Source organism: Rhinolophus ferrumequinum, chromosome X (genome assembly GCF_004115265.2).
Source record: "Rhinolophus ferrumequinum isolate MPI-CBG mRhiFer1 chromosome X, mRhiFer1_v1.p, whole genome shotgun sequence".
NCBI lineage: Eukaryota > Metazoa > Chordata > Mammalia > Chiroptera > Rhinolophidae > Rhinolophus > Rhinolophus ferrumequinum.
Window position 1 is genome coordinate 37,596,648 of NC_046284.1, and position 60,948 is coordinate 37,657,595.

At 39.7% G+C, this 60,948-nt stretch overlaps 2 protein-coding genes and 1 pseudogene across 3 annotated transcripts; 1 reads left to right on the top strand and 2 right to left on the bottom strand.

Annotated features, from left to right (window-relative positions):
* Positions 1–5,349: 5,349 nt before the first annotated feature.
* On the bottom strand, positions 5,350–5,760 carry LOC117026913 (60S ribosomal protein L26-like 1; annotated as a pseudogene).
* Positions 5,761–18,908: 13,148 nt separating this feature from the next.
* Positions 18,909–48,135, top strand: LOC117014569 (A-kinase anchor protein 17B). Of its 2 annotated transcripts, none has more exons than XM_033093011.1 (5): positions 18,909–19,223; positions 39,100–39,868; positions 40,932–41,062; positions 42,669–42,897; positions 44,326–48,135. In XM_033093011.1, the coding sequence occupies exons 2-5, from the start codon at positions 39,116–39,118 to the stop codon at positions 45,952–45,954; spliced, it is 2,742 nt and encodes a 913-aa protein (XP_032948902.1). In that variant the 5' UTR covers positions 18,909–19,223; positions 39,100–39,115; the 3' UTR covers positions 45,955–48,135. The 2 variants fall into 2 exon arrangements, with proteins under 2 accessions (XP_032948902.1, XP_032949671.1); XM_033093780.1 differs by lacking the exon at positions 18,909–19,223 and adding an exon at positions 26,260–26,305.
* Positions 48,136–51,148: 3,013 nt separating this feature from the next.
* Positions 51,149–59,110, bottom strand: PGRMC1 (progesterone receptor membrane component 1). The gene is made up of 3 exons (XM_033114886.1): positions 58,686–59,110; positions 55,069–55,224; positions 51,149–52,450 (listed from the first exon to the last, which is right to left on the bottom strand). Exons 1-3 carry the CDS (start codon positions 59,008–59,010, stop codon positions 52,347–52,349), a joined length of 585 nt encoding a protein of 194 aa, XP_032970777.1. The 5' UTR covers positions 59,011–59,110; the 3' UTR covers positions 51,149–52,346.
* Positions 59,111–60,948: the final 1,838 nt, after the last annotated feature.

Consider the following 60,948-nt stretch of genomic DNA (forward strand, 5'->3'; position numbering starts at 1 on the left):
TTGCTTTATCCAGCAAGGCTATCATTTAAAGTTGATGGAGAGATAAAGAGCTTTCCAGAAAAAAGTAAGCTAAAGGAATTTATTACCACCAAGCCAGCATTGCAAGAAATACTAAAAGGACTTCTGTAAATAGAAGAAAGATCAAAACAACCTAACTACAAATTTAAAAATGGCAATAACTATGTACCTATCAATAATCACTTTAAATGTAAACGGATTAAATGCTCAAATCAAGAGACATAGGATGGCTGAGTGGATAAGAAAGCAAAACCCTTGTATATGCTGTATACAAGAGACTCACCTCAGCACAAAAGACACACACAGGCTGAAAGTGAAGGGTTGGAGTAAGATATTTCATGCAAAAGGAAATGAGAAAAAATCTGGAGTTGCAATACTTGTATCTTGCAAAATAGACTTTAAAATGAAGAACATATTAAAAGATAAAGATGGGCACTATATAATAATAAAGGGATCGATCCGACAAGAGGACATAACCCTAGTAAACATCTATGCACAAACATAGGAGCACCTAAATATATAAAAGAGGTACTGACTGACATAAAGACAGAGATCAACAGTAAAACTATCGTAGTAGGGGACTTCAACACACCTCTGACAACAAGGGACAGGTCTTCCAGGCAGAAAATCAATATGGAAACAACAGCTTTAAATGATACATTGGACCACTTGGATTTAATCGATATTTTCAGAACATTTCACCCCAATGCTGCAAAATACACCTTTTTCTCAAGCGCACATGGAACATTTTCCAAGATAGATCATATGTTAGGCCACAAAACAAGTCTTGATAAATTTAAGAAAATTGAAATCATACCAATTGTCTTCTCTGATCACAATGCTATGAAATTAGAAATGAACTACAGGAAAAAAACTGGAAGACACACCAATTCATGGAGGTTGAATAACTTATTACTAAATAATGAATGGGTCAAGCAGGAGATCAAGGAAGAAATCAAAAGATATCTCTAGACAAACGAAAATGAAAACACGACGACCCAAAATCTATGGGATGCCGCGAAAGCAGTCCTAAGAGGGAAATTCATAGCAATGCAGGCCTACCTAAAGAAACAAGAAACATCACTAATCAACAGTTTATCTTCACACTTAAGGGATCTGGAAAAAGAACAGCAAAATAAGTTCAAAGGGAGCACAAGGAAGGAGATAACAAAGATCAGAGCAGAAATAAATGAAATAGAAACCAGAACAACAATAGAAAAGATCAATGAATCCAAGAGTTGGTTCTTAGAGAAGATAAACAAAATCGAAAAACCTTTAGCCAGACTCATTAAAAAAAAGAGAGAGAGGACCCAAATTAATAAAATCAGAAATGAAAGAGGAGAAGTGACAACAGACACCGCAGAAATACAAAAAAATTTTAAGAAATTACTATGAGTAACTATATGCCATCAAATTTGACAATCTGGAAGAAATGGACAATTTTCTAGAGGCGTACAACCTTCCAAGGCTAACTCAAGAAGAAACAGAAAACCTGAATAGACTGATTACCACCAGGAAAATTGAATCAGTAATCAACAATCTCCCAACAAACAAAAGCCCTGGACCAGATGGCTTTACAGGTGAATTTTACAAAGCGTTCAAAAAAGAATTATCACCTATTCTCCTCAAGCTCTTCCAAAAATTCCAGAAGGAGGGAAAACTCCCAAACACTTTTTATGAAGCCACTATCACCCTGATCTTAAAATCAGACAAAGACACCACAAAAAAAGAAAACTATAGGCCGATATCTCTAATGAACATAGATGCAAAAATCCTCAACAAAATATTAGCGAACAGAATTCAGCAATACACTAAAAAGATCATACATCATGATCAAGTGGGATTCATCCCTGGTATGCAAGGGTGGTTCAACATCCGCAAATCAATTAATGTGATACACCACATTAACGAAATGAAAAATAAAAACCACATGATCATATCAATAGATGCAGAAAAAGCATTTGAGAAAATCCAGCAGCCATTTATGATAAAAACCCTTAAGAAAGTGGGAATACAGGGATCATATCTCAACATAATAAAGGCCATATATGACAAACCCACAGCTAACATCATACTCAATGGGGAACAGCTAAAACCATTCCCCCTAAGATCAGGAACAAGGCAAGTTTGCCCACTCTCTCCGCTTCTGTTCAACATAGTGCTGGAAGTTCTAGCCACAGCAATCAGACAAGAAAAAGAAATAAAAGGCATCCAAATTGGTAAGGAGGAAGTAAAATTATCATTATATGCAGATGATATGATACTATATATAGAGAACCCTAAAGACTCCACCAAGAAGGTATTTGAGCTGATAGATGAAGTTAGTAAAGTAGCAGGATACAAAATTAATATTCAGAAATCAGTTGCATTTGTATATACCAATAATAAAACATCAGAAGGAGAAATTAAAAAAAAATCCCATTTACAATTGCTCCAAAGACTATAAAATAGCTGGTAACACATTTAACCAAAGAAGTAAAAGATCTGTACTCAAAAAATTTAAGACACTGAAGAAAGAAATGAAAGAAGATATAAATAGATGGAAACATATATCATGTTCATGGATAGGAAGAATTAATATAGTTAAAATGTACATACTGCCTAAGGCAACAGATTCAATGCAATTCCTATCAAACTACCAACGATGTTTTTCACAGAAATAGAACATATAATCCTAAAATTTATATGGGACCATAAAAGACCCCGAATAGCCTCAGCAATCTTGAGAAATAAGAACGAAGTGGGAGGTATAGCAATTCCTGACATCAAATTATACTACAAGGCTACAGTAATCAAAACAGCATGATACTGGCATAAAAACAGACACACAGATCAGTGGAACAGAATAGACAGTCCAGAAATAAATCCATGCCTATATGGCCATTTAATCTACGACAATGGAAGCAAGAATGTACGATGGGGTAAAGACAGTCTATTCAATAAATGGTGCTGGGAAACCTGGACAGACACATGCTAAAAAATGAAGCTGGACCACCTCCTTACACCATATACAAAAATAAATTCAAAATGGCTTAAAGACTTAAATGTAAGATCTGATACCATAAAATACCTAGAAGAAAATATAGGAAGAAACTTCACAGACATTACTCGGACTAAGATTTTTACTGATATATCCCCTCGCACGAGGGAAGTAAGAGAACAAATAAACATGTGGGATTATATCAAACTGAACAGTTTTTTCACAGCAAAGGAAACCATCAATAAAACAAAAAGGGATCCTACTGAATGGGAAAAGATATTTGCCAATGATATATCTGATAAGGGATTAATGTCACAAATCTATGAAAAACTCACTCAACTCAACTCCAAAAAAAAAAAAAAAACGACCCAATTAAAAAATGGGCAGAGGACTTGAAGAGACATTTTTCTGAAAAGGACATACAGATGGCAAACAGACATATGAAGGAATGCTCAACCTCACTAACCATCAGAGAAATGCAAATAAAAACCACAATGAGATACCACCTCACCTCAGTCAAAATGGCTGTCATCAATAAATCAACAAACGACAAGTGCTGGCGTGGATGTGGAGAAAAGGGAATGGTTGTGCACTGTTGGTGGGATTGCAGATTGGTGCAGCCACTATGGAAAACAGTATGGAGGTATCTCAAAAATCTGAAAATGGAACTACCCTATGATCCAGTAATTCCACTCCTAGGTATCTATCCGGAGAAATCCAAAACTCCAATTCAAAAGTCTTTATGCACTCCTATGTTTATTGCAGCACTATACACAATAGCCAAGATATGGAAACACCCGAAATGCCCATCGGCAGATGACTGGATTAAGAAACTGTGGTACATTTATACAATGGAGTACTACGCAGCCATAAAGAAGAAAGAAATCTTACCATTTGCAACAACATGGATGGACCTAGAGAACATTATGTTAAGTGAAATAAGTCAGACAAAGTAATATAAGTACCATATGATCTCACTTATAGGCGGAATCTAAAGAAAAGAATAAGTGAATGAACTAATCAGAAACAGTTTTGGAGACAAAGAGGAAAAACTGAGGGTTGCTAGATGGGCGTGGGGGCTGGGGGTAAGGTGAGGGGATTAGAAAACAATCAGTAACCACAAGATGGCCACGGGGTTTTGAAAATTAATCTGGGGAACGTAATCAATAATGTTGGAAAGATTTTGTAGGGTATCTGATAGACACGTGTCCCATTTGGGAGACCATCTCAGGGAAGATGGAGATGCCTGATCACTGCACTGTACAGCTGAAGCTGAACAATAATGAATGCCAACTATAATATTATATATATATATATATATATATATATATATATATATATATATATATGTATGTATGTATATATAGGTATGAATACATTTAGAAGAGGCAGAGTACAGCATTGGGAATGGAGATAGTGGAAATGGGATGTCTCGGTGTGATGTCAGAGAGATAGTGGATGGGGGAGGGGAGTCCACAGTGTGAGGGATATAAATGATAAACGTCTAAGAAAAAAGAAAACCTCATAGACACAGACAATAGTTTAGTGGTTACCAGAGGGTAAGGGGGGTGGGGGGTAGAGATGAGGGTAAGGGGGATCAAATATATGGTGATGGAAGGAGAACTGACTCTGGGTGGTGAACACACAATGGGATTTATAGATGATGTGATACAGAATTGGACACCTGAAATCTATGTAATTTTATTAACAATTGTCACCCCAATAAATTTAAAAAATAAATGAAAAAAAAAATATCCACACTATCCAAAGTGATTTATAGGTTCAGTGCAATCCCTATCAAAATCCTAATGAATTTTTTTTTTACAGAAATAGAAAAAAACAATCCTAAAATTCATATGGAACCAAAAAAGATCCCGAATTGCCAAAGCAATTCTGAGAAAGAAGAAAAAAGCTGGAGGTATCGCACTTCCTGATTTTAAAATATTTTACAAAGTGACAATAATTACAAAAATATGATATTGACATAAAAACAGACATATAAACTAATGGAACAGACTAGAGAACCCAGAAACAACCACATGTACAGTCCACCAGGGTGCCAACAGTACACAATGAGGAAAGGATAGTCTTTCCAACTAATGGTGCTAGGAAATGTAGATATCCACATGGAAAAGAATGAAATCGGATTTTTTTTTTTTTGGAATTAGAAAACATATCCAATTTTTATTCATAAAATTAATCAAAACAGCAAAATTAGATTTACAGAGCTCTACATAAATAACAAAATAGGAAAGAAATGAAATATTCTAGAAATACCTTTGCAAGTTTCCAAAGAGTACACACCAGGCTCAAAACCTACAGTTAAACCATGGTTACACAACAGATTGTATTCATTCCTGAGTTTTCTCAATAAGTTTGTCCTTGTATCTGCTTTTCTCTTTTCCAACTTGTGGAGATTTGGCTTTGCATCCAATAGTTTTTTCCTAATCTTTGTCCAGTTTTAGCCTTGCTCGGGTACATGCCCATGTGGACAGTTGTGCTGTTAGTCTTCTCATGCTGCACACACTCGATATAAATGGCATACTCCTTTCTGTACACCTGGACTACCTTGCCGATTTGCTGACCTTTGTAGTGTCCTTGAACCACGTGGACTTCATTGTCCTTGCGGATGGGAATGGAGTGGACATTGTACTTCTGCCAGAGCTCCTTGGAGAGTGGGGACAACATGTGCAAGGGGGCATTGAAGTGGCATTTGAGGTTTTTGCTGCGGTCCAGGAGGTCACCAAAGGGTAGAGCTTCATGGTGACAGTGTGGCACTGGAAATCAAAATGGGACTCTAATCTTTGCAATACACAAAAATACACTCAAAATGGATTAAAGATTTCAACATAAGACCAGAAATTGTAGAGCTCCTAGAAGAAAACATAGGGGAAAGGCTTCATGACATTGGTCATGGCTATGACACCAAAAATACAGATAACAAAAGCAAAAATAGACATGTGAGATTATATCAAACTAAAAATCTTCTGCACAACAATGGATACAATTAACAGAGTGAAAAGGCAACCTACAGAAGGGGAGAAGTTTTTGCAAACCAAATATCTGATTAGGTGTTAATATTCAAAATATACAAGGAACTCCTACAACTCAATAGCAGAAAACCTACCTGATTTAAAAAACGAGCAAAGGACTTGAATTGACATTTCTTCAAAGAAGACATATAAATGGCCAATGGGCATATGAAAAAGTGTTCAACATCACTAATCATAAGGGAAATGCAAATCAAAATCACCTCACACCTGTTAGGATGGCTATCATCAAAAAAGACAACAGATAACAAGTGTTGGCAAAGATGTGGAGAAATTGGAACTCTTGTTCACTGTTGATGGAAATGTACAGTGGTGCAGTTGCTATGGAATACAGTATGCAGTTTACCCAAGAAATTAAAAATAGAACTACCTGATGATCCAGCAATTCCACTCCTGGGTATTTATCCAAATAAATCCAAAACACTAAGTTGAAAAGATATATGCACCCCTATGTTCATTGCAGCACTATTTACAGTAGCCAAGATATGGAAGTAACTTGTGTACACATCAATAGACATTTGGATAAAGAAGATGGGTACATATATACAATGGAATACTCAGCCATAAAAAAGAATGAAATCTTACCATTTTCAACAACATGGATGGACCTAGAGGGAATTATGCTAAGTGAAATAAGTCAGACTGAGAAAGACAAATACCATATTATGTTAGCTATATATGGAATCTAGAGAACAACAACAACAACAAAAACAGAAATGGATTCAGAGATACAGAGAACAAACTGATGGTTACCAAAGGGGAAGGGGTGTTGGAGGGCTGGGTTAAGAAGCAGAAGCGATTAGGAAGTACAAATTGGTAGTTACAAAATAGTCACAGGGATGTAAAGTACAGCATAGAGAATATAGCCAATAATGTTGCAACAACTATGTATAGTGCCAGGTGGGTACCAGACTAATGGGGGTGATCACTGCATAAATTATATAAATGTCAAACCACTATGCTGTACACTTGAAATTAATATAAAATAATATTGAATGTCAGTTATAACTGAAAAAAATAATTAAAAAAACAAAATGAATAGACATAGACAATAGTTTAGGGGTTCCCAGAGGGTAAGGGGGTGGGGTGCTCTCGAAGAGGGTAAACAGGGTCTAATATATGGTGATGGAAAGTGAACTGACTCTGGGTGGTGAACACACAATGTGAGATACAGATAATGTATTACAGAATTGTACACCTGAAATCTATGTAACTTGACTAACAATTGTTACCCCAATAAATTTTAATTTTAAGAAACAAAAAAACAACAACAAAAAAACCGAAATTGAAACAGGTGCAAAAAGGAAAGAGACATCCCAGCATAATTACATACAGGGGGATTAATAAAATGAGTAAATATATTAAGAATAATGGAAACTATAAAAGGTGAAGGGAAATAAGAGATTCAAAATTTCAGGTATAAAACAAATAAGTCATGGGGATGTAATGTACAGCATAGGGAATATAGTTAATAATATTGTGGTAGCATGGTATAGTGTCAGATGGTTGCTGGACTTGTCATAGTGATCACTTCTTTAGGTATATACATGTTGAATAACTATGATGTACACCTTAAACTAATATAGTATTGTATGTTAGCTATATTTTAATAAAAATATTTTAAAAAGAATAATGGAAACTAACTTTCTCATTGTCATAAATTGTTGCAAATACAAAAATAGGGAAAACGAAAATCAATCCTGTGGTGTTGGATGTGATATATCAGAATGAGTTCATGGTTTGATAGACAGATAGATGTTGATAGATAGGTCGATAGATAGATAGATAGATAGATAGATAGATAGATAGATAGATAGATAGATAGAATGTGACTGTGTGTGAGAGAGAGTGTGTGAGTGTGTGTGTAAGCACGTGAGTAAAATTGTATAAGTGAAGCCTCAGAGAGGGCCAGGGAGCAGCAACACACTAATAGTAATACCTACATTTAGTGCCCATATTTAGCTTCTAAGTACTATTCTCCACTAAAGAGAACCAGGGATCCTCATAAAAATGGCTCGTTTTAGGATTGGGTAAGTGAAAGTACAAGATGAGCCTAGAACATCTTGTTCCAGAAAGTATGGAAGTGCTCAAAGAATGATGAGGACTCATCAAAGGGATGCAGAAGCCGACCTGAAGGGGCCCCCAGTGGCCAAATCTAGGACAACTTGAACATCAAAGTAAACAATGATAGTGATGGATTGTAACCCATTGAATAAAATAGGAAACCATAAATCTACACCGTTGTAAATAAATAAATGAACAAATTGAAAGTTTGATGAGAAATATATTTACACAGTTTCAAAGCACTTACCCATAAAATATTGATTAGTTACAAAGAATAACTTCACAGTGGAGAGGCCTAGCACATACCACTTTCATCAAGTGATTAAAGTGAACATAATCAGTAACAGGACACACTGAAATTGTGCTACGCCTGACAGAATGCAGAGTGCAGTGTCACTTCTGTGATAGTGCCTCTGAAGATGTGTAACCTGAATCTAATCACGAGGAAATATCAGACAAACCCAAATCTAGGGACATTCTCCACAATAACTGGCCTGTAGTCTTCAAAAGCGCCAAGGTCTTGAAAGTCAATGAAAGACCAAGGAAATATTTCAGACTGAAGGAGACGAAAGAGATGTGAGACCTAAAAGCATCGTATGGTTCTGAACTGGATCCTTTTGCTATAATGAATCATTTGGGGACAATTGATGAAAGTTGAATGGGACCTGAGGATTAGAGGTTAGTAATCTGTTAATGTTAATTTTCTGATTTTGACGATTATACCATAGTTAGAAAAATATCCTTGTTGGCAAAAAAACAAAAACAAAAACAACCCAACACTAAATTATTCAGGGATAATGGGACATCAGGTTAGTAACTTACTCTCAAATGGTTCAGAAAGAAAAACCCAGGACATTCTGTATTGTACTTCCAGTTTTACTGTAAATTTATGATTGCTTCAACACAAGAATGATAATTAAAAAAATGAAAAGAATGTCATAGTCATGAAAGGTATATTGAAAGGAAATGATAAATCAAATTAACATTTGTGGAAAGTGTGTGAAATGATTACCCTTTGTCCTGGCAATTCCTCTGCTAAAAAGTACCCTGCATGTATTTAAAGATATTCAAACATGGATGTTAATTGCAACATTATTTGAAAGAGCTGAAGACCAAGCTCCAACAAACTGTCCATTGGTAGAGGTTTTTTCCCATACCATGAAACCCTAGGTAGCTGTTAAAAATGAGGAGTAAATCACCTCATATTCATTAGGGTGGCTACTATAAAACAACAACAGCAAAGTAACAAGTGTTGGCCAGCTTTTCCTTTCCAAAAAGCACCTCTAGTGCCAAAATTATTTCCTGCCACCATGAAAATGCCCAGGCCCCCAGTGCCCTGATCTCAGAAATTGGAGAAATTGGAACCCTTGTACGCTGCTGGTGGGAATGCAAAATGGTGCAGCTGTTGTGGAAAACAGTATAGAGGTTCCTTTAAAAAAATTAAAAATAGAACTACCATCTGATCTAGCAATCCCACTTCTGGGCACATATCCAAAAGAATTGAAAGCAGGATCTCAAAGAGATATTTGTACACCCATGTTCATTGCCGCACTATTCACGTAGCCAGAGGTGGGAAAAACCCAAATGTCCACTAATGGATGGAAGAATAAACAAAATGTGGTATATACATCTAATGAAATATTATTTATACCTAAAAAGGAAGGAAATCCTGTCACATGCTATAACATGGATGAAACTTGAGGACATATGCTAAGTGAAATAAGCCAGTCACAGAAAGACAAATACTGTATGATTCCACTTACATGAGATATCTAGACTAGTGAAAGTCACAGAAAGCATAATGTTGGTACCAGAGGTTGGGGGTAGAGGGAAAAAGGAAGTTGCTAAAGAGGTAGTATGGAGTTTCAAATTTGCAAGACAAAAAAGTTCTGGAGATCTATTTCCCAGTAATCTGAATATACTTAACACTATTGAACTGTACACTTAAAAAGAGCTAAAATGGTAAATTTTATGTCATGTTTTTACCACAGTAAAAAAAAAAAAAGAGTAAATCTGTATGTTCTGCTAGGGAAAGATTTTCAAGAGAGATCGTTGTGTGAAAAAATAAGGTGAAAAACTGTGTGTTTACTATGATTCTGTGTGTGAGTGCAGTGTGTATGTTTAAAAGATACATGTTTGCATTTGCCTATGAAATTCTGGAAGGATACATAAGAAGCTATTAACAGTGGTTACTTCTAGGAATCAGGCGGGGGTTAAAGAGGGGGGAAAACTACTTATTCTTTTTTATTTCAATTTTTATTTTAAAGTCTTCTGTACTTTTATTTGAAAAGCAAAGTGCATACATTATATTTACAATAAATGTTTAACATTTTAAATAATGGCTACTATTGAGTGCTTACCATGTGCCATACATTGTTTTAAGCACTTAAATGGAGTAGCTCATTTAATCTGGAAAATAACTCTGTGAATCGGTCCTTTATTAGCATTATTGCCATCTTACAGATGAGAAACTGAGTCTCAGAGGGGTTAAGCAACTTGACCAAGGTCACAAATGGTAAGTCCTCCTTGAGTCAAACTCAGGCAGTCTGACGCTAAATCCCACCATTTTAATCACTACTCTATGCTTTCTGTAAAAAGGAGTTACTCCTCTTCGTTTTGTTAAAGATAAACATGTATGTTCTTATTATAAACACAACATATGCTCATGAAATGTAAAAAAAAAAAAAAAAAAAAAAGCTAAAGTGAAGGGGAAAATCCTGCCAGCTAAAGAACAGCCTTTTAACCTTTTGGTAGGCCATCCAGTCTTTAGTATATACACTATTTTCTAGCCTAGTCAAGATTATATGGTACATACAGTTTTGTATTCTGTTTTTCTTCCTCTCAATATATTATCATTTTCCTTTTAAAACATCTCTTCTCAACACCTTTTGGAAATAAACCCAGATTCATTTTAGAGAAGATGCAGAGTAATAAAATCCTTGGAAAAGAAAAACATGTTAAAAAAGATGGGAAAAGGAAAGTATGGGTCTGCAATTACTAAGAAATGGCTTCCATTTACTTGTTCATGACTGTGAAAATCTAAATTGTATTTTTTCCTTCTTTCTGTACCTGTGTTATATTTTGCCCTATTCATATTTAGACAGTTTTGTTGGGGTCAGTATGTTTAAGTGTGTCTGGGGAACAGCAGGACATTTTGAAAAATTTTCCAGGAATCAAATTTTAGGAAAACCAAAAGTAAATTATTGCTGTTTTAAGCTACTAAAAAAACCCAAAAGATATAATAATGTTGAGCAGAGTATTAGAATGTTAAACCCAAAGTATAGAAATTATCTAGCCCAATTCCCCTTAATTTTATAGATGGAGAAACCGAGCCTGGAGAAGTAAAATAAATCACTATAGGCCATGCAGCTTCTGAAGACTGGGTCTGGACTAAATGTAGGTTTCCTGATTCTTAGGCCACTATTTTATAAAATTTCTGAAACCCTTTAAAATCAATTAATTAATCCTTGTAATAACTCAGTGAAGTAGGTCAGTGTTATTTATTCTGAATTTAAAGCCATTTACTGAAAAAAGTGATTAGATGTCTATAAGCCAAAATGTTCCTACTGCAATTAAACATGTTTTTAATCGCTCCAAAAAGAACAGATTAATAAATGGGCTTATCATTTTAGGAATTAGCTTTCAGTTTCTTGGCAACCAGTCTAAAGATCACCACTTCTCAACTGGCATCTTAAATTCCTTTTACATTAGGCATAAAGCCTGTATTTGTTTAGTAAAATTAAGCAAATACAGAGCCATTACATTAGCTGCCTCTCAGTGCTCCTCCAGCAAATGAATGAGTGGGAGTGGGGAGCGTGTCACCCCTGGACTTGCATAAAGTATTAGAATGCATCCATTTGCCTGTTGGCTTTCCTTCCAAATGACTTCCTCAGGCTGCAATTTCTTCCATTTTGCTATATGGAATAAGTGGGATGTAAAATAGATTTCTTTATGTAATTTACTATAGTAATTATTGTCTGAATATGATAAAATACTTTGCCAAAGTAGACTTTAATTAAGGTTTGCATAGAAGGTTCTTTAATCATTAAAGCAAACAGGTTGTAATTTTTAGTTCAAAATTTGAATTTAAGTGGTTGTATTATAGGGAAGTGGCAAGTTTCGAGTTCAGAACTTATTGTCTTTTCTTTTTTGGATTTTCTTCCTTCCACTATTCACTGCACTCATGGTGTCTGCTTTGGCATTCCACCAGAGCTTTTCCTTTCCAAAAAGCACCTCTAGTGCCAAAATTATTTCCTGCCACCATGAAAATACCCAGGCCCCCAGTGCCCTGATCTCAGACAGCAGGAGTGGAGACATTATAAACAGAGCTGAAAGGAACCTTGGAAAGCATCTCTTTTGATTTTATTGACGGTGAAACTGAGGCCTAGAGCAACATGGTCACTTGCCCAAGGTTAATGACAGAGCTGGAATTCAAATACCCTGAAGAATGATTTAACCTAAATGAGACTTAGCGTTCTCCCCTGGAAAACTCAAATCAAGATATGTACTCAGGTTACTATGAGGATTAAACATGACAAAATAAGTGAAAACACTTTGAAAACTGCAATCTGGTATGGGTACCTTAATTTTTTTTCTTATTAATCTATGCTGCTTTCATTATGTCAAGTGTTAATAATTAGTAAATGTTAGCATGTGGCTCTTCCCAGTGGGATTTGCATTTTTTATTTTACTTTTCAGTTACAGTTGACATACAAAATTATATTAGTTTCAGGTATACAACATAGTGATTAGACATTTATATAACTTACAAACTGATCACCCCTGTCAGTCTATTACCCTTCTGACACCATACATAGTCATTATGATATTATTACTTAAAAAAAATTTCTTTGAATTTTATTCGTTAACAGTGTTTTTTTTCCGGGACCCATCAGCTCCAAGTCAAGTCATTGTCCTTCAATCTAGTTGTGGAGGGCGCAGCCCAGCTCCAAGTCCATCGCCATTTTCTTTCTTTCTTTTTTCTTTTTTTTTTAATTTATTGTGGTGACAATTGTTAGTAAAATTACATAGATTTCAGGTGTACAATTCTGTATTACGTCATCTATAAATCCCATTGTGTGTTCACCACCCGGAGTCAGTTCTCCTTCCATCACAAATATATGGTGATGGAAGCCATTTTCAATCTAGTTGCAAGGGGCACAGCCTACCATCCCATGGGGGAATTGAACCAGTAACCTTGTTGTTAAGGGCACACGCTCTAACCAACTGAGCCACTGGAAGCTCAGCAGCAGCTTAGCTCGAGTTGTTGTCTTCAATATAGTTGTGGAGGGCGCAGCTCTCTGGCCCATGTGGGAATCGAACCGGCAACCTGTTGTTAAGAGCATGTGCTGTAACCAACTGAGCTAACCAGCCACCCCAACAATATTATTGACTATATTCCTTATGCTGTATTTTATATCCCCATGACTATTTTTAAGTGTTTTTTTTTTAATCTATTATATTTATTGGAGTGGCATTGGTTAGTAAAATTATATAGGGTTCAAGCATACATTTCTATAAAACATCATCTATATATTGCATTGTGTGTTCACCACCCAGAGTCAGTTCTTCTATCACCATATATTTGACCCCCTTTTCCCTCTTCTACCATCCTCCCTTCCCCTTTACCCTCTGGTAACCACTAAACTGTTGTCTGTGTCTATGATGTTTTGTTTCTTTGTTGGTCTTGTTTGTTTGTTTCCTTCAGGTTTATATCCCACCTAGGAGTGAAGTCATATAGTTCTCGACTTTTCCTGTCTGATTTATTTTGCTTAGCATGATAATCTCAAGATCCACCCATGTTGTCGCAAATGGCACTATTTCATCCTTTCTTATAGTTAATATTTCATTGTATATATGTACCACATCTTCTCCCATGACTATTTTTATAACTGGCAATTTGTATTTCTTAATCCCTTTCGCCTTTTCCACCCATTCCCCCATCCCCCTCCCATCTGGCGACCGTCAGTTTGTTTTCTGTATCTATGAGTTTGTTTCTGTTTTGCTTGCTTACTTGTTTTGTTTTTTAGATTCCACATACCGGTATAAGTGAAATCATATACTATTTGTCTTTCTCTTTCTGACTTATTTCACTTAGTATAATATCCTGTAGGTCCATCCATGTTGTCACAAATGGCAAGATTTCATTCTTTTTATGGCTGAGTAATATTCCATTGTACATATGTATCACATCTTCTTTATTCATCTGTCTGTCAATGGACACTTAGGTTGCTTCCGTATCTTTGCTATTGTAAATAGTGCTTCAGTGAACATAAGAGTGCATATATCTTTTCAAATTAGTGTTTTGTATTTCTTTGGATAAATACCCAGAAGTGAATTGCTGGCTTATATGGTAGTTCCTTTTATAAAATTTTTTGAGGAACTTCCATACTGTTGTCCATAGTGGCTGCGCCAATTTACAACCCCACCAACAGTACCTGAGGCTTGCTTTTATCCACATCCTCACCAATACTTGTTGTTTGTTGATTTATTGATGATGGCCGCTCTGACAGGTGTGAGGCAATATCTCACTGTGGTTTTAATTTGCATTTCCCTGATGATTAGGGATGTTGAGCATCTTTTTATGTGTCTGTTGGCCATCTGTATGTCCGCTTTGGAGAAATGTCTATTCAGGTCCTCTGCCAATTTTTTTTTTTTTTTAATTGGGGCAGGGGAACAGGACTTCACTGGGGAACAGTGTGTACTTCTGGGACTTTTCCCAACTCAAGTTGTTGTCCTTTCAATTCCAGCCATGGAGGGTGCAGCCCAGCTCCAGGTCCAGTCGCCAATGCCAGTTACAGGGGGGCACAGCCCACCATTCCCTGCGGGAGTCGAACCGGCAACCTTGTGGTTGAGACCCCATGCCCCAACCAATTGAGCCATCCGGCCACCTGGGAGCTGAGCAGCACCTTATTGACTTCATTCTACTTGCGGAGGGCTCAGCCTGCCGTCTCATGTGGAAATCGAACCGGCAGACCCACCGCTCAGAGCTCGCGCTCTAATCAACTGAGCCACTGAGCCACCTGTCTGCCCCTGATTGTGTTTTTTTTTTATGTTAAGTTGTATAAGTTCCTTATATAGTTTGGATATTAGCCCCTTATCAGATATGTCATTGACAAGTATCTTCTCCCATTCAGTAGGTTGTCTTTTCATTTTGTTAATGATTTCCTTCACTGTGCAAAAACTTTTCAGTTTGATGTAGTCCCATTTATTTTTTCTTTTGTTTCCCTTGCCTGAGGAGACATCCAAAAATTTTTTTGCTAAGAGATGTCAAAGAGTTTACTGCCTATGTTTTTGGTATTTTCATTTTGAAAGAGGAAGTCATGAAGACACATTTAACCCTAGAGGAAAAAATTGGACAGACTCATTTTGGGTGCCCCTCAAATCATTTAGCCTATGTAGAGCCATATATCTATCTTAACAGTAAGAACAAAGCCTGCTTTCACAGGCCTGGGAGCTAAGAACTTTGTAAAGAACCTGAAAAACTGCCCACACAGTAGTTCTAAGCATCTAGGGTGGGGTTTGATTAAATTGACTTTGAAGTCCCTTTTAACACTGAAGTTCTGTCATTGTGTGATTCTCATTGATTCATTTTACAATATACAGTTCTGTTCAGTGCTTTCTCTTCAGATCCAGAAACATTGTGTGTAAATTTGAGGTGTATAATGTGTTGGTTTGATTTATCCTGATCCTCAAAAAGAAAAATAAAAAGTAAAAAGAACCCAACATACTCACACAATAAGCATATACACACACATACACAGAACACATTGACAAGTTGGGTTTTTGTAAATTAAACTAAACATGAAGGAAAAGGACCATAACCTCTGGCCTTCAAACCAATCATTCCAATTGCCAAAATTAATGGAATGAGTTTGAATACTATTTAACGATATACTCGTGTAGAGGAGGAAGAAATAATTTTCCTTCTACCTTTCCAAGTTTGTTTGGCTGGTCTAATAATCAAATTAATGTGAGACAGATTAACAGAAGAGAATAACCAAATTTATTATGTATGTACATATGTGGGTTCCCTAAGAATATGGGACCCCAGGACAGTTGAGGCTGATATGCCATTCTGGACTAAGAAGAGGGAGGCAGGAGTCTGGGACTTCAAAGGGGAAGCAGGCAATTTACAAGTAGATGAGAAGGAGCAAACATGTGGTAAACAAATTCTTTCTTCGCCACTCAGAAACAATGGGACACAGAGGGACTACAAACAAAGTGCTAGGCTCCTCTGTCTGCCACACTTAGTTCATGTTATGCAAAGGTGATAGTTCCCTTCTTTCAAGTAGGTTTTCTATCTGGATTCCTTTAGGGCAGGTAAGGGGGAGGTATTTTTTTTCCCCTTCTTCCACCCCTCCACTCTGGTTCAAGCCTTTGTTTCTCAGTCTAGTTGTGTAGTTTCTCAGTCTAGTTGTGTAGGACACAGCGCCCTGGCCCATGCCGGTATTATGACCCTTGTGCGCTCCACCGCTCCCCCCCACCAGGTAGTGGGCTGCCAGTCCTCGGTGGGCCGCTCACAGCAGCGGGTGGCAGCTCACCAGCTGATCTAGGCTGCTCTAGGCAGCCGGTGGCAGCTCACACCAACCTCCGGTTGCTCACGGCAGCCTAGCGGCAGGGAAAGCTGTTGTTCACAATCTTAGCTGTAGAGGGCGCACCTCACTGGCCCATGTGGGAATCAAACCCGCCACCTCTGTCTTAGGAGCCCAGAGCTCCAACCACCTGAGCTACACTGCCAGCCCCATGGGTGGGGAAGGGGGGCAGTTAAAAGGCTCTCTGTGAGTCTTTTATTTCTTAAAAATAGCCAGCTTAAAATAATCAATGTCCCAAAAAGGCATATTTTGGGGTGGCAAACTCTGCTTCCTTTCACTGAGCAAGGAAGAAAATTCCAGGGTCAGTTTCCCCCAACCCTTCAGTTATTTGGATGAATCTGAAGTCCAAACCAGCCATTCCAATTGGCTGCCTGATGTTTGTGTGGCAATGTGAATGGAAGCAGAATCATTACACTCTACTCAAGAGCACCTTAAGGATCAGATCAAAATTTAAAAAATCACATTTTTATACCTCTAGTACTTCATGCATAGTAGGTGTTTAGATTAGATGTGTTCAATGAATGAATAAAATACATCAGTGTGTTCTAGGTTAGGATTGGGAGGGCAGGGAGGCGGTTATTCCAGATTTTGTATCAAGAGCTTAGAAATGTCAGAGACCATGGCTCATTTGAGAAACAACAGGAAGTTCAGTTGACTTGAAGTATAGAGTACTCTGTGATGGAAGTGCAACAGCTAGAAATGAGGCTGGGCAGGAGGCTAGAAAACCAAGGGTTTTAGATGCCATGCTATGGGTTTGGGGGCAGAAAAATCAAGTGGGTGGGGCAGAAAGGAAGTAGAAATGGGTTTGAAGCTGGGGTGGGCTTTTAAGTTGGAGTGTGGTGACATGATTATAGTTGACTAATAGAGTCAACTCTGGCTTCTAGTGTAAAATGGATGAGGAGAGGAGCGTTGGGAAGTCAGCCAGGAGGGTGCAAGCCTGGAGGCAAGTTACCTGGTTGGGAGGCCCTTTGGCATTTGTGCAAAAAGGACAAGGACCTGAGCAAGGCAATGGTAACAAGCAGGGATGGAATGTTATTTAGGAAAGAATGAGCAGGCAAAATAGTGCTAGAAGACAGAAGCTAGCACCTTGACAGAGAGAATGAAATTAGCACCCCCTCCAACAAAACTCAATAAGATTTACCATTAATCAAGTAGAAAACAGAGCCTTGTGATAGCAGCAGCAGTGCATGATAGCCCAGACGTGAGATGACAGTAAATCTGTGATATGGCAGTCAAGAGAGTACGTGAGAGTCCTGGTCTGCTCTGGGCAGAAGGGTTTGAGACCCAGCGTTGGGGGCATGGGGACGGGGGTAGGATAGACTCACATGCCACCTTACACTTTCGAAAGATATAAAGGAATTGTCTTAAACTCAAAGAAGAACCTTGAACCCAGGTTTTTGGAGCAACAAAGCATGGAAAAACTACGGGGCCAGAAGATTTGTCTTCAAATTGTTGGAGCACCATGGGAAGAAGGGCAAAGCTGGCTTTGTGTGGCCTCGAGGGGGCAGAAGTCACAGGGGGGCCAGTTTCACTCAGCCTCAAATTATGATGCAGAGAACCAAGCCACGGTCCCAGGAGCCAGCGAGTCACTGGAAGTTGTCCAGCTTAGAGAGCAGGGACTCACACACACACACACACACACACACACACACACACACACACACACCTCCAAACCCCAAAGCAACCAGTGTGGATAGAGTCAGCAGATGACCTCTGAGGCTCTTACTGGCCCTGTGATATACAAATTCTGGCCAAGTGGGTGTATATTTCTCAGAAGTCCTTCCTCAGGGGTGAGGTGGACAACAGTACCTCTCCGTTAGCTTCCGTTTATTCAAAGGAATAATCGAAAGGAAATTATCGAAAGGAATAATCGAAAGGAAATAAGTCGCTTGGATGTCGCCAGACAAGGGAAGTTGCAGCCTCTAAGTCATCGTAACTTCTTGCGGGGTTGGGGAACTAGAGCAAAGCCTGGCCATTGCCAGGAGCAACCTCGCATTGGGATAAACTTTGGCTCCCGCTTTGCCGACGAGAGGGGAGGGGCTTCTTGAATGACTCCTCAGGACAAGGCAATTGGCCCCGCGGGAATCGACGGGGCGGGACTAGTTCACTGTTGCCATTGGTCCAGCGGGCAAGTTGAGGGATGGCAGCGAGGGGGCGGAGCCCGCGCGGGGAGGCAATTGGCTAGGCGAGAGCCCACTGACGGGAGCCGGCAGGCGAGTGAACCTGCGAGTCCGCAGCCGGGGGCCGCGAGGTGGTAAGAAGCTGCGGGCGAGGGCCGCACGGGGCGTTGGCATTAAGGCACGCGCTTGCGTCGCTGACTTGGATGCGGCGGGGACGCTTTTGCGCCCGGTGCGCTCGAGACGCGAGCCTGTCAACAGCTGGCCACGCCAGCCACAGTCGCAGGGAGCAACTGGGAGCGTTGCCGGTGCGACTGCGACGGGTAGAAAGAGGCGGAGGCAGCAGACTGCTACACCAGCGGAGACCCGAGCAGAGACGCAGCGGCTCCTGAGGATCCCGGTAAATGCCCCCAGCTCTGCTCACAGAGAAGGCGTCCACGTCCCGCTGCAGCTTGGCCGGCCGGCCGCCCTGGCCTACGGGGGCTTTGGGGCCTCGCAGACAGGGCCACTCTGGACCTTGTGTGGGGATTGGGAAGGAGATGCGCAGGAGATCTGGGTCGCCCCACCTACCCCTGCAGAGTCAGGTTTTCCAGAGATGTGCCCAGGCTCTTCCCCTTGTCCTCTCCCTTCATCCTGGACCTTGCCATACCTCCTCTGGCTGTGGCGCCGCAGTAGGGGGCGCTCCAGCCGCTGCTCCAGCCGAGGTCACTTGGGGCACTCCCCTGGGGTACGCTGGCAATGGTATCCAGCTAGTGGGAACTGAAGGTGCGCTCTCCTGTTCGACTCCCATGTCAGGCACCAGGACGCTAGTCTTTTCCCCTGCTTCAGCTGCACTCATCGAATTAATCATTAGCAGCCCTCCCCCTACCCCACTGATGACCCGGTCCTTGGCTTCAGGGACGTGTCAAGAATCTCGGCTTGTTCCGGCGCGCGTACAATCAGACAGTTTCCTGACTGGGAGAGCAGGGCTCACCCACAAGGCCTGAGATAGGGGGTCCTGAGCTGGGTTGGGCGACAGCGGGGCTAGGGGAAGAAGCAAGTTGGAGAGACCCACACTGTAGGAGAAAATACCATCCCTGATCACGGGGGAATCCTGGAGTCTCAGTCCTTGGGACCATGTCTACTTTATATTTGGCCTCCTGCTTGTTGCCATTTTATTTAAAGCCAACCACTACCGGAGAACTTTGCAATGCTGCCAACTCTGAGGAGTGACTTGTGTTGGAAAACTGGGTTCCAGCATGAGGACTGATTACCCGTTGGGCCTTTTCATTTTCTCTGTCCTTTCTAGATTGAGAATGAGGTATCAAATATCATGCCCAAATTTATATTGTTTTCCTGCCTGCCTCTGATCTAACTTTGGAACTTCATGCTGTTGAAAGAATGTAAACTTGTGCAGCACCATTGTTAGGGCTCAGTCTTCATGCTAAGAAAACCACTCTTTGGGACAATACACTTGGGACTTCTCAAGTTCTGTTTTTTGTTTGCTTTTTAAAGAGCGTGGTATTCCAGTAGTCACATTTTTTCTGTGCCCTGTTTTTTGTTTGTTTGTTTGTTTGGGAGAGAGTCGCTCAGAGCATGGAGTAATTTGCACGAGGGTATTTTCAATTTGACTCTTGTTAAGCACAGAGAAAAGTGACAAGGGGAATAGTCCGGCTGGCACTGGTGCCCAGGCAATCCCAGCTATGCATATCAGAGGATGATGGGGGGGGGGCTGACTTGAGGTGGAGGTAACACTGTTGGGGGACAGGGCAAGCCCAAGCCATCTTGGTGGGTCATGTGCTTTCCATGTAGTCCCAGCCAAAGATCACACCTGCAGTGTGGCCCATTTGTTTGGGTTTCCCATCATACACTTGTGGAGAAAAGTGGCCTTTGAGTGGCTTCATTTGTCATCTCCAGCATCAGAAGAAAAGGTGAGGCACAGAGGTTTGGGAATGTGAAGGTAATGGTGGTGGCAGTGGTGGTGGTGGTGGTGGTGATGGTGGTGGTGTGTGTGTGTGTGTGTGTGTGTGTGTGTGTGTGTGTGTGTGTGTGTGTGAGAGAGAGAGAGAGAGAGAGAGAGAGAGAGAGATTGAGAGAGAGAGACATTTCCTTCAAATGTTGAAGCAGCTCTCTGTCATGGAGACTGGCTACATGTTTATCTTCCTAGCATGCATTCTTGCCTTTGCTAGGCAGAGGGACTTTTGCTGATTGTTTCAGAGCCAGGGTGGTGGTACACGTGCAACTCTCTGATTTAGTGTCCACTTGGATCTATATGAGAACTGTGTATATGAGCATGTGTTCCAACATGCTCCTGGAACTTTAAGAAGCTTTAAAGCCAAGCTGGGGGCTGACGTAGACTAATGCCGGGGGCCCAGTCTGAGCAAAGGTAGACCGCATGAAATCCAGTCGTCCTTTACTCAGAAGAGACAGTGTAAGCTGGGTCACTTACAGGAGGAGAGGAAATTCAGCCATAGTAATAACAGGAGCTCATATTAATTGAGTACTTATTGAGGGTTAAGTATTTTACTTGCATCATTTCCCTTAATCCTTCAAAAATTCTGTGAGGTAAGCCCTTATCATTATCATCTTCTGAAGCTCAAAGAGGTTAGATGAATCACCCAGTTGGTCAATGGCAGAGGTTGGATTTGAACCTAGGTCAGCTTGACACCAGCTCTTGAGCTTGAAAGCATTTTATTATTTACTGTCACAAAGGTTTCATAAAAGAGGTGGGATGTGAGCAAGGCTTTGAAGAGTGGGTGGGACTTACATAGGGATAGAGGACATTTGGCTGAGGTGATCAACATGTTTGAAGGAACTCAAGGAAGACTGGCCTAGCTAGATTGCGGGATGGACACAGGGGCATGATAAGGCTGATGAGGAGGGGAAGGGTCACCTTTTGGAGAACTTTGAAAAGAACTTGTGATTTCATGCAGTGAGAAATAAGATGTTAAGAATATTTTTTCCCCCAAGTCAAGTTGTTATCCTTTCAATCTTAGTTGTGGAGGGTGCCGTTCAGCTTCAAGTTGTTGTCCTTTCAGTCTTAGTTGTGGAGGGCGCAGCTCAGCTCCAGGTCCAGTTGCCGTTGCTAGTTGCAGGGGGTGCAGCCCACCATCCCTTGCAGGAGTCAAACCCGCAACCTTGTGGTTGAGAGGATGCGCTCCAACCAACTGAGCCATTTGGGAGCTCAGCAGCAGCTCAGCTCAAGGTGCTGTGTTCAATCTTAGTTGCAGGGGGCGCTGCCCACCATCCCTTGCGGGATTCGAGAAACTGAACAGGCAACCTTGTGGTTGAGAGTCCGCGCTCCAACCAACTGAGCCATCCGGGAGGCAACTCAGCTCAAGGTGCCGTGTTCAATCTTAGTTGCAGGGGGTGGAGCTCACCATCCCTTGTGGGATTCGAGGAATTGAACTGGCAACCTTGTGGTTGAGAGCCCACTGGCCCATGTGGGAATTGAACAGGCAGCCTTCGGAGTTAGGAGCATGGAGCTCTGACCGCCTGAGCCACCGGGCTGGCCCCGAGAAGTTTTGAGAAAGGAAAAGCATGGCAAGACCAATACCAATCACTTGGTGTACCCTACCTGAGTCCCTGAGCCTGTCTCTGTCTCACTCTTTCTTGAGAACCTTGCCCAATTGTCATCATATACCGTGTTTCCCTGAAAATAAGACCTAGCCAGACCATCAGCTCTAATGCATCTTTTGGAGCCAAAATTAATATAAGACCCGGTAGTATATTATATTATATTATATTATATTATATTATATTATATTATATTATATTATATTATATTATATTATATTATATTATATTATATTATATTAAAGACCTGGTCTTATATTAAAACAAGATCGGGTCTTACATTAATTTTCGCTCCAAAAGATGCATTAGAGCTGATGGTCTGGCTAGGTCTTATTTTCGGGGAAACACGGTTTTAAATCTTGGTTTTGAATTTCTTGAACCCTGGGGAGGACCGCATGCAACCAAACAGATTCTTGGGTTTGGTGTGCATAAGGAGCAAGCTAGGGGAGGGGCCATTGGGTCAAGTTGAGCCTTAGATGGGTGTGCTTCAGCTTATACAATGTTTTCAAAAGCCATTGGATTAGGGGTCACATTGAAAAACCAAAAGATCTGAAAATTTTTTAAAAAAGTCACGATTTCCATCTTCTCTCAAAACACCAGAAAGCCTGGGCTGTGTTTTGCCTGTGGAAGGCAGAGCTGTGTAGTGCTGACCCCTTTAGCTGGGGTCTGAGTGCTCTACAGCCCCAAACCCAGTCTTGGGACCTATCTGTAGGCCCCAGACCCCTACTCTAGAGAAAAGGGCTTCTACTCAGAAAGATTCTAATTTAGGATTACTTTCTTGTCTTATTGTGTAATTAGGGAAATGTTGGACATGCAATAGAACCAACTCTGTGAAATGTGAATAATCTTAACACACAGGTATGCTGTGGACATCATTGGGGAAAGGCTGATGGCGAGGGACTGAGCATTATCCATAGTTGGTACCTTTGCTTTGGGCTGGGATTTCGAAGCCCACTATGCTAGGGCCCCAAAGAAACGTTCTGGTGGGCCTTACTGTTCTTTATCCTTCACTTGGACTCAGGTTTTCTTTCTGCTGAATAGTTGGTGTGTACAGTTTGTGCATCAAAACGATGAAAAGAGTTCAGGGGAAGAAAACAACTTAGAAATGACTACTAAAAAAGTACCATCTTAGAAAGTTTACTTTAGAAGTCCCTGAAGACTCTCCATATGTTCTAGATGGACAGGGATAAGCCATTTCTGTATTGTCCTTTGGGGTGGAGAGTTCTTCCTTGTGTAGGTCTGTCCTGCAGTGCAGGTCATTTAGCATCTCTGGCCCCCTGATCACGAAGTGGCAGCAGTGCCCTTCCCTACACCAGTTATCATGACAACTAAAACCAATTGTTCCTGTGCATGTCCCAAGACTCTTGAAGGGAACAGTACTAGCACATTTGAAAACCACTGAGTCATAGTCCCGGAAATGCCAATACTTATTTCATGTGAAAGAGCATTAAAACCATTATTACTTTTCTGTAGCCCAAAGTATCCTATGGTTCTCATGGCATTCACCATTTACTTCCTCATATTCCAGTTAATTGTTTTAATTTCTTTCTCTTTCTAGACTCAGTTTTTTGAGAGTGACTCATTGTATCCCCCAAAGTGTTTTATACTGAGTAGATGCTTGGTGTACACTTGATTGATCTCCAAGTTCACTGATTAATTTTGATAGCTCCAGGAGCCTGAAAGAATAAGCAAGTCTGCATTAGCATTTCACGATTCGTCTCTAGGTGCTATTATTAATATTTTCACTATGGAAACAACACCTTTTAAATATAGTTGATAAGCAAATTCTCTTGTTTAGGTAAAATTTAGAATTATCAAGTCCCTGCTCTGTGCCAGGCACCCTTCCTTCTAGGCTCTGAAGATAAAATGGTGAACCAGACACATGCAGTCCCTGCCATTATGAAACTTGCAGAGTAGGGGGGTAGAGGGTTGGTACAGATTAAAAAAAAAAACACATGTTAACAAATGCACATGATTATTTGATCATTTCAGTGTTACCATGAAACTAAAATGGGTTGATATGCTACAACATGACAGGGGTGGGAGCAGTGCTGTTAAAGCTAGTGTTCAGGGAAGGCTTCTCTGAGCCACATCTGAATAATGAGAAGGAGCCAACCATGAGAAAATCTTGAGGAAGACAGCACTTCAGCTGGAGGGAACCACAAGTGCAAAGGCTCTGAGGAGTGAACTTGATGCATTTAAGGAGCAGTAAAAAGGCCAGTGTAACAGTCATGGAGAGAACAAGGGCAGTAGGGCACAAAGGGACAAAATGAGTTGAAAGAGATGGGTAGTGGCTATATTTTGGGGATAAGCAGTTTGGATTTTGTTCAAAGCATGGTGGGAAGCCACTGGAGGATTTTGAACAAAGGAGTAACAGGATGTGACTTAAAGTTTTCTTTTTTTTTTAAAGCATTTTGGCTGGATGGATTTGGAATGTGTGGTAAAGGTGGAGTCAAAATGACTTGCTGAAGGGTTGAATCTAAGTGGAAGGGAAGAACTTGAGCACCTGGGTGGAGCGTGGCTCTGTTAGGGAGATGGGAATCACTGGGTGACTCCCAAGAGTTCTGTTGCACTTGTTAGGTTGAGATGCTAATGAAACATTCAAGTTGGACACATTGAATAGGCAGTTGAATGTCAATGTAAAGGTTGCCTGGAGCTTTAGCCTACATAAAAATTAAATGCAAATTAAAGCTACTTTAAGTTGCCATTATAAACTGATAAATGTAGCAGAAATAAAAATGATAATGATCCAATGTAAGCAGGGCTGCATGGGGTGCATGGGAATTGGGCATGTTAATACTGTGATGGCATGATAAGTTGACTTAATCCTTCAGGAGAACAATTTGACAATATGTAATGAGCCATATGAACTTATTCCTATCCTTTGATGTAATATATTTTGAGGAAATCATTTAAAAAAAGATTTGGACAATGATTTTCATTGTGGTGCTCTTTCTCATACTAGTAGTATAGAGTAGTAGTGATGTTCTTTTGAAAAGAGTAGTGCTCTTTTTTTTTCTTTTTTTCTTTTTTATTAGTTTCAGGTGCACAGAGCAATGTACTAGACATTTACACCCCTCACAAAGTGATAATCCCCCAATCTACTGCCTCTCTGACATCCTATATAGCTGTTACAATTCCATTGACTATATTCCCTATGCTGTACTGCACATCCTGTGACTATACATATAGTTGACATTCAGTATTATTCTACTTCAGCTTCAGGTGTAAAAACTAATTGGAAAATGCAAATCCCCATGAAGGGGGAATATCTAACCAAATCTGTAGGAACTCTGTAGAGTTGCTGTAGAATTTCTGTTTTATATATGGAATTTTACAGAAGTTTGCTATAGGCATGAAAAGTGAGAAATGTATTGATCATATCAGTATCTGAGATTGTTATTAAATAGGTGCAAAACCCAAATCATGATGGTCTCTAACTACAACCGTGTACATCTCACATGTTATTCATGCAGAAAATTGTAAATATACAGTTGTCTTAGTTTTTTTTAGCCATTGCATCCACTTTTGACTTCACACCTCTTTCACTCTGGCAGTGTTCCCTGGTCAGGATGCTAGAACACAGTGGTCCACCATGAAGAGTTCACGTGAATGGTGGCTTCTCAAGCCTTTCCTCCCTTGATCACATTTTCGCCATAAGATATTGAGTAGTATCCTTTTCTGCAGGATCTGTATTCAAATAAGTTTACCTTGGGATTTTAAAAAGGTTGGGAAAATACTGCTGCTTTCAGAAACTACTTACTAGTAGCTCCTAGCACGATCCCATGTAAAGACTGCTTTTGCCCTGTAGGTGGCGACTCGTGGGCAGGAAGTTTGCTGGTAATTTTCAGATTGCGAAGATAAAACAGAGAAGTAAAACACTGGCGACTTCATGATATGCATTTCCCACAAATAATACTCTATTTGGTGAGTGAGGCTAAAGTATGTAAGATACTCAGCCACATTCCTTTAAATCCCTGATAGCTTTTTTTTTTAATATGAAGAAGAGAAAGCAATGAGTCTACTTTAGTAGCATTATAGTTAATTAATCCAAGGTATAAAGCAGTATTCCTGGTAGGAAATGTCTGGGGAGTCGTGTTCTATAACAAAAACTTTCCTGGTGCTAAAGAAGGGGCAAAAGACCAAAAGACTGGTCATATGGGTCTGCGACTGCCCTGTGCATATTTTAAAAAATTGCTCCCTCCCTTGCCATCATGGAATGACTCCCATACTCACTGAGTTATGTAAATGCATTTGCACAGAAAGGCCTAACACAAATCTTTCTTTAGGTTAATTAATTTTATTAGCCATAGAAACACTTTGCTTTCACAAACATTTTCACATAAAGGAAATATGATCTTTTAAAATAGGGAAGTAAAAACAGGAAATTAAGTTGCCAAAGGAGATGAATCAACATGAATTCGGTTTTCTTCATTTCAAGATCAACAGTTCCCATGCCAAATTCTCCCTTAGATCAGATTTTCTTTGAGCGCTGGTAAAGAGATTCTCTTTCAGTAGGACACTCGTATTTCCTGGTAACAAATTTATCATTGCTGAATGGCTGTGGATCTCCAAAAGTCCCTTCCTTTCTGTCCTCAAAGCTCCCAGGGCTCTACTAAGCCCTTTAGGACCATCTCAATTTGGGAATTTAGTCATCTGGTATGTCCTGTATTGGCCATATTCCTATTGCAACACTGAGGGTTGCTCATGTTAATGATGTGATTTAAAAATTTTTCAAGATCATATGGTCAGCCTCAGTTTTAAAATTGTTGTTTAGGTTAGTGATGCATTAAAACACATGAATGTTCATCCATGACTTCTTGAGTGAAGAGCCAGAGAGTAATTCTATTTGGTCAAGACTTACTGAGCTTCTGTACTAGCCAGGAAATTGGCAATTGGCTAGATGGATTTAAACCAAATACATCTTGGCTGCCCTGGTAACTGACTATAAATATGTTGGTATAATTTTAAATACTTTCAAAATGACTAACTTTAAACTTCAAAAGCCTGGAGAAAAAAAGAAAGGCAGCAAATAACTACTTTGAAAGACGATATTAAGTTGTATAAATGGTCCTATTTTTTTCACTGTTTTTAAAAAAGTGGCTCATTCAAATGTCCTTGACAACAAATATATATGAGAGTGAGAAAAAGTGAAAGAGAATGAATGATGGATACTTTGCTAATAACTCAAGTGCTTTTAAAGTTTTAAAGTTATATTTCTGATAAAACAAAAACAAAAACAGAACTGGAGGTATAGTAGGAATCTCTCTAGTATCTTCTGAAATGAAAGGAAGTACTGGAGTGACTGAATCGCAGACCCTACAAAATGTATTGAATTTTCACTGCAGGTTAAAACAATCATTTTAAGTTTGGAAGAAATCTCAAGACTCTTTCCTTTTTTCTCTTCTCTTTTTCTACTGTTATTCAGTCAGCTTTGATACTAGGTACAGAGGCAAGGAAGATGAGGTGGACAGATGACTAGAGAGAGCAGCCATGTTCTCTTGAGTCCACTAGAAATGTTCTGGCATGGAAAGCATGTTGAGTGAAATGCTTTGGTAAAGCTATGTGCACACGATACTGCTGGAATTCACACTGTGTAAATGTTATTGAATAACTAATTTTTTGAGGTTAGAGGAGCTCTTATTCGCCTCTGCAAAGGTATTAAACAGAGAAGTGATTTCAATATGTTGCTTTTAATCAGATGAGAAGAAAGATGTGTGTATATGGTGGGGGGGACTGGGGAGGTCATGGCGGAGCATAATAGAACATGGGAATAGTTAAAAATCTTTACTAAATTTTACTTTTTGATAATTTATGAAGTTTATAACTATGGTGTTCTTTGCCATCAGGGCTTGGTTTATACTAGGCTCTTAAACCTTTCTTGAATAATCTACGCATATGACAGCAATTGGTGAAAATGATGGGAACATTGTTAATGAATTCTACCATTGCTGTCAACTGAAGCACATATATATTAAAAGGGAATTTAGAGGCCAAATTAGGTTGTTCTAAATAACCAATTTTAAGTTGTAGTCTCATAACTTGATCTCAGTAATTCCACCTGTTTTGATAGATATGTTTTATTAATATATATAAAATACATAAAATGCATGACTATATGTACTAAATAATATATCTAATTTAAAATAGATTATTTAGCAGCCACTATGGAAAACAGTATGGCGGTTCCTCCAAAAATTAAAAATAGAACTACCTTATGACCCAGCAATTCCACTCTTGGGTATTGTTTACTGAACAAAATAATTTTCCAGATAGTCTGCCAAAAAGGATTTATTCAGGAGAAGGAAAAAGCAAAACTACTGCAGCAGTGTGAGAACCAGCATCTCTGGTCAGCTGCACACATGCAATGTTCCACCCCTCTTCCAAGATGGCTGCTATATATATTCCCTCCCCCTACTGCAGGAAGTTAGAACCATAAAGTTTTAACAGGAAGTCAGGACTAGAGAGTAAGAGGAAGCCCAGCTCCATCCATAGACCTCCCAGCACCTGGGTCAGTTTTCTCAAAGTGCCAGTTCGCTTTTATCAGTATTTATCCAAAGAAATCCAAACCACTAATTCAAAAAAAAACACATATGCACCTCTATATTTATTGCAGCACTATTTACAATAGCCAAGATGTGGAAACAACTGAAATGCCCATCAATAGACAATTAGATAAAGAAATTGTGGTACCTTTATACAATGGAGTATTACTCTGCCATAAAAAAGAATGAAATCTTACCAATTGCAACAACATAGGTGAAGCTAGAGGATATTATCCTAAGTGAAATAAGTCAGACTGAGAAAGACAAATACCATATGATCTCACTTATATGTGGAATCTAAGGAACACAATAAACAAGCAAACAAAATAGAACTGGACTCATAGATACAGAAAACAAACTGATAGATGCTAGATGGGAGGGGGTAGGAGAATGCATGAGAAAGGTGAAGGGATTAGGAAGTACAAAACAGTCACGGAGATGTGAAATACAGTATGGGGAATATAATTAATAATGTTGTAAAGACTATGTAGGGTGTCAGATGGGTACTGGACTTATCATGGGGGTCACTTCATAGATTATATGAATGCCTAACCACTGCACTGTACACCAGAAATTAATATAAAATATTATTGAATGTCAACTATAATTGAATGTCAACTATAATATTTTATATATATATGTATGTTACAGTATGTAAAGTACAGCATAGGGAATATAATCAATGGTATTGTAACTGGTATATGGGTTGTCAGAGGGATAGTAGACTGGGGGGGTTATCACTTTGTGAGGGGTGTAAATGTCTAACTATCACATTACTTTGTACACCTGAAACTTATAAAATAAATAAATAAAATACATTTAAATATATGTACAATTAAGTTCTGACTATAATAATCTCAAAAAGCTCACCACCATATTATACAATGAAGTAATAATCTTAATTATTTTCAGATATAATAAATATAAACTCTAAGAAAAAATGAAATAAAAATAAAATAGATTATTAAACAATATGCTTATTTGGTTTAAATAAGATTAAAAACAGGGACTGTATGGGGAGAAGAGCACAAACCTTTTTAAACCTATTTTCAAGAACAAAGTAGGGCCCTATGTAGCTTTAATGAGATTCAAGGATTCAAGGATTGGAACATGGAAGCTTGGAGTTGAGAAAGTATCCTAATTTAGACAAAGGATCTGTTAAAGTTGACTATCGGATATTCCTGAGTATTTTCCAGAAACATCTGTCTGTTTATAATACAAGATAAATCAGTTATGACTTAACATTCTGCAGCCAGATCAGTGGTTGCTTGGGATGTGGGAAGGATTACAAAGCGGCACGAAGAAAACTTTTCAGGATGATGGGCATTTCCACTGTCTTGACTGTGTTGATAGTTTCATAGATGTTTATACATATGTCAAAATTCATTAAAATGTACACTTTTGATACATGTGCACCTTATATTATGAAACATGTCAAATGTATGACACGTGTCGTATATCACGTTTCAATAAAGCAATTTTTGAAAATAACTTCTGCAGCCTATGGTGTAGCTAGTATGGAATTGGCCAACTGCTTCTTCGTTATTCCAAGTTCTGATCTCCCAAGCTTCAGTGATGACTCATACAAATTTGGTTATGGGTTCAGATACGTATCAGCATTTACAGTTATGGCAGATCGAGGGGTATCTCTGATGGTGGAAGAGAGTTGCCATTGTATTGATTAAGTCAGCAAAAAGTTTTATTAAATTACTTTGCAAAAAATCATAACCCAATTTATGAACTTTATTCCTATGTATACATAGTTTTGACAAAAATGTATCTAAAATGACACCACAACATGTAGCTTTGAACATGCTCTTTTTTTATTTTAAATTATTTCCCTAGGTAAGTTTCTAGAGAACGTTACTGGATCAAAGGGGGTAAGAATTTTTATGATTCTTGGTTTGTTTCACTGAATTATTCTAGAAAAAGATGTAACTAATTTACATTACCTCTAGTAAGATATGAAGGTGCCTGTTTTTTATTTCTTTCCAAAACTTTCCCAGGAATGTTTTTTCTTTTTTAATTAAAGTTTATTGCAGTGACAATTGTTAGTAAAGTTTCAGGTGCACAATTCTGCAATACATCATCTACATATCACATGGTGTGTTCACCATTCAAAGTTAGTCCTCTTTTCATTACCATATATTTGATCACGAATGGGATTTTATCATTTTGATTTGTGTGAAAACTATCAAATGAAATTATATATCTTTTTTTAATTAAAGTTTATTGGGGTGACAATTGTTAGTAAAGTTACATAGATTTCAGGTGTACAATTCTGTATTACATCATCTATAAATCACATTATGTGTTCACCACCCAGAATCAGTTATCCTTCCGTCACCATATATTTGAACCCCTTTACCCACATCAAACACTCCCCTTCCGCCTTACCCTCTGGTAACCATTAAACTATTTTCTGTATCTATGAGTTTTTGTTTCTCATATGTTTCTCTTGTTCTTTTGTTGTTTTTGGTTCATATACTACATATCAGTGAAATCATATGGTTCTCTCCTTTTTCTGTCTGACTTATTTCGATTAACATTATAATCTCAAGATCCATCCATGTTGTCACAAATGGTCCTATTTCACCTTTTCTTACTGCCGTATAGTATTCCATTATGTATATATACCACAACTTCTTTATCCATTCATCTATCGAAGGACATTTTGGTTGTTTCCATGTCGTGGCCACCGTAAATAAAGCTGCAATGAACATTGGAACACATGTGTCTTTTTTTTTTAATTGGGGTGACAATTGTTAGTAAAATTACATAGATTTCAGGTGTACAATTCTGTATTACATCATCTATAAATCCCATTGTGTGTTCACCACCCGGAGTTAGTTCTCCTTCTATCACCATATATGTGATCCCCCTTACCCTCATCTCCCACCACCCACCCCACTTACCCTCTGGTAACCACTAAACTATTGTCTGTGTCTATGAGTTTTTGTTTTTCATTTGTTTGTCTTGTTCTTTTGTTGTTTTTGGTTTATATACCACATACAAGTGAAATCATATGGTTCTCTGCTTTTTCTGTCTGACTTGTTTCGCTTAGCATTATACTCTCAAGATCCATCCATGTTGTCACAAATGTTCCTATATCATCTTTTCTTACTGCCGAATAATATTCCATTGTGTATCTATACCACAACTTCTTTATCCATTCATCTATCGAAGGACGTTTTGGTTGTTTCCGTGTCTTGGCCACCATAAACAAAGCTGCAATGAACATTGGAGCACACGTGTCTTTATGGATAAATGTTTTCAGGTTTTGGGTAGATACCCAGGAGAGGGATTGCTGGGTCATATGGTAATTCTATTCGTAATTTTTTGAGGAATCTCCACACTGCCTTCCATAGCGGCTGCACCAGTCTGCATTCCCACCAACAGTGTATGAGGGTTCCTTTTTCTCCACAGCCTCTCCAATACTTGTTACTATTTGTCTTGTTGATGATAGCCATTCTGCCTGGGGTGAGGTGATATTGTGGTTTTTATTTGCATTTCTCTGATGATTAGTGATGTTGAGCATTTTTTCATATGTCTATTTGCCATTTGTATGTCCTCTTTGGAGAAATGTCTCTTCAGGTCCTCTGCCAATTTTTAATTGGGTTGTTTGTTTTGTTGTTGTTGAGTTGCATGAGTTCCTTGTATATTTTGGATATTAGCCCCTTATCGGAGGACCTGTTTGCAAAAATCTTTTCCCATTCAGTTGGTTGCCTCTTTATTTTGTCGATGGTTTCTTTTGCTGTGCAGAAGCTTTTAAGTTTCATATATAGTCCCATTCATTTATTTTAGCTTTTACTTCCCTTGCCTTTGGAGTCAAATTCATAAAATGCTCTTTGAACCCAAGGTCCATATGTTTAGTACCTATGTTTTCTTCTATGCAGGTTATTGTGCAGGTCTTGAGCTTAAGTCTTTGATCCATTTTGAATTAATTTTGGTACATGGTGACAGATAGCAGTCCAGTTTCACTCTTTTGCCCGTGGCTTTCCATTTCTGCCAACACCATTTATTGAAGAGGCTGTCTTTTCTCCATTGTATGTTTTCTGCTTCTTTGTCAAAAATTATCTGTCCATATTTATGTGGTTTTATTTTTGGGTTCTTAATTCTATTCCATTGGTCTATGTGTCTGTTTTTCTGCCAATACCATGCTGTTTTGATTATTGTAGCCCTGTAGTACAAGCTAAAGTCAGGGAATGTGATACCTCCAGTATTGTTCTTTTTTCTTAAAACTGCTTTGGCTATTCAAAGTCTTTTGTGGTTCCAAACAAATCTGATGACTTTTTGTTCTATTGCTTTAAAAAATGTCATTGGGATTTTGATGGGGATTGCATTAAATCTGTATATTGCTTTGGGTAATATAGCCATTTTAACTATGTTGATTCCTCCAATCTATGAGAATGGAATGTCTTTCCATTTCTTTGTGTCTTCTTCAATTTCTTTCAAAAATCTCTTAAAGTTTTCAGTATATAGGTCCTTCATATCCTTGGGTAAGTTTATTCCTAGGTATTTTATTCTTTTAGCTGCAATTGCAAAAGGAATTGTTTTTTGTATTTCTTTTTCTGAGATTGCATTGTTAGTATACAGGAATGCAATGGACTTTTGTACGTTGATTTTGTTGCCGGCAACTTTACTGTTTTCGTTGATTGTTTCTAATAGATTTTTGGTGAGTCTTTAGGGTTTCCTATATACAACATCATGTCATCTGCAAAGAGTGATAATTTAACTTCTTCTTTCCCAATGTGGATGCCTTTTATTTCTTTCTATTGCCTGATTGCTCTGGCAAGGACTTCCAAGACTATGTTGAAAACCAGAGGTGATAGGGGACAGCCCTGTCGTGTTCCTGAACGTAGAACAAAGGGCTTCAGTTTTTCAACATTAATTATGAGATTAGCTGAGGGCTTGTCATATATGGCCTTTATTATATTAGGGTATTTTCCTTCTATACCTATTTTATTAAGTGTTTCAATCATAAATGGATGTTGTATCTTGTCAAATGCTTTTTCTGCATCAATTGATATCATCATATGAATTTGTCCTTTATTTTGTTTATGTGATGTATCACATTGATGGATTTGCGGATGTTGAACCATCCTTGTGCCCCGGGGATGAACCCCACTTGGTCGTGATGAATGATCTTTTTAATGCATTGTTGCATTCGATTTGCTAGAATTTTGTTTAGGATTTTTGCATCTGTATTCATCAGAGATATTGGTCTGTAGTTTTCTTTTTTTGTGTTGTCCTTACCAGGTTTTGGTATCAGGGTAATGTTGGCCTCATAAAATAAGTTAGGGAGTACTGTCTCTTCTTCAATTTTTTGGAAGAGTTTGAGCAGGATTGGTATTAGATCCTCTTTGAAGGTTTGGTAGAATTCATTAGTGAAGCCATCTGGTCCCGGACTTTTGCTTTTGGGAAGGTTTTGGATGACTGATTCAATTTCATTATTGGTGATTGGTCTGTTTAGATTTGCCAGTTCTTCGTGGTTCAGCCTTGGAAGGATATATGTTTCTAAGAACTTGTCCATTTCTTCTAGGTTATTGAATTTGGTGGCATATAGTCCTTCATAGTAATCTTGGATGATCCTTTGTATTTCTGTGGTGTCTGTGATAACTTTCCCTTTTTCATTTCTGATTTTGTTAATTAGTGTCTTCTCTCTTTTTGTCTTAGTGAGTCTAGCAAACGGTTTGTCAATTTTGTTAATCTTTTCAAAGAACCAGCTCTTTGTCACATTAATTTTTTCTATTGTCTTTTTGTTGTCTATTTCATTTAGTTCTGCTCTGATTTTTGTTATTTCCTTTCTTTTGCTGACCTTGGGTTTCACTTGTTCTTCTTTTTCTAGTTCTTTAAGGTGTAACATGAGGTTATTTATTGGGGATTTTTCTTGTTTCTTGAGATAGGCCTGTAATGGTATAAATTTCCCTCTTAAAACTGCTTTCGCTGCATCCCAAAAATTTTGGTAGGATGTATTTTCATTGTCATTTGTTTCTATGTATCTTTTGATCTCTCCTCTAATTTCTTCTTTGACCCAGTCGTTCTTTAAAAGTATGTTTTTAATCTCCATGTATTTGTGTTTTTCCCTGCTTTCTTTTTGCAGTTGGTATCCAATTTCAAAGCCTTGTGATCAGAGAATATGCTTGGTATGATTTCAATCTCCTTAAATTTGCTGAGGCTGATTTTATGTCCCAATATGTGGTCTATTCTTGAGGATTTTCCATGTACACTAGAAAAGAATGTATAGTCTGATATTTTAGGATGAAGTGCTCTATATATGTCAATTATGTCCATTTTATCTAATGTGTCTTGTAGGGCTACTATTTCGTTATTTATTTTCTGTTTGGATGATCTATCCATAACTGTCAATGATGTGTTTAAGTCCCCTAGTATAATTGTGTTTTGGTCAGTTTCTCCCTTTAGTTCTGTTAGTAGTTGCTTGGTATATTTCTGTGCTCCCTGATTGGGGGCATAAATATTGATGACTGTTATATCTTTTTGTTGTATAGTCCCCTTTACCATTATGAAATGTCCATCTTTGTCTATTGTTATCTTTTTCACCCTGAAGTCTGTTTCATATGATGGCATTATGGCTACACCTGATTTTCTCTGGGTACCATTTGCTTGGAGTGTCAATTTCCACCCTTTCACTTTGAGTCTATGCTTGTCCTTGTAGCTCAGATGAGTGTCTTGGAGACAGCATATGGTTGGGTTTAGTTTTTTGATCCAATCTGCTACTCTGTGCCTTTTTATTGGTGAGTTCAGTCCATTTACATTTCGGCTGATTACTGATATGTGAGGATTTCCTGTCATTCTATCTTTAGTTTTCTGGTAAGCCTGTGTCTCCATTGTTTCTTTGCCTTTTTGTTGTTGTCTATTATTTCTGTATGGTGGTATTCTATGATGTTTCCCTCTGTTTCTTCTTTTATTACAGTATATATTTCAGTTCTGGATCTTTCTTGAGTGGTTACCCTTAAGTTTAAGTAAAAGAAAGTTTGATATTTAGAGTATTCCATTTTCTTTAGCATGCTTACATTCTCCATTTCCACATTCCGGTTCAGGCCTTTACTCTCCCCCTTTTTATGTTTTGGTTGCCACATATTGTCCCTGTTGATGGTGGTCAAATAGCCTCCTTTAGTATTTCTTGTAGTGCATGTCGTGTATTAGAAAATTCCCTCAGCTTCTGTATGTCTGGAAAGGTGTTTATTCCTCCTTCATATCTAAAGGATATCTTTGCTGGATACATTATTCTTGGCTCATAATTTCTCTCTTTCAATAGTTTGAATATTTGGTTCCACTCCCTCCTGACTTGTAGAGTTTCTGCTGAATAATCTGAAGGTAATCTAATGGGCTTTCCTTTGTAGGTTACCGTCTTCTTTTCCCTGGCTGCCTTGAGGATTCTTTCTTTGTCGTTGATTTTAGACAGCTTCAATACAATGTGCCTTGTAGAAGGCCTGTTGGGATTGAGGTAATTAGGTGTTCTATTTGCTTCTTGGATTCGAGGATCCAGTTCTGTCCACAAGTTTGCGAAGTTCTCATCCACAATTTGTTGAATATATTCTCTGTTCCCTTCTCTCTTTCTTCTCCTTCTGGTATTTCCAGTATTCTTATATTGCTCTTTCTGATGGAGTCAGAAAGTTCTTGTAGAGTTCTTTCATTTCTTTTAAGTCTCAAGTCTCTTTCTTCTTCCATCTATCTAATTTCCAGGTTTCTATCTTCGATGTCACTGATTCTTTCCTCCATCTGGTCAACTCTACTACCTAAGCTGGCTATTTCATTCTTCATTTCTTCTATTGAGTTCTTAATCTCCTGAAATTCTATTGGTTCTTTTTTAAAATTTCAGTCTCTTTAGTAAAATGCTCATGTTGTTCTTTGATTGTGTTTCTGAGTTCATTAAACTGCCTTTCTGTGTTTTCTTGCATCTCGTTGAGTTTTTTTCAGAACTGCAATCTTGAATTCTCTGTCGTTTAAGTCACATATTTCCATATCTCTAAGTTCCTTTTCTGGGAACTTTTCACTTTCTTTCTGTACTGTCTTGTTGCCTTGGTTTTTCATGGCAATTACTGATTTATTATTTCTCTTCGTAGATATCTTCAGGAGTGGCTTCTGTAACAGGTTGATAGGGAGAGGTCTTTCTTTTGTTTTCCAGTTCTTTCTTTTGTTTTCCAGTACTTGTTGGTGGAATGTTTTATTTTCTCTCCGACTGCAGCCTTTTATTTCTCTCACACGGTAGTGCTATGTTTTCTCTGCACTATTCCAGCTTCTCACACAATGGGGGGATTCCCTGGGAGACGGGCTTCTGCTCTGTTAATAGTTCGCTTGGGTCACAGGGTGCAGTGTCCGTGTGGGTATGCGGAGAGCTTTGGAAGTTCCAAATCTCTTCCCGTACCAGATTTAGAGCCCATATATTTCAGCAGTTCTGTTTACTCCTTCAGGGATCCGCCCAGATAGGTGGGGCCAGGGGCGGGGTGAGTTGTAAGAGGTGGCCCAGAGGAATGGTGGTGACCACCACCACAGCCGGTCTTGATTCTACAGCTCTCTCCCCTCTGCCGAAACTAGTTGGGCTGTGAATCTGTGTCTGCGGTCCACAGTTCTCAGAATAGCAAATATTCTGTTCTTTTGATCTGACACTGCTACTGTTCCGCTTCTAGCACCAGGCAGGTGGGTGCGGGGTGAGCTCTGGGAGGGTAGGGAGGGGGCGGGTAGTCTCATTGCCTAAGGTTTCCGTTCTCTGCTCGGCATTGAGGGCTTAAAGCACCATTTTCAGCCTTCTTCCCTCAGTCTTTTCTCCAATGTCTCTGCCGTGAGCGTTGGGTTTAGCCATGTTATATGCTGCCCCCTCAGCCCTGTGGGCCATAAGCGGAGCCTTAGCAGTCCAAGTTCTTCCCTCTCCCGCAGCTGCGGCAGTTCTGGGATGCAGCGAGCTCGGAGCACTGAGGTAGGTCTGCGTCTTGCGCCCACCCGCCTGCCCCCATCTCCCTACTTCTCCCTTCCCTCCTCCCCCGCTTGCACGATTTGCCCACCTTTTGGTGAATTTAGTAGTGCGCCTCTTAGTCTTGCCTGTCTGTTGTGCAGGGAGTCCTTTGTGGAGTTATTGTTGTTCGATTAGTTGTAAATTCCAGCGGAGCTTTACAGAGGCTCATCTCATGCCGCCATTTTGATCCAAAAGTCGTTTTTTTTTTTTTTTTTTTTTAAACAGTGCTTTGCTGGGGAACAGTGTGTACTTCCAGGCCTTTTTTTTTTTTTTTTACAAGTCAAGTTTTTGTCCTTTCAATCTTAGTTGTGTAGAGTGCCGTTCAGCTTCATGTTGTTGTCCTTTCAGTCTTAGTTGTGGAGGGCTCAGCTCAGCTCCAGGTCCAGTTGCCGTTGCTATTTGTAGGGGGCACAGCCCACCATCCCTTGCGGGAGTCTAACTGGCAACCTTGTGGTTGAGAGGACGCATTCCAACCAACTGAGCCATCCGGGAGCTCAGCGGCAGCTTTGCTCAAGGTGCCGTGTTCAATTTTTAGTTGCAGGGTACGCTGCCCACCATCCCTTGCGGGACTCGAGGAATTGAACCAGCAACCTTGTGGTTGAGAGCCCACTGGCCCATGTGGTAATTGAACCTGCAGCCTTCGGAGTTAGGAGCATGGAGCTCTAACAGCCTGAGCCACCGGGCCGGCCCCCCAGCAGGTTTTTATGGGACTTTGTATTTGAGATCAGTTATACAATAGATTGGAGATTTGGAATCTTGTGGTCCCAATATATGGCAACTTGTTTAATTTTCCTGAATCCATTTGAATTTCCCCATCAATAAAATAAGCATGAACATACCTACTCACAGGTTGCTTCATGAATCAAATGAGATAAATTAGTATAAATAATAATTATAGGTTATGTTTATTGAGAAATTCCTGTGTGCCAGGCACTATTCTAAGGATTTTACATGTACCCACTCATTTCATCCTCCCTGAAACCCTACTATTTCTATTTTACAGTTAAGGAAACTGAGATACAGTGTATGGAAACTTTGAAACCTGAAATACATTAAATAAATATAAGCTATTGCCTTAATTCTCTCTGTAGTATCCTTTCCCCTCTCAATTTGACCTAAGTCCAGCAAATGCTAGCGCCATTCAAAATCCAAATCTATGTTTTTCTCCATTTGTATGAAAATGTTCTCTTTTGCCCTCCAAGGTTTCCTGAGGATACAATGACGGTAACTGTGGTGTATGATAACTCTGAGGCAACAGAGCTCTGTGCAGCTCAACACCTCTACCTGAAGCCCATAGCAAAACTGATGATCAGTGTGTTACTCCCAGAGAGTATAGAACATATGAGGCCTTTCTCCAACTGGGAAGTTCTTGACCAACTGAAGAACCTGATTTGCCCTGATCAGTTCACCACAGTTCGGCTTTCCAAGAGTACGAAGGACTTCATCCGATTTGAGGGGGAGGCTGAAACGCGAAGTTTGATTCAGATCCTGAAGGCAAAGTTACATGGGAAGATCATCAAGCTGAATGGTTTGAAAACAGACTTAAAAGTAATGGCTTCAGATGCCCAAGGAGAGTGGGAGCACTTCTCCAAGGAACAGGAGACCCCATCAAGTGATGGGGCTGATGAGCAGGACCACGATAAGAGCCCGGATTCCATATATTTTGAAGGCTTGCCCTGCAAGTGGTTTGCACCTAAAGGTTCCAGTGGGGAGAAGCCATGTGAAGAGATTCTTCGGGTGGTCTTTGAATGTTTTGGAAAGATCAAGAATGTAGATATCCCTATGCTTGACCCCTACAGAGAGGCAATGACTGATGGGAGCTTTGGGGGTTTTAGCTTCGGCTTGCAGACATTTGAGGCTTTTATACAGTACCAGGAGTCAACTGACTTCATAAAAGCCATGGAGTCCCTTCAAGGGATGAAGCTGATGCTTAAAGGGGAGGATGGGAAAGCTCTAGCATGTAATATTAAGGTAAGAAGTAGTGAGAGTTTCTTTTATTTCCCACTGTTCAGGTCGTCCTAAGTAAAAGCTAGAAGGAAGCACCTAGAATAAATTTCCATAGACCCCACTAGGCTCTGATCAATAGCTAATGTAAACATTTGTGTTGTCATTAATAAATGGATGTTTAGGAAGAAAAATAATCCTGACTTCGGCATTCTTCTGCAATCAGGCATGCTGCCAGCTGTGGTTTTAAAGTGATGGTTGTTATAATCTGGGGCTCTGCCCTAACTTCTTGATGGTATTAAAGGATGATTCATGGCCCTTATGAAAGTATCTTAGATGCTTTTGTACTTGACAAGTTGCTGAGAGAGAGAAGAATACATGCAGTTTGAAATTGCAAGGAGAACAGTTTATTCCCTCTTTATTATTGGGATCACAACTTGTATTTTCAGGATGTTTGTCAGGTAAATTGCTAAAACATAATCCCAACAAACTTGGATCCTCTTTTTACAAAATCAGCCTGGCTGTCCAGTCATGTCACCTCATTGATATCTGAATGCTTAGTCATCTCCTTCTTGAAGTCTTAATCCAGCAGAGGAAAAGATATTGCTAAACCCTCCTTTTTCTCTAAATCAGTCTTTAGCATGAATTTGGACTTTCAGTTTAAGTAGCTTCCTGTGTATGATTGTGTATGTGTATATGTTATGTGTGAAGCTACTTGTGTTAAAATGGACATTTTAAAATTATGAGCTATTGAGTCAGACAAGAGATATAACAAATACTATAATGATAACCCATATACCACTGCCCAGCTTGTGCCCATAAGAGCCTGTGCCCATCATGGCTTTGTGATGTCACCTATGACTATAAAGTGAGCTCCTCAAGTTTCTGCCAAAGAAAATTCTGGAGCCCACAGGACTGTTTGGAAAGTTAGTGAGAAGCAGTAGTACAGTACGGGTACTAGGATACAGAGAGAACATTTTTAATTCATTTGGTTTTGAATTTATATGTCTATATTAGTTTTATCTCTCTGGCCTGGGACATACCCAGCCAGCTGGCAAACTTTTCTAATGAAACTTTGGTTTGGGGGCAGGTTATGTTTGATACAACCAAACACTTCAGTGAAGGAGCTATAAAGAGGAGAGATCAAGAAAGGCTAAAATTACAAGAGCTGGAAGAAGAGAGGAAAAAAGAAAAGAAGAGAGAAGAGGAAGAGGCTGAAAGGTAATGAGTCCAACTTTAACGAAGAGGTTTTTTACTCTTCGTAAAAAGAAGAGTAAAAAAACCTCTTCAAGAGGCTTTTGATTTATGGATTTATCCATTTGGGTGAATGGCTAAACTTGACAGATAACATTGAGGTGGGGAGGGGGCAGGAATTAGTTCAGATTGGAGAACTCCATGGAAGCCTACAGTCTTTCAACTGTGCTGTTACAAAACCAAAATGACAAAAGCAGTTGGAAACAAGAGACTTTAAAAGAAAGTGTTCTTTTGAGGGAGAACAAGTAATGAGGAATAATGGGACTAGCCAGATTAAGCTGTCTGGGAAGAAATGAATAATAATAATAAAAAAGGACCAGAAACTTTTATAGTGAAAATTCTGGCCTACTAAATTAAAAAAAAAAATACCAATTTACTTAAAATTTACCAAATGTCACCTAGCCTGCCAATCTAAAATGTAAAATTAAATCATTTTAGGTCTAGAAAAGGCTTTCTTCCATAGAATGGTTAATATTCAAACTAACCCACAGGCAAGAAGGCATAGATTACTTGGGACTACTTTTCTCATTGGCCTAAGTTCTTTTTTTGAATTTAGAGAGTGTCCATGTTTATGTCTTTGAGCTTATCATTGTTTCCCAGTTTAGGTGCTTGAGACTAGGAAAGGCTATTGGATTGTCAAAGGTTTTCCACGAGGGTACAAATGAGCCAGAACTACAGGGCTCTGAAAACCAGTTTCACCTCCTGGACCTTCCTCTTGCATGTTTATTCTTACAGTCTTTCATGTAAATTATAGCCATTCAAAAAGGGAGATAAAGAGTACCATTCCTGTGCCTCTCACTTTTTTTGGCTGGCAAGGTGATAGGAGTAATTTGAGGTTACGCCTGTGAAACTTGGCCAGAAGTTGAGCCCAGTCAATGTAACTATTTGCCCCACATTTCTAGACTGAACATGCAGTTTAGATAATCCTCCAGCTTTTGGCTAAGTCCTAACTCAGGTAATTGTCCTTTTTTTCCCCTTCCCTATGTTTCTACAAGGGCCTAACCAAAACAGTTTGGATTTTCAGCAAACTGGTTAAAAAAAGCCCCTATTCTTCTAAGCGAGTATGATAGTGTACTGTGTTAAGTAATATGTACCAAGGACTAGTTTTCACCCTTAAAATTTTCTAGTGCCTTGACTTACCTTTATTTGTCTATGTGAAAGCAACTCATGGAAGGTTTTGATCTCAAGAAAAATGAAATCATCACTGTGAAAGTTGATCCAGTAGTCCCTGCTTGTGATTTGAGAAAGTGAGGGCTAGAGGCCCCCTCCTTTGAATTCTATAGTCTTTTTTTCATACTCTTTGTATAAGGTCTCCTGTACATGCTTCTAATTGACCAACTCAGTTATGTGTCTTTCCCCTTTGATGGATGTGGCACAATTTCTTTTATCATCAGTTGTCTCTGTCAGGCCCTGGGGTTAGCAAGTGACAGTCATGGAAACCTAAATGATCTGTTGTTTGTCCATGTCGTACCCCCTGCCCCTCCCCCTCTGCCTGGCAGTGGTTAAAGAGTGGGGAGAAGAACAAATGCCTAATAAATACCTTCTGAAATGTTCACCTTTAATCATTGTCCAGAAAAAGGAAAGAGGAGAGGAAAGCCCAGGAAAAGAGAAGGAAGGCCAGGGTCAGGAGGCGAGCCCTGAAGGAAAGGGACAGACACCGACGAAGGAGGCGGGACAGAGCCAAAGTAGAGGCGCCGCAGGAGCCCAACTCTTCGGAGGAGTGGGAGGAGAGAAAGTTCCTGCTGGTTCAGAGGCGTGTGGAGGCCTTTCGGTTGCTACAGGTGCTCCTGAGGAAAATTACAGTAAGGCTTTTTCCCATTTGTTCATTTTTCAGTTTTGGTAGGTACTGACCTTTCTGAGACAAAAGCCTTCAACTTAAGTAGTCGCCTATTTAAAATCAACTCCACGGAAGACACATTCATTGGGGTTTATTTTCAATAGGCTGATCTCCAATAACCCCAATTATGGGTTCACAAAAGGGATACCCAAATTCTCTCAAGGAGTTTTCTCTCATCCTTGCCATCTAGTGTACACTTTGTGTTGCTAAACTTCATGACGGTTTTACCCAGGGCAGTTTAGCTGGTGTATCTACTTTTCTAAGTTCCTAATGCATGTAACAGAAAATGCCAGGGGGGAAATGGATGGTGTAGGTGTTTGGAAATTTCCAGTTTTGGAAGTTCACCCCCGCACTTACTGACCTTCTAAAGATAACCAGACTCAGCAGATGTCCCGGAGTGAAGGTCAGAAAGGCTCCCAAACTGTTCATTTACAAATCCATATTCAGTGGTTTATAATACAAAGAATAAATGGCATTAGTATTACATATAGCTGACTTAATGTTTATTTGTAGTCTCAGTCATTTTCTCATTAGTGTAGACAAATAAATATAGTGAAATGAGGATCAGAAAAACATCACATTTCCACTTATAATAAGGCTAGCTGGATCTTTTTTAGTTTACTTTAATGACCACTGAGGGTGATTCCTTTTAAAGAATTTATCTCTTTAAATGTGTGTGATGCCTAATTCTTGGTCCCGTTGATACCTTATACTGATTATGCAGTCCCCACATCCTAATCTCAGGTAATGAGTAAACACTGTACTCTGATTTGTGCCAGTTGTCAGTGGGAGTACCATACAAACTCTCCCAGCAGAGTGGGACTGTAGGCAGCACCTTTCACCTGCCCCTTGGTTGTGCAAAGCAGATAGCACCACATATAGAACCGTTGTCATGGCCACATTTTCTACTTAACGTGTTGCTTCTGACTGAGGGCAGGCAGAGACACTCTCACCTGCAATCCACAGAAGCTGGAGTGAAAAACAGAAAGGCAAGTTATCTTCTAAGCAAGTTCACTCTCTTGTAGACACACATTTCACCCACCAGTCTTTCCTTGTTCTAGGATATTCTGGGAGGGCTACAGAGCATTTCTTATTCCTATTGATATCCCCAGTTTGTGAACAAATGAAAAAAGGGTCATGTGCTTTGAAGGTGTATAAACTGTGGTGCCTTCTAACATAAGGATGGGCACAGACCTAGTAAAAGCAGCTCATATTAGACTGACACATTTAATTTTATACCTCCTGTTTCCTCAGTGCAATATTGTTCCTAATTTGCATCTATTCTAGGTGTTATTAGAAACCTCTTCACAACAGTGTCATAAATCCAAATTTTCTTTGAAATTTTTAATCTGTTTGGTTTTCCATGTAAAAATTTTAACCTTTTTCTTTGAAGGAATCCACACAGGAGGTAGATGTTGCAGGCCCTGAAGCTAATCATGATCTGGGGAACACATTGGAAACTCTGAAGAAAAAAGAGTTAAATACTCAGTATCTTCAAAATCAGGAGGAAATGCCAAAATATCGGGTTGTCAATTCAGACAATAAACAAAAACAAAAAATGAAGAAACGAAGTAGGGCTCACTTACGTAAACCTCCCAACTACCATCAGCAAAAAGAAAAAAGATATTCAGCTAGAAAAGAGAAAACTAGAAAATTATTAACTGATGGATATAGTCACAGTTTTGTCTCTGACCAGGATTCCTTGCTAATTACATTAATTCAAGGTCAGCTTCTTGAGAAAAAAGATCTCAGTTCTAATAAATCCTATCCTTCCAAATTATCTGATAGAGACCATTGCAGGAAACAGAAGATCTATGAAACAGATGAATTTATTGACTACCTATTAAACTATTACTACTATAAGACTCCAAAATATGCCTCTGTCTGCCTAGAACCAAGTCACACAACAAGCACATGTCAGTGGCAGAGGTTTGTCCATGCCAAAGGAAATGGATTTCAAATCAATTTGAGAAAGCGTAAGTGTCACTCAACCAGGTTGAGCCAAATGCAAAACCTGGAAAGGAGAGAACAAGTTCAAGAAGATGATTACTGGACAAAGATTTGTACTCAGCATCCTGTGCATAAATCACAAAAGAGAGGAAAAGTGACTTATACCAAAGAATGTATGAAGGAGTTTAAATATCATTGCAAGGGCACAGCCAATGAAGCTGGTGATCAGCTGACCCCAACTCATGGAAAGGGCTATCTGTTGGAAAAGACCCATGCTTACCAGGTCAAAGATTCCAAATCCAGAAGTCAAAGCCAAGTTTCCTCACCCAACAGGTCAGCAGGTTTAGATTTGGAGTTGACAGATTTTTTAGAGGACATTAGTAGTGATTCAGAATGCTTCAGTGAAACCCTTAGCATAAACCAAGAGGAGAAAGAGAAATCTATGGCCCCATACGAAAGCTCCCCAGAAAAAGGATCTCTTGATGCTGATGAAATCATCATTTGCAATCAAGAAATTAGGTCAAGTCAGCAGACCTTGTATTCAAAGTGGAAACATGATAGGAAGGAGAAATATTCTAAATACCAGCTTAGGAAATCAGAAAAGAGGTCCAAGTATGAATTGAGATGTTCATGGCTTAAAGGTAAAAATTCCATGAGAGATGATAAGAGGAACAACAAAAAGAGGGAAATACTAGCCCCCAAATACTTGTCTGATGAAGGCTACTACCACAAATCTAGTTCTAATGACCTATTAGACCGTATCACAAGAAAGAGGAGGAGGATTAGTGATAATATATTTGACCAGAAAGTGAACTATAGGTCCTCTCATGTGCCAATAACATCATCGAGATGTGCTAATGCTTTCTATTTGGGGCATTTTCCCCAAAGAAGAGAGACTCTGTGGAAGTCAGAATATAATCAGGATGCAAGAAGGCTTAAAAGACGTGAGAATTCTACAGATTTCATGCTGACTTCTGGTAATTATATTAGACATAACAGTCAGGAGCTCACTGACTATGGAAGCTATTTAGGGAACAGCTACACTACTTCTTTACATTTTAAAATGTTTTGAAGTTCTCTTAGATCAGGAACATCCTTATTCACAATAAACAATTTTCAAAAATAGCATTTAAAACCAAATACAGCTGTCGTTAACAGTGACAAGAGCAAGAGAGCAAAGCTTGAGCAAAGTCAAATAAAAAACCTTGTTTCTCTTGCCAAAGTATAAAGCATAGGTCAAAATCACTGCAGGTGTGTTGGCAAGCTTTGGAAATATAAAACATCCACTTTCTGAAGCTTGGTAAAACAATGTAATCGCAAAACTTCTTGATCCAAGGACAGACGTTTCTACAGTTCAACTGCAACTTCAATTTGGTACAACAAAGGAGCAAATTAACATCGAGAGGTATTGAGATAGCCCTCTTTGGCCCTTTAGCTGTCACAAGTTGGTCATTTAGTGTCATTTATCTTCAAAGTGGACAACAGTGAATAGATAAGGATCTTTTTACATGTTCTTTGATTTGCTCAGAACACCATGTACAACAAACTTTCCTAAATTTTCATCTGGAAATACCTATAGATAAAAAAAGAGAGACAACAGCTAGAACATATAATAGACTTCTTCATGACTTTTGAAGGTTTCATGAGCACCCATCAGAAGGAAATTAATCTTATTAATATTTTCATAGTACTCAAAGAGTTGTCCTTTTAGAAACAAAGTCTTGGAAGAAGAATCTAGAAGGGGCTCAGATTATCAAGGCTTAAACAGACAGTGGACCATTAGCAGAGTTGTTTTTGAAGAACCCCATGTCATTCCAACCTAGAAAAGCAACAGGAATGAAGTGATGCAACCAGTGGGATTTGCAAAAGGAAATATTGAGAGATACTGGGGCACCAATAATGGCACTTGTCAAGAGAGGACATGACAGTATTCCATTTCAGGTTATGTAATCCTTTCACTCAGGGTTGGGTGACATTAGTTTATGAAAGCCACTGACTATCCCCAAACTGACTTTTATTAAACATTAACAAGTGCCTCCTCAATCCTCAATAATGCCGTGGAGTCAGGAAGAGTCAAAGGCAACACCCATAGTTTTCTAGCTGGGGAAAGTCATATGTATGCAGAATTTGTAAACTCTTGACATAAACAATTTATCTTTTTACCTACTGGTTTTGGACTTATTGAATATGTTTTTAAACTGAGATATTTTATAGATTCATAAAGACTTACATCTTAATGCAGTGCATCTTCTATTGAAAGCTTGGCTGATTCATTCTGCCTTATATTGTATTTAGGACCTCAGGGGCAGTAGGTGAACTCTTTTCCCCAACAAAGCTATACCTGACTTGGCAATTGAAGACATTAATGGGATTAGAATACCAGCAGCAGGAAAAGGTGATTTTAATCCACAGAAGTAGTGGAAGGCAACATTTTCATGTGACGTGATTCATTTCCAATAATCCTAACTTGATAGAAAAGTACCAGTCAGCTGGTACAGCCAAGGTAGGATGCCAGCTAGTGTGGTTGCCCAGAATGAAAAGGCATGATGTATGCTCATAACCAGCCTATTGAGCAACCTGATATCTGAAGAGGCTAAAAAATCTAATTTATGTAAAGTGAGAACCACATATTGTCTCATTGATCTCTTCTAATCACATTTAGTAGAGGTATGTTAGTACATGCAAAAGTTAAGAAATGAACCTAACGTAGCAGATTGTTTATTATTTATAAGATAATAACCAACAAATGATTTCCTGGCTCTCCTGTCTTTAATTCTACTTTCAATTCCAATGACTCTGCCATGGAAACTAAGTTTGGCTTGTCAAATCTGAAAAATTGCTCATGGGGTGAGTGCCTTTTCTATTTTAAGGACTAGCAATGACTATTAATGTTCAAAGTACTGTTGTCCAGAGCAGCAAACTACCAACAGCTTGTATTTTGTCAGACAACTTTCGGGCAACTAGGTATCATTCTCTTCCAATGAGACCCTGCCTCCTTATTTTTTTTTATGTTTCATGCCATTGAAACAAAGAACATTATGGGTTTGTAATGAAAGCAGCTATACTTGTTTTGAAATAAAAATCTCATTTTCTTCTGTCATTTGACAATCTTTTTTTGTAGAGATGTTAAGCATGGAAACAATTTGCTGCTCAGTAACCAGACATAAAAAATGAATTGCCGAAAACAGCATGTGCTCTTTTTTTGATACAATAAAACTGGTGCTAAGTCACATCTATGTATGTGTATATGTGTGTGTGTGTGTGTGTGTGTGTGTGTGTGTGTGTGTGTGTGTGTATATATATATATATATATATATATATATATATATATATATATTTGTGGGTTTTTTTGTTTCTTTGTTTGCTAACTAAATACCATCCTGGGACCCAGAAGAAAGTAAAAATACTGTAGTTTTATGTGTACTTTCTGTACAACTTTGGAATTTTATGTCTTACGGTAACACATTCTAGGTTTGACTAAACCTCTTTTTTTGTGTAGGATTTAAAGGAGGAAAAGAACAATTTATCCCATACTTTTCCAGTGAATAGCTTAGTAAGGAATGAAATAGAACTGAAAATATCGTCATCAATTTCTGTTAACATTGTTATTCTTTGTTGCGCTGTTATTTAAGTAGAGCAAAAGTATTTTCTCATACTTTTTTCTGTCCTATTAAGTAAGCGCCTGAACTTTAAACTTTGTCTTTTTAAGTAGGTGTTTTCATGTTTTTCTTTGTTCTGCTGCTGATAGTGTTCTTAAAAAGCTTGAAATTTGTCAATGTGTTTTTGTTCATTTTGTTTGAATTTCTCAGGTAGAAAGCCATGTAAACTGGTAATTTTGAAAATAAGAACCAAATAAATGTATTTTTATTTGTTGCAAAAGTGTTTTAAAATGTTAACTTTTAAATAAATGCTGTTGATTCCACAGTGGGAGAGGGTAAGTTTCTACATGTAGTATGCTGCCTTGCAGTAACGTTGCTGATCCTTTTTCTCATGTGTTGTTAGAGAAATAATACATATTTAATTTTTCAGATAGATTGAAAATAAAATTGTCATAGTGGATAGTCTTGGTTCATTAACCATATTAATGGCTGGAATGTTGGACATCTACAATAGCATTTTCTATGAAACATGTCTAGTTCCAATATTGTTTCTATGCAACTTTTCCCTTGATGATGCTAATTTATGGGAATTGACAGTTAGAGATCATGAAACCAGTTTTATTTTCATTTTGGATAAATTGAAATTATGATATTGGGACTGAAGTCTCTTCTCCCGTCAGCCAAGGCTTTACCAGGGCTATGGAAAGGTAGCAGAGATGGATGGACTCCATAGAATCTTTCTTCCTTTCAGCACTTGGTGGAAGTATTATAGTGTCCCAAAACAATGTGGGTGTGGGATGGGAGTCTAGTCAGAGAAGTTAAGGGCCTCAGTAATCAGTCTTTGACCATTCGTGAGTTAATTATATTTTCACATGGAATGTACAGAAACTGCCTCTAAATGTACAGAAACGAAGGCAGACTGTACCTTAAAGTCCAATTTGGGCACTTGAGAGCTGAAAGGATCCTTGTTGGGTTCAAAGAGCTCTTTCTGAAACAGCAAATGCTACATGAATGCTTTTTCTGGATTTCAGACTTGTATAAGTGGCCCTCTAAGGTAAGGTGAATGTGACATTATGTAGAGAAGCCACAGATTTGGAGAGACACAGAAATGCTTAGGACCCAGAGATGCTGGTACTGAGAAGTGTCTCTGCAGGGGTTGGATGAAATCAGGTGGGGAGCAAACATATTCTCCTGACACCTCCCCACTGGCCCAAGGTGGTTGGAACAACCCTTCCCTCATCTTCTTGAATGATGCCTTTTACGTAAAATGGCTCACAAATATGTGAGCTGGATTTGTGAAGTTTTTTAGAGCAAGGTCCTGCCTCACAGTAATATCCTTTTACATATAGTCAACACAATGTTGATTTAGTTCTGAGTGGAGGGAAATCAGGGTATTTGGAATAGAAGCTTTAACTAGGCTCTGAATATTTTTGTCTTGGCATCAGACGAAATCTGTTTAACTTTGTTAAAGGAGGAGTCTAATCTTCACATCTAAATGAGATTTCAGGCAGCAAATGTGGCCCAAGCTCTCTCTCCCACCCCTCCCCCAAAGCATATGAGGAAGATAATGCGTAACAGTTTGTTTGGCACAAGACAGACAACTCGAATATTTGTTGAATTAAACCTAGTTGAGGAAAGGGGCATGTTTAAAAACAAAACCAAGGAATAATATGATTTTAAAAAATAAAACACGGCAAAGCTGTGAGGCCTCTTTGGTTCAGGGAGTACATCTCTTGTCAGAAAACTGCCAACAATAAAAAGGCAAAACTCTTAACATTCAGAATGAGATGTCTGTGTTCATACAACTGGCTATATGCAAATCTGGTATCCTTGTTTTGACATGAAGTGAATTAACTTTGCTACTCTAAGGTTTCCTGAATACTTTCCTGATCAGATACATTAAAAACAAAACAAAACAAACCCACAACAAAACCCTGCCTTGGCACTTGCTAACAATGCCTTCTGTAAAATTACCCCTTAAAATCCTTGCTATATATAGACCTCAAATGTGGAGGTCTGCCTTGAGTTTAGAAAGTTCTGATTTAAAGAGGCAGAATTTGACTAGTCACAGAAAGTCAATTCAATTCACCATTTCTCTTTTTTTTTTTTTTAAGATTTTTTTGGAGGGAGCGGGGAATGGGAACAGGACTTTATTGGGGAACAGTGTGTACTTCTGGGACTCTTCCAAGTCATTTGTTGTCCTTTCAGTCTTAGTCGTGGAGGGCGCAGCTCAGCTCCAGGTCCAGTTGCTGTTGTTAGTTGCAGGGGGTGCAGCCCACCATCCCTTGCAGGAGTCAACCGGCAACCTTGTAGTTGAGAGCCCACCCTCCAACTGAGCCATCTGGCTACCGGGGAGCTGAGCGGCAGCTCACTGACTTCATTCTAGTTGCGGAGGGTGCAGCTCGCTGGCCCATGTGGGAATCAAACCGGCAGCTCTGTTGCCCAGAGTTTGTGCTCTAACCAACTGAGCCACCTGTCCGCCCCAATTCACCATTTCTTAACAAGACAAGCTGGTATTTGGTTTGTAGTGTGAGGCATCTGAAGTTTTGGCCCTTGTTTCTTTTGGAATACAAAAATCACTCAAAAGTAAAACTCTCAGTATTAAGATAAAGTAAAATGATTGAAACTGGTTCTTAGATTAAAGTTTTAAAATAAAACCCACCACACTACACTGGGTAAAACCATTTTATTAACTGACCAAAGCACTTCATTTTGTTTTCTGATTTGAGGTAAAACCATTAAACACGGTTCACAAGAAAATACAATGAAAATATTATTCAACTACAAGAGTTTGAAACCTCACTAGTTGTTCATATACTTTTACAAATTCATATAACTGTACAGTCTACTTAAGCTAAGTTTATTGTTAACCAAAAGACCAATATCAAAGACCTAGACACTTGACTACTACTCTTGCAGTGACTATAGTTTTGCGACAACAAAAGACAACTGCTACCTTATGAATATACTTCACTTCTTCAAAAACCACTTGGCTAGTGATATGTACTGCTTCCTGTCTTCAGGGGTGTCTGTGAAGGTTCTCAGGAGAGCAAACACCTGTTCTACATGCCCCTCTCATGTCAGATCATGTAAAATAACCATTGCCCCACCATGAATATGGGGATTGGGAAGATAGTCCTACAGTCTTCATGTATTTAGGTTTTTAGGCAAGCCAGTTGATTTTTTCCCCAAAGCTTTCTTTTGAATATTCAGATCTGGTTTTAATCCTTACTACAGGTTACTATGTTAGTGGGGGTGTCTGAGGGTCTGAAGGACAATGATGCTGTCTCAAAACATTTAATGTATTTCTTCCAACTAAGCCCAGCTTTGAAATTTCATTTTGTTACTGGACACCTTTGTTTAATCAATACTAAAGCCTTTGGGATACTGCAGATTTGCTTTAGAGGTAGATAAAACAGAAATCACGCAGCTAAGTCAATTGAGAAATAAGGAATTTGCTGTCTTTCGAGAATATCATGACTAAAAGTTGATCTGTTGTTCTTGGTGCTTGAAGGACTTTGCACATTTTACATTTTTATCTGTTTTGGGGAAATACCCAAGTCTTACCTGTCTCTCAGAAAAACAAATTTAAATTCAGCCTGTAATAACTACAGATAGAAGAAAAACAGTACTAACATTTGTATTACGGCACTGCAGTTCACTTTTCTGGATTTGTGACACAAACATATCATGCATTCTAAGACAGAAGTTAATTTTATCAGGGTCACTAGTGATGTTAATTTAAAAAATTTACAGCAAGTTCAAAACTTTTCTAAATATTGAAATCACCATGTTTTAAAGACAGACTGGAATGTTACAAATGATTCTGCAAAATACAAAAATAGATATGCTTCCACTGAATGCTTTAATCATTTTTCCGAGCTCTCTCATCTTTTGGTTCGTCCTCATCTGAGTACACGGTGGGCTCCTCCCCCTCCTTCAGCAGTTTGCCCACGTGATGATACTTAACTAGAAGTAGACAGGAAAACACAAATGGTCATTCTCATGCTTGACAGGAAATCACATTTCATGTTAAAGCATTTGAGGCCTACAATCTACACAGCAATGTGTTGGGCTTCTGAGTTTTGATTTTTGTTCCAAAAGATGCATTAGGGCTGATTGTCTGGCTAGGTCTTATTTTTGGGGAAACACGGTAGTGATGTCTGACAATAAGTATGCACCGAGTGTCCAGACGAGCTGTGTTTGTGCTTAAGTTTAGAAGAGCAGGGGCTTGTTATGTGTTAGTGAGAAGGGTTTCAGAACACTTCATGAAAGAAGGATATGCTTTGGAAAATGTGTAAAGGATTGGGGGGGGGGAATTTCCAGAAAATGAAAACACCACACACAAAAGCATGCAGGTGAAACTGAATGTATCTGGGGAACAATTAAAGAGCCCAAGTTTGTAGGAGTAGAGTAAGAATAAGGTTGGCTGAGCAGTGTGGGGAAATAAAAAAGATGTGGAAAGCCAGTCTGAGGAGTTTGGACTTATCCTATAGGTGACAAAGAGCACTGAAGGTTTATGACAAAGGAATGACAAGATAAAATAGTGCTTTGGCAACGATGGTTATCACTGTGGTATTGAGGGCAGATTACAGTAAGGAGAGAGCAGGAACAGAGTGACCAGGAGGCTGATGGGCAGATCCACATGTGAAGGAACAAGAGCCAGGAGTAGGGGGGTGTCTGTGGGAGTGGAAAGGAAGAATATGAGATAATTTAAAGAACTGAAAACAAGAGTTAATGAAGTGAAAACTGGAGATTACATGGACTGAAACAGGGACTCAGGAGAGGGAGCCACTCTGTCATGTGACAGAAGATTTAGTACAAGGAATGGAGAAGTGAAGTTAGTATTGGCAAGAAGCAGGTCCCTGGAAACCTTTTAGAAAGTTCAATTGAATTGTGGGTCTTCTAGAAACTGTATTGTAGGGAGGAAAGAGGTATAGAGAGGAAATGAAGCAGTGGATAGAACAACCACTTACTAGGTGGTTATTTGACAGTGAGAAGGAGGGAATGATAATAATCTAGTAGATGGAGAGGATAGATAGCAGATGAAATTTGTCTCCAACATGAGGATAAAGTTATATATAATTAAAGGAAGTGGTAAAGGAGGCAGGAGAGCACTGGAGATATTGGGGAAAACAGATTTAAGAGAATAAACCAGAATGCAAGACTTGAGAAGGGATGGAGCTAGCAAACCACCACCAAAATGGTTTGTATCACTGCGGCCAAGCTACTGCAGGGTTAATCATCTCAGTGTCAGAAGCCAAGAGGGCAGAGCCTTCTCTTTCCCAGTATGGGTGGGAATTAGAGGAGTACCCAATCTGTCTAACCAGGTAACCAGAGTGGCTTTTGTGTGAAATAATCGCCAGAAACAATGGGAACTTCCCTATCTGAACATATTATAAAGGTCCCTAAGGGCGCTGGGGACTGTGCAAGACAAATAAAAGCCATGGTGCCTGAGAAACCTGCCTTAAGGAAACCTGCCACACCAGCCCTGAGTGTAGTTGGTTTCACAGCAGTATTTGGGGTTAGCCTTAGTTTAAGCAGGGAAAACCCACTTTTTACCCCACCGATGAAGGCAAGCCCTAGAAAATAGAGCTTTGTAAGTTGTAAGTTACAACTCATTGGTTTCATATAGAAGACTCTATTGTTACAAAGGCATCTGGAGGATGAAAAAAATGAGGGACTATGTTAGATAGCTAATTATGTTTTTCAACTAAAAAGACTTGCCTCTAGACTTGAAAGCTATAGTCTGCTTAGGATCCAAACTCTAAAGGTAGAGCCATCTCTGCCTAATTATTAACCCAGAACTCTCTCTGAAGTGTTAATTTCAAGGAAAATGGTTGAATTTACCCAAAAGTAATATTTAACTGATTATAGGGAACAGAAAACCACATTTTGAATGAAAAATCTTCCTTAAAGAAATGATCGTGGTTTTTATATACTATTTCAAAGCCGGGAAAGATTATCATTCAAATTCTTAGCAATGAAATATTGCTAAAGGGATAAACACTTGGGTTTGACAAAAGCCAGTTCCTCAGACTTTGAAATTAACCTCAGCCCATAGCAGACGGCAGGAAACAAGTGTTTCTTTTTTCTCTTTTTAAAAATGCAGACACCATTGTTGCTGGGAAGATTATAAGCATCATTTGTAGATGAAGTCTATAGTTAGGCTCAATTAAATTCAGAGAAGCTGTTCTGTAGAATACAAGTCTCCCATTCTTCAACAAAAATGTGGGCTGCTTATAAACGGCAAGTTCTACAAGTAAGGACTTATGACAACCCTTTTCTGTAGCTAAAATGGCTGCTCTCTTTCCCCCTTGCACCAAGCACCAAATCCTAGTGTGGAATCTATGCAAACCTCTCAAATCCAAGTTTTCATAGAGGATGAGCTAAAAATTGGTATGCAGTCATGGCAAGTGACTCAGCACTTCTGCAACTATTTCAAACCATGAACTTGATCTGTCTAAGATTCAGAAGCCAATGAAAGTGCTCCCAAGTTTCAGGCTGTTTGGTAATAACTATTGGACTGCCGTGAATCCCATTACTGGTCACAATTTGATCTAGACACAATTTTAAAAAATGCTTACAAGTGAACTGAGAGTCCCAGTCACTCAGGGTCTCCTGCTGGGCAGGAGTGAGGTCAGAAAGGTCATCGTACTCATCCTTCAGGGCTTCCTTATCCAGGCAAAATGTGGCGAGGCCCCTGGATGCATCTCTTCCCGCAAAGACTCCATACGGCCCCTCTTTTAAAGACAAAACAAAACCAAAGACCAATTCTTTATTAGACAGTCAAGTTCTCTGTTGTTCATGCACAGAAAATGGCTTCCTTACCCATCAACATAGAAAGCCCTCTTTTGGAATACCCAATTCCATTTGGAAAACGTAAGTGATGTTGATACTTTAATCATTATGTAGTGGATAGTAAAAGATCTGTTGTTATTAAACTTTTAGTGGGAGATGAGGGTAAGGGGGATCAAATATATGGTGATGGAGGGAGAGCTGACTCTGGGTGGTGAACACACGGTGTGATTTATGGATGATGTGGTGCAGAATTGTGCACCTGAAATCTATGTAATTTTGCTAACAATTGTCACCCCAATAAATTAAAAAAAACCAAACTTTTAAATAACTAAAACTAAATCAAAATGTTATACATTATAATTAATTTCCTGTGATTTTCAAATAGCTAATAAAAAGGCCATAAAAGACTATTGCACCCATCCAGGTAATAATGGGTCCACAGGTCAGAATTCAGTTTTAGGACATTGAACCCAAAGCCTGGCTCTGTTCTGGGCACCTGGGCTACACCAGGGAAAGTTATGGTTTCTTAAGATAATAAACACTAAGGTTTTAGTAAATGAACTAAATGCATTCTAATATGTTTTAATGAGTCAAACATATCGTATAGAGATTTTTGGTTGTGAGACTGTATTAAACATTAACATGTGGCACCTGCAGGAGAAATCATTTTATAAGAGTATTAGAAATCTATCCACATGTTACATAATCTTCACTGTCAATAAAGAGATAGCACAGAGATCAGCTCTATCACTGTTTTTGGTGGCCTTGAAGAACAGAAGACTAAAAATCCTAAAACTATCATGGGAAATAAAGGCTCAATCAATATCCCAAACTAATTCTATAAAACATTAGAATGCTATTACATATATTATACTGAACTTTTGTCTAAGAGAGCAGTGACTTATTCTGTAGGTACTTAAAGTGGATGTTTATACTTATTTAAATATTGCACAAATACATAAAAAGAATCCAGTGTACTTTAAACAATGTGTGTTTCCCCAAAGGCTGACTGAGTAGCAACCCTGACATTAAAAAGTTTGTAGGTAACCACTATGTCAAGTATGAAAATGGGTCAAGTTTCAATATGGCCTGGTCACCTGCAACCTCAATCCACCAGGCTTTTTTCAAATTAGATTAACTTTAAGATCAACTTTTAAATGTTATCACCAGAATATTCACTCCATGGAATGTAAACTCCATGAGCCGAGATTTGTTTTTTGTTGTTGTTCACTGCCATAGCCCCAGCACCTACAAAAGTGCCACGCATAGAATAGGCACTCAAATGTATAATTCTTAGGAATCCTTTGTAACATGAAGTATCCTTTCCACATGATGTCATACATTCATGGTATCACGGGCTTATAGTGCAGGGGAGAGACTAAGAGTGGGCCATCCTTATGATTTTAAAGAGGGACAACTACTGTGTTTCCCCGAAAATAAGACCTAGCCGGACCATCAGCTCTACTATGTCCTTTGGAGCAAAAATTAATATAAGACCCGGTATTATATTATATTGTATTATATACCCGGTCTTATTTTATTAATATAAGACCAAGTCTTATACTAATTTTTGCTCCAAAAGACACATTAGAACTGATGGTCTGGCTAGGTCCTTTTTTTTGGGGAAACACGGTAAGGCCCACAGAGAACAATGCTTTGCACTGGGTCACACAGCTAGTCAATGATCCAACAAGGGCTAGAACCCAGGTTGCCTGACTCCCAGTTTTGTGCTCTGTGCACAGGCCTACATTCCTCTCAATGACTTTGCAAACTACAATCATATGATGATGCCTCATGCATGTGTTTTGACAACTTTATGATATAGCTCAGTAATAACAGGTATTTACACGATTATGTTTATTGATAATGCCTCTAGGTGTGCCGCTGTAAGTGACAATACAGGTGTGGTTTTTAAATTATTTTGACAGTTACATGTCTGCATTAAGTAGGTCTATTAAATGATCCACAAGGAAAAACTGCTAAGTGAGAGATCCTTAAAAATTTTAACATATCTGATTTTTTTGAGTCAGACTGGGAGACTAAGACAAAGCAGAAGTGGGAATGGCCAGATTGCTGCCTTCTATACTCTTCCAGAGCAGCAGGGAAGAGAACGCTGTCAATGTGGAAACGTTCCCTGAGCTCCCTGATTTTAGAAGAGTCCATATTGGAGGAGTTAAAATAAAATGTCTTCCACCTCCTCTGCAAATACTCTTTAAAGCAGAGCTTTCCAAACCTGGCCTGGGGAAGCATGTTAAAAGTGCAGATTCCAGGTGATCTCCCCCAGAGACTCTTCCGTTGTTAAGGTGATTAGGCCAGAGTCAGTAGGTTAACTCATTTGCATCAGGTGATTCTGATCCAACCAGGCTTAAAAAAAAGCCACATCACTAAGGCACCTTCAAGCCTGCCTCCTCCAACAGCTCAGCAGTCATCCATCCACCCCTCATTTCATTATCCTGAATCCCCACACCCAGCAGCCTTCAGAGTCCTACCCCTTTTGTTTCTCAGGATCCTCCCACTTCTCCCTCCCTCCATTTTAATTTTTTTTTTGGCTTCTAGTCCTTTCTCTCCTGATGTAGTTTAAACTACTATATTACCTCCTCATGTTGCTACATTCCCATTGTCCACCACATCCAGCCTTTATTCCTCCTTCAACCAGCTCCCTTCCTCCTACGGAACCTCCCTTGTTCAACTTCCATCTTTTCCCAGTCCGCCACACACAGCGCGCGCACACACATGCCACACACATACCTGACACATGCCACACTCCAAGCACGCGCGCACGCACACACTGCCCGACAAGCCACATACACTGACAATGCACACAGAGCGCACACTCACATCATTCACCCCCACGCACGATGCGTCTACCTGCTGGTAATCCCTTCTCCCACACCCTCACATCCGACCAAGGCTACTCCTGGCGTCATCGGCCTTCACGTCCTCTCCAAGGCTGGATCTCCCTCCTCCAGACCTCCACCCATGCCTCCCTCAAGACACCCACATTTCCTTTCTTCAGCCCAACACCGCACCCTCCTTTCAGGCAACCTCAAACCTAATACCTTCGAAAATCCCCCAACACTGCGTTCTGCTGTGCCCCCTAAACGTTTCCAGACTCGCGATTTTATCCACCCACCCCGGCTTAAGGGCATCAGACTCTCCACCCCTTATCCCCGCGTTAGCGGCGCGAGGCCGGGAATCTGCGTCTCCCACTGGCCCGCAACCCTTCTAGAGCGTCCCTTGCCCGCGGTGGGAGCCGTCGGGCCATCACCGCCTGCCCGCCCTCACTGGCTCGTCGCCATTCTTCCCCCCGGGGACGCTCTGCTCCCCCCTCAACCCTCCCGGATTTTGCCCCGTGCCGGGGCCCCTTCCTTTGTCTCCGCGTCCCCAGGGCGGGCCGCCATACCGGGCCCGTAGAACTTGCGACCTTTGGTCACATCGAACACCTTGCCGTTGATGGCCATGAGTATGCGCGGGTCCTGGACGCCGTCAAAGCGCCGCAGCTCGGCAGGGGTGAAGTCGCGCCGCTTAAGGCGGGGCAGCGGGGGCGGCTCGTCGTCGTCGCTGTCGCTGCTGGCCGCCGGCTGGTCCCCGCGCACGATCTTGTAAAGCAGGAAGATGCAGAGACCGAGCAGCAGCAGGTTGAGCGGCGACATGAAAATCTCGTTCAGCAGCCCGCCCTCCATCTCGTTCGGGTCAGCGCCCGTCGCCACCACATCCTCGGCAGCCATGATCACTGAAGCAAAGGTTTGAGCTGGGTGGGGAGGGCTCCGGAACTCGCTGCTTTCTCCTCCCTCTCCGAGAGCTAGTGACGCCTGAGGATCTGCGGACAAGGACTAATCAGGGGAGGAGGCGGGGGAAAATGGGCGGAGCCTCCAGCCCCTCCTCTCCCGCAGCCGCTGTTGCGCGCGGCCCGGCTGAGTCCCGCCCCGCCCAGCCCAGGGCCCCCATCTTCCTGTGGATCGTAGCTCCCTTCCCCCAGCCAGATCCGGCCTTCCAGCCAGAGAGATCGCTGAGTCCACCCCTCAGTTCCACCTGCTTGGCCCAGGTCCCCACTAGACGTAATCCTCACGCCAACTGGCTCACGGCGACGCAGGGCGTAGCCCTACTCCGCACCCCGCTTGCTCCTGGCGCAAAGACCCCCTTGGAGAGCCTTGGTTCTGCTAAGCTCTGTCTGAGACCCTCTGTCACTTCATGCCCACCAAACACCGACTCCATTTCTCTTGCTTCAGGCTTCTCCGTCGCCTCAATTTCGAAGCCTCATCTTTCCCCGGCCATACCCCAGGGCCTCCAGGCTTTCTTGGAAGACAGGAAATTTACTCCTCGAGCTCCTTTTTCCACCTTTGAGACCCAGCCTACCCATTTTCACCTGAGGAACCCCTATTCGCTCTCATGACGACACTTCTCCAATCTCCCCCCGCCCCAGACGCTGTGGGGTGAACACCCCCGGGATAGCTAAAGTCAGTGTACAGGCCCCCATCTGACAACTCCCCCCCAAATCTGGGAAAACGATCAGATTGCGCGATTTACTATGGGTTCTTTCTCAGAAAACTAAATCCTTTTGCGATCACTGATTTGCTCAGTCCCAACGCATCAGCAAGCAACATTCTGTTGTGCTTTTTTTCCCTCTCAGAATAATGAGAAAAGTTTCTTTGACAGCTTTCTATTTGAAGTCTATCGAACGACGCTTGGCAGTCATAATAACCCTGTGCTGAAGCCCGGACGAAGGCGGGAGTTTGGAAGGATCCTAGTAGATTTGGTTCCTTTCTTTCCTAGGTATTTCATCCAGCCTTTGGTGTGCTAGCCGGCTGCACAGGAGCAGGTCTTATGGAGGAAGGGCTGTCTATACCCTTTAGAGTCTTAATCTGGCTGCCTCTTTATTGTGGCAGGGGGAGGGGAGCCGAAGAAAAGGTGGTGGGGGGGGGGGATAATTAAAACCAAGCCATGCCAACATCTGCAGCCCAGAGCTGTACTTTTCCGTGAGGAATTCTGTTCGCTTGCACATAACTTACTCCCCCTCCCAACAAGCAGGCTTCTTACTTCAGAATTCTGAAAATTTCTGGCACAAACAGCTTCCATCCCTGCCCCCATCCCATCTTCTTAAATCCTTTAAAAATGCATGTGAGCTGAACAATCTTTAAATCTGCCCACGCATTTTTTTTCACAGATCTAAATTTACGATAAGCTGAAATGGTCGTTTTAGATCATTTGTCAAACTTCTTCAATTTAATCAAGGGAAAACAGGCTCAAAATCAGCTGTACTTAGGATCTAATTATCTTTTTAAAAAATTGTATGGCCAAGACAGTTTTACAAACCAACAAACTTGTGAAAAATATTTTCATTTGTAACCAATATAATAGACAAAGGGTTGATATTTTTTAAGACCTCATTTTAATTGACAAGAAAAATCCAGAAGACTCTAGATAATAAATGGGCAAAAATAGAAATAGGTAGTACACAGAGGAGGGGATACTAATGGTGGATAAGTATATGAGAAGTGTTAAGTCTCACTAGCAATAAAAAATGGAGATGGAAGGAGAACTGACTCTGGGTGGCGAACACACAATGTAATTTATAGATGATGTGATACAGAATTGCACACCTGAAATCTATGTAATTTTAATAACAATTGTCACCCCAATAAATTTAAAAAACAATTAAAAAAAAG

Coding starts and splice junctions, on each gene's coding strand:
- LOC117014569 (XM_033093011.1), top strand. CDS start 39,116: ATGACGGTAACTGTGGTGTATGATAACTCTGAGGCAACAGAGCTCTGT. Junction 41,063..42,668: donor GAAGAGGAAGAGGCTGAAAG/GTAATGAGTCCA, acceptor ATCATTGTCCAG/AAAAAGGAAAGAGGAGAGGA. Junction 42,898..44,325: donor TGCTCCTGAGGAAAATTACA/GTAAGGCTTTTT, acceptor TTTTCTTTGAAG/GAATCCACACAGGAGGTAGA.
- PGRMC1 (XM_033114886.1), bottom strand. CDS start 59,010: ATGGCTGCCGAGGATGTGGTGGCGACGGGCGCTGACCCGAACGAGATG. Junction 55,225..58,685: donor TCGCAAGTTCTACGGGCCCG/GTATGGCGGCCC, acceptor TGTCTTTAAAAG/AGGGGCCGTATGGAGTCTTT. Junction 52,451..55,068: donor CTGGGACTCTCAGTTCACTT/GTAAGCATTTTT, acceptor GTCTACTTCTAG/TTAAGTATCATCACGTGGGC.